Raw genomic sequence first — 72,089 nt, forward strand, 5'->3', positions numbered from 1 at the left:
AGTGGTTCCAAGGTAAGAAAGCCAATATTTAGGTTTTGTTGCTGTGATAAACACCAAGACCAAAATCAACCCAGGGAAGAAAGGATTTATTTGACTTCCAGATCATGATCAAGGGAAGCCAGGGCAGGAACTTGGGGACCAGAACTCAAGAAAAGGCCTTAAAAAAGTGATTGTTTGTTACCTTGTTCTCCTTGGCTTTTTTTTCCCCTACAATCCAGGACCACCTAATGGTGCCATCACCCACAATGTGCTGTGCCCTCCAACATCAATCATCAGTCAAAAAAAATGTTCCATAGAACTTGCCCATAAGCCAATCTGATGGAGGCATTTCTCAATTGATTTCTCAGATAACCTTAGCTAGTGTCCAGCTGACAAAAGTCGACTGGCATACTGTTCTTTTAGAGGACCTGAATTTGGTCCACATCAGGTAGCTCACAACTGTATGTAAACCCAACTCTAGGAATATCCAACTCCTTTGGCCTCCACATGCACCATGGGTTCTATGAGACAATGAAGCAAGCCTTATTGGAGGAGGAGCACTCACTTGCTCTTAAAAAGACACCCAGCTTGGGCATCCTGTATTCCCAAACCCTGGACAGGTACAAGCAGATTCTTCCTGAAAGTAGAGTGATGGACAGATAAATTTTGAGAAACTTGCTGATTAGTTCTTTTGTCAACCTGGCACAAAGTAGAGTCATCTGGGGAGAGGAAACCTCATTTAATGGATTTCTTGCATCAGATTGTTCTATAGGCAAGTCTGTGGTGTAGGAAGACTTTTCTTTCCCACCAGTCAGTTCCCAAATAACTACACAGAGACTTATTATTGATTATAAATGCTCAGCCAATAGCTGAGACTTGTTGCTCACTAACTCTTACAACTTAAATTAACCAATTTCTATTAATCTATGCAGAATATTGTTTTAAGATGTATTACACGGGCTGGAGAGATGGCTCAGAGGTTAAGAGCACTGACTGCTCTTCCAGAGGTCCTGAGTTCAATTCCCAGCACCTACATGGTGGCTCACAACCATCTGTAATGAGATCTGGCTCCCTCTTCTGTATACATAATAAATAAATAAAATCTAAAAAAAAAAGATGTATTACACTTGTTTATGCTGTGGAACGTTTGTTTAATGGTGCATAGATATGTTGCATTCTTTTATGTTGCATTTGTTTTACTCTGTAAAGCTGTGCTACTTTGCCTGTCTAAAATACCTGATGGTCTAATAAGGAGCTGAACAGTCAATAGCAAAGCAGAAGAAAGGATAGGTGGAGGTGGCAGGCAGAGAGAATAAATAGAAAGAAAAATCTGAGGGAAAAAGAAGAAGAAAGCAAGAGAACAAGGACAGGAGGATACTAGGGACAGCCAACCAGCCACACAGCCAGCCAGAGTAAGAGTGAATGTAAGACATATAAAAGTAAGAGAAGGAAAAATCCCAGAGGCAAAAGGTAGGCAGGGTAGTTTAAGTTAAGGAAAGCTGGCAAGAAACTAGCCAAGCTAAGGCCAGGCATTGATAATTAAGAATAAGCCTCCGTGTGTGATTTATCTGGGAGATGGATGGTGGGCCCCCCCAAAAGAGTAAAGCGTCAAAGAGCAAAAACAACCAACTACATCTATATACTGCCCTGAAGCTTGTTTACCTCATGTAATGCTTCCCATCCTGCTCACTCTGCATCTCATGGCATCTCCTTGGACTCCACCTTCTTCTTCCAGTGTCCTAGTCTGGCTCTCCTGACCAATCTCTTCCTGTCCAGCTATAGGTCTGTCAGCTTCTTATTAACTAATGAGAGCAACACATATTTACAGTGTACAAAGATTGTTCCACAGCATTTCCTCCTTTTTGTCTAATTAAAAAGGAAAGTATTAACTTTAACAGAGTAAAATTACATACAACCAAACAGTTATCAAGTAAGAATTACAGTTACAATATCTAGTCCACTTGTATTTGGCAAAATTAGAGAAAATATTCTATTATTCTCTTATCTTTATGAGTCTATGTTTTATATCTAATTTACCTTTTACCATAACTAAGGAAAACTTTAAGTCTAATTATTTAGTCTTTAACTCCATCAAAGACCCCAGAAGGATGTAATGTTACCTAGTGACAGGGACATTTGACTGCCTGGACAGTCATCCAAAGTTTTTCTGTAATGTTGGGGTATCTATCTTTGGCCCATGGGCCTAGTATATCTGACAGACTTTTCTAAGAAGCAGGGAATTTTGGAGGATTGTCCTACCTTAACTTGGAAAAGTTAAGCAATCACTTTCTTTTGCATCTTGTTGGTCCAGTTTGGACAATATACTGTCAGCAAATGAGGCAAGGGCATGTTTTTGTTGTTGTTGTTTGTTTTGTTTTGCCCAAATGACTAGCTTTGGCAATAAAGAAAGCAAACTCCCTATGGAGTTTCTTTGATGCCCATTATCTTCTCTGAAGTAAATTGTGCTGTTAGGAGCAGATGTGTCTCACTATTATGAAAAGCCTTAGGTTATTAAACACCTTAAATAGCATATTTGTAGGTCTTTGAAGTGTTTGAAGACCATATATATATATATATATATATATATATAGAGAGAGAGAGAGAGAGAGAGAGAGAGAGAGAGAGAAAGAGAGAGAGAGAGATCTTATTTTTTAATCTTGAAAACATACTTAGTATGACTGCAAGTTTGATTATTATGGATGACTAACTACTAACCTGTATTTTTAATTATACAATGTATTTTTAAATGAGTTGTATAAGCACAATACCCAAAACAAGAGTAGAAATATACATACATTATAACAAAATTAACTTTAAATTTGTATCAGTAAACCAAAATCCATACCAGTGTAAAATATTTTGTGATTAATAGTTGTTTTGGATTAAAGTAGATTCAACAATCTACCTTTTTATCTCATCATTTCAATATAATTTTTTCCTTTAGAAAGAGATCTTTGAATTTAACTCTTTTTAATTTTTTTTTACCATGACAAATAACAACTTGTAACCAACCCCCTAAACAATGACAAACATCCATAATCCATTGAATAACTAAAACCCACTCATACCCTATCTCTTGGAATGTGAGTATCGTTCTCTAGACTACTTTGTTGTCTGTGGGCACTGGTATTTGGGGGAACCTTGAGAAAATCAGGATAAGTATTAAGACTTGCCTGGAGTATTTTGTGCATCTGGATCATCTCAGCCAGCAGCCTTGAAGTTTTTTTGGATGTAGAATTTTGAGAAGACTATAACAAAGGCATTTTGAGATGCTGGATCACCTGGGCCATCCATTTTTATTGGTTTCTGGTCCCCTTGCTCTGAAAACACATAAACTTTTAAAGGTAACATGCATATTAATACAAGTATACACTGAGCATTGTACATAAGTTAGCCAAAGATAATCTTTTGTTTTATGTTTAAACAGGTAAAATATGTGCTATGTGTCTTGTAGTTTTCTAGGTTTATCTCTTTATGTCTGTCTCCAAGATTTTTAGGGGGTCTTCCTCAATCTTGTGGAAACCAAAGCATAAACTCTTCCCAAAGTAATGTATCTTTTGACTTTCATTTTGAAGTCCAGACATTTTAAAAAAATATGTAGGTTGGTTTAGTCCAGCATTTTTCATAACCCAATATGTCTTAGCAGCTATCATTTGTTCATTAGTAATATGAACATCTAAAGACAACACATAACATACAGGATCCAGACTCTCTGTGTATTTCCCATCTTAAGTGGCTTATTATTCTTTTTATTATTTTTATTTTATTTTACTCCTTTTTAAGGACTTTATTATTCTCTCTCCCAAGCCTATGTATATTTTAAACACACTGTGACCCATTTACAGGTTTTCCATCTGAATCTGTCTTTAATGAGCATCTGTATTGTTTTTTGATCACATGAGATGAATCTTACACTGCTATGTTAGTCACTAGCATGGCTCAGCTTAGTGCATGCATTGATTCATGGCATTGGAGGCTGACTCCTCCCCCTTGGTTCTCTGAGACCTTAGCCTCATGGTGGAGGTATCAGTGGGAGCCATGCTTACTGCCCAGCTCTGGGAAGTTGTTGGGTCCATGCTGTCACCATATAGCATACCACCTGCTGCTCTCAAACCCCATATAAGTTTTGGTAGCAGGGCTTTTCTAAAAGAGCCATAATCATGTCTGCCAGGTGCTGCCAGGAAGCTGCCTATTAAAGGAATCATGCCTTTGTTTGTCACTAGCAAACACAGCCTACCTGAGAAAAGGAGATTATCAAGAAGCTCCATTTGGTTCTGTTTTTCTGTGTGTTAGAACCATTTTTATGCTTCCTCAGGTCTTATGTGGATAGGTGCCTCATGTTGGAATGCCATTTGCAGGTGGACTTTTCCACCAACCAGTTCCCAAATAACCACACAGAAACTTGTCATTAATTATAAATGCTTGGCTGATGCCTCAGTTGCTGACAGTATACTGTCCAAACTGTACAGCAGGACTCCTTTCCCCCAAAAAAGTGACTGCCATACTTTGCCAAGACAAGGTAGGATGGTCCTTCAAAATTCCCTACTTCTCAAAAGATACACTAAGCCTATAGGCCAAAGTTTGATCCCCAGTGTTACAGAAGAACTTTGGATGACTGTCCAGATAGCCAGCTGTTTCTGTCTTCTCTTAGTTTTGGAAGTCTCTTGTTCCATACTTCCTGTTTGCTCAGGTAATATTATATCCTTCTGAGGTCTTTGATGGGGTTGAAGACTAGATAGTTACAGTTACAGTTCTCCCTGATCATGGTAGAAAGTAAATTAGTACAAAACTCTAGACGGCTGATGGAGTATTTTTCTCTATTTTGCCAAAATAAATGGACTAGATATTGTAACTGTAATTATTACTTGGTAACTGTTTGTTGTATATAATTTTACTATGTTAGAGTTAAAATCTTCCTTTTTAATTAGACAAAAAGGAAAGAAATGTGGAATATTCCTTTAATTGTTATGAATACACACACACACACACACACACATATACATGTATATATGTCAATGTGATTGTGTTACTAAAGAAGCTGACTGGGCAATAGCTGGACAGGGAGAAGTTAGACAGGACTTACAGATGAGGAGATGCTGGGAAGAAGGACAGAGTGTGGGATCCTGAGGGAGATGCAGATGAAGCAAGAGATAAAAATACCATGCTGAAAGAAGATACTGCCATGTGACAGAGGGTAGATAAGAAATATGAGTTAACTTAATGTAAGAATTAGCTAGTAACAAGCCTGAGTTATTGGCAGAGCATTTATAATTAATAATAAGTCTCTGAATGGTTATTTAGGAGTGGCTGCTGAGACACAGAGAAACTCCTCCTACAAAAACTAACTCTTACAACTTAAATTAATCCATTTATATTAACCTATGTACTGTCCTGAGGCTTGACTACCTAATATATATACTTCCCAGCCTGCTCACTCTGCATCTCATGGCATCTCCTCTGACTCCACCTTTCTTCTCCCCAGTGTCCTAGTCTGGCTCTCCTGCCCAATCTCTTCCTGCCCAGCTATAGGCCAGTCAGCTCTTTATTAACCAATGAGAGTAATACATATTTACAGCATACAAAGATTGTTCCAGAGCACTACCAGGGAGTCATTTTCTTGATAATCAATGATTAGTATGGGAGGGTCCATCTTCCTGTGGGTGGTACTACCCCTGAGCAAGTAGTACTGAGTATATGAGAAAACAAATTCACAAGCCATGGTGAGTAAGTCAGTAAGCAGCACTCCTCCATGTCTCTGCTTTACTTCCTGCCTTCAGGTTCCTGCCTTCGGATTCCTGCCTTGAATTCATTCCCTGACTTTCCTTCATGATGAACAATAAGCTATAAGCTGAAATAAGCCCTTTCCTCCTGGGGTTGGTGTTTATTATGTAACAGAAAGCATAATAGGACACCATCCCTGAAACTATAGTGTACAAACTATAATCAGTGTGTTTCTTTGTAGAATGCATAGGGAGGTGCCAGGTCAACCAAGCATGCCACTGTATCCACTTGGGGAGGCATCTGACAGATTTAGGGTAATTCTACTCCTAAATAAGGATCCCTAAGACCAGAGTATTTAAAGATGGTTTTTAAGTATATTTTCAATGCCCTCTCAGGAGTTGTTTTAATATTTTATAATTCAAGGTAACTTTTAGGGTGAAGACAATCACTGGCAAGTTCAGAAGTCAAACCAGTTGTCTGTAAAGCCCACAGTCTTAACTTGCTCCTTGTGTGTCCATTAGTTTCCTGGAAACTTGATTTGATATGGTTTCACTTTTTTTATGCTAAGATTTCATGGAGTTCCCTGAGCTTCACACCACCCAGGATAGAAAGTGCATGAAGCGTGGATATCCCACAGTTGGCAATAGTAAGTCAGTAGACTCAGAAATTAACAGTGAGTTTGCTCCACCCTGGCCACCATGTTCTGAGCTGCCCATCCACCTCTGACCTAGTTCTTAATCTACTGGTAATCATTAACTGTAGGAATGGTGGTTTTACAATTGCACTCTTTATCATCTAGGGCCTTCTGATAACCTGAAATATGGTACATTGGGACAGATTGAATCAGTGTTTAATCCTTAATTCCTTCATTCTGCTTTTCAGTTTTGTGGTATTCTTGCTTTCATTTTTTTCCAATAGTATTCAATGAGTTGTTCTATTTTTTAGGGAGTACTTTCTATTTCTTGTTTTTGTGTAATCAACAGATTTCAACAATTGCATCCATTATTGTCAGTACTAGTTAAATGTCCTCCTTTTTGGTCACTGGGAACCCATTCTTTTAGATCCTGTGTTGTTTTAAATATGTACTGTGTCTTTCACAGCTTACTTCATAACAAAATGGAACATTCCAGGGTCTAAAGAAATATTTCCTTCTCCCCAGATGGGTACAACTGATCTTCCAGAGCCTTGCTCTTCTCAATAACAGTAACTTAGACACCATCATCTCAATGGCAGATGATCATTGACTGAGGGTCATCAATAGTTTATTTTTATTTATTTATTAAAAAGTGTTTTTTTTATGTGTCTATGGGCCCATTGAGACCAGAAGAGAGTGACAGAGTCCCTGGATCTGGAGTTACAGATGGTTGTGAATCACCTGATATGGTTGCTAGGAACCAAACTCTGGTCCTCTACAAGAATAGCAAGCCTTGTAACTCATAACTGCTGAGCCACCTCCCCAGGCACCTGTTATTTCTCTTTGCTCAGCCTTATTCATAGGATGAGTCTAAAAAAATCAGTGACTTTGAATTTAAAGTCATTCATACTAATATTTCCTATTTAGATGTGATAATTTTCCTACACTCTTTACTTCTCATACTGGACCACTTCCTATACTAAAAATGTTGCTTTCAAACACCGTAAGCATAATTGTTTCTTTACATTTCTCTCCTATGAACAGTATTTAATATTATTCCTTTCTCTGTGTCTCTTTATTATATACCTCACTACAAATGGACTCTCTAATATCTAGTTTGAAAGTCACTTAAATAATCCTTTTCCATGTGTGATTTAGTTCCTGTTAGCATTCATGTTTAAGTTGTTTTTTGGGTTCTTTTTTTTCTCAGATAGTTTTTAAGTTTGCAATATATTTATAGTCTTTTGAACCCAAAATTTACATTTGAAAAGACAGATTCAATGCTATTTTGTCCTGGATTCCCTCCTACAGGTGTTCTCAGTTCACCTACAGGTTTTCTTAGTACTCACTTTCTCATTTTAGTGTTTCTTTCTCATTTACAGTGAGGTGGTTTACCTGGGAAGTACCCCCCAGGCCTCTGTGTTGATGGGTGACCCCAGTTGTGCTCCTGGGGTGTGATTGAGGGTATCTTGAGGACTCAAACTGATGACTTCATACTTGAACGGGCTGTTGGGAAATGGGGATCAGTAAGAGGAAGCCAATGCTAGAAATACTCCTCGGAACTAAACTTAGCTCCTGGCCTTCTTTGTCTTCTTCTGAGAAAACTTCTCTGCCTCCTATTCCCACCACCATTGTGGTCTGCCTTCCCACAGACCCACGGCGATGGAGCTGCGGACTCACGGCTCTGAAACCGAGGACTGAAAGAAGACTTGGTCCTTCCTGAAGTCACCTTCTAGGATACTTTGTCACGGGGACAAAAAGTAGCTTATCCAACAATGAGTATATGTTGTGTCTTTCTTCTTTTCTCACTCAAAAGGTAGACTAGATGTGGAATTCTTTGCCTTATTTCTTTCCTCCGTGAATCTTAGACAATGCTTTGTATTTGTTTATAGAAAGCGTCTTCATTCTTTTCTATAAATTGCATAGTTTCTCCCTTCTGGCTGTGTCGTGTTTGGTAGGCTGAACCCTTTGTGTTTCCATCTTCTGATGCTTCTAATATCAATGTAGTGTGCAACCTTGTACACTGATTATTCACAGCTCCGCACATATCCTTGAGATGTATTCTTGGAAGTGGATTTGTGAGTCATCCGAACAGCAGGCATGATGCTTCCCTAGATCCTGCCAAAGTCCCCTCCCCTAGACCTCACTACTACAACATCAGACTGCTTGTACCTAAAGCTTACAGAGGCCTTGTTGAAAACATTTGGTTTTTCATGTCTTCTAGATGGAAGTGCCTCTGATGATTTCTTTTCTTTTCTTTTTTTGTTGTTAATTTTGAGTCTTACCTATCACTAGCTGGCCTGGACTGGAGGTCCTGTAGCTAATGATCACTTGAACTTCTACTGTCCTGCCTCCACCTCTCCAGAGCCAGCATTATGGGAGTCTACCCATACCGTGGCTGAGCCAGCCTAGGCCTTCCTGCATGCTAGACAAGCACTCTGGCAACTAAGCTACACCCCAACACTGCCTGTCCTTTCCTGCAAATACGATCGGATAGTCTTTATGTCCTTATGCTAAATGCCTTTTCTGTGACTTCTATTTATAGCTTCTGAAGTTTTCTGGAAGTTCTCTTTGAAAAAGTCTAATGGACGTGGCACTTGCTCCCAGATTGTGTTGCACCTCAGACCGAGAAACACGTGACAACTCATTTCCTTCCTGTCTTTTCTGCTGCGCTACCCAAAAAGACCAAAGATAGGCATGTTCAAACTGCACAGCTGTCGCCCGAACCCAAATATCTTGCATAAAAATGTCTGTTCATGAAGCTCCAGTCTCTGAAGCTCTAAGAAGGGAATATTGCAATTACCTCCATAGGAGTTAAGAAATTACCTTGTAGAAATATTAACTAATGCATCCAAGATTGCACAGCTAGTCGAAGATGGAGCCAAGACTCCGCCCACTTCCACCTGTGTGAAATCCACACTGCTCATTGCTAGTCATTGCCTGTGTTTTCTGCTTCATTACTATTTTAAACTTCATTTGATAGCCTCAATGCTTTTTATACTTTTCAAATCATGTGGCACTTCATTTCTCCAGCTACATTTTAGGCTCTACCAGGAACTATTTTATACAAACATTTCCCAAGTTCTATCTTTAGACTCTTTACAGAGTGCAGACATATACTATACTTAAGCACACCTTACTATTTCTCTCTCTCAGTCTATATATAAATGACCATTTGTGTGTATGCATAATTAGGGTATGGCATGTGTATAAAGTGATGAACAGAACAGATAGCTTTTGAATTGTAGGGCTGAACTCAGTCAGAGAAGTGCTTGTTACGTAACATAAGGACCTGAATTCAATCCCCAGAGTCCATGTAAAAAAGCTGAATGTAAGCCGGGCAGTGGTATCGCATGCCTTTAATCCCAGCACTCTGGAGGCAGAGCCAGGTGATCTCTGTGAGTTCGAGCCAGTCTGGGCTACCAAGTGAGCTCCAGGAAAGGTGCAAAGCTACACAGAGAAACCCTGTCTCGAAAAACAAAAAACAAAAAAACAAAAACAAAACAAAAAAAAAGAATAGTTTCAAAAGGTTAGATTTGGCAACCCTCTTGCCTTAGTTAGGAGTACCATTGCTGTAATGAAACATTATGACCAAAAGAAACTTAAAAAGGAAAGATTTATATCACCCGCAGTTTCATGTAACAGTTCATCATCAAAGGCAGTGAGGGCAGGAATTCATACAGGGCAGGAACCTGGAGACAGGAGCTGATGCAGAGGCCATGGGACAGTGCTGCTTACTGGTTTGTTCCTCATGGCTTGCTCAGCCTGCTTTCTTTAGAACCTAGGATCACAGCCCAGGCATGGTACTCCCATAGTGGTCTGGACCTCCTCCATCAATCACTAATTAGAAAGTGTTCTACAGGCTTGCCTACATCCTGATCTTATGGAGGCATCTTCTCAGTTGAGGTTCCCTCCTCTATGATGACTATGCCTTTTGTGAAGTTGATATGAAACTAGCCAGCACATCGCTAGATCCACTAGATTGAGTGACACTTTAAGAAACTCCACTAATTTTGAGCAGGCGTAATAAAGTCCACGGCAAAGTGAACCAGTAAATGCTGTGATCTCAGTCTGGTGCATTTGAGCAATGGAGAGGGTATCACGGTGCGCAATGGCATCAAAGAGGAGAGAGAGAGAACACTGTTTCCAACACTGAGTTGAGTCAAGAAGAAAGTGGTTAAGGACATGTCTGAGATGAAAGAGTGGGAGAGCGGTAAAGGGGAAGTCACTATAATCCAGAACCATAGGTGGTACATACACACAACCGTGTCCGAAGACAAACTGGTTTATAAACGTATTTAGATTATCAGGAGGGAAGAAAGACTATCACTGTCAGACTGTAAATGAGAGGCTGTCACAGGGAGACTGTGACTAGGAGGGTTGTAACTGGAATACTGTACCTGGGAGACTGTGACTGACTGGGATACTGTAACTGGGACACTAACTGGGAGGTTGTGCCTGGAACGTGAAAGGCTGTAGCAGGGAGACTATGACGGGAGGGTTGTCACGAGGAGGTTGTAACTGGGAGGCTCTAACTGGGAGATTGTAAATGAGAGTTATAACTGAGAAACTGACTGGAAGACTTTAACTGAGTGACTGGATCTGGGAAACTGTGACTGGGAGGTTATAGTGGGAGACTGTAAATGAGAGGTTCCAGCTGTGAGGCTGACTGGGAGACTGACTGGCAGGTTATAGTGGGAGTCAGGACTGGGAGACTATAACTTGGAGACTATGGTTGAGAGGCTGTAGTGTGGAGACAGTAACTGGGAGGCTGTAACTGAGTTTGAATCTTTCATTTAGAGGGATGTGACACCCATAAGATAGCATTTGGTTCCATTTCAACTGCTAATGAATGATTTTGGGGAAATTGAAACCAAATAGGTAAATTCTATCAGAAATAATTTGAACTATAATTTTGTTTAAAACATTCTTGACATGTGATGACATTCAATGTCAGAAGTCAATGACCATGTAGCAGTCACACTTCCAAGATAAACTAAAGGAGCAAAAAAAATAGCATTTTAACCACTCAGTGTTCAATTTGGTGCATATAGCCCTGGTCAGATCAAGAAGCCTGCTTCCAACTGGGGAAAGTCTCCTTCACCCTGAGCAGATACCATGGGCGGTGGCATCTTATTTCCTGGTGTTCTCCCCTTGTCCCCTCTATTGCAAGAATATTGAACTGAAGCTTCTGGAAACACCTGAGGATGCATGACTAAGTCTATGGTAAATTGAAGCAAGGAATGCTGTGGTCCAAATTTGCTGCATGGAGGACAGGAAAGGGCATAGCATTCAGGGGACAGCATCCGAAAGGATATCCAATCAGGACCCTATCTCGGGACTTCGCACTTAGTTGTCCTTTCCTGGCATGCTGTTCCCCGAGATGGTCATAATCCTGTCTCCTTTGCCTCCTTCAGATCTGTCACAACCAGGTAGGCTTCCTCCTGCTTCTCCACTTACTGTAGCTTCTCCTTGGCAACCAGCCTCTATTTCTTGCCTGATGGTTTTTTAAAAATCTAGTCTTTGAAAATGTCATAAGTATATACAATGTATCTTGAACATGTCTACCCTGTTCCCTCCCTCTAGTACCTCCTAGGTTGCCCCTAATACCATTCTTCCAACTTCACAACCTCATTTTTATTTTATTTTTATTTATGTTTGTGTTGGGGAGGGGTATGTGAATGCAAGCCATGTGCATGTGAGTATCTCCAAAGGGAAGAAGACATCAAATCCTCTGGGGCTGGAGTTACAAGTGGTTGTGAATTGCCTGGTACAGGTCCTGGGAACTGAACTCAGGAACTCTGGAAGAGCAGCAAGTGCTCTTAACCACTAAGCCATCTCTCCAACCCACTCATGTACTCTTTTTCAAGTACTGATGATTTTTTAAAGCCTTGATCCCATTTAACACACTACGTGTTTTTTTTTTTGTGTGTGTGTGTGTGTCTTATATATTGTCTACCTACTTCATTGGAATGCAATTCCAAGTCTAGAGGCAGCAAGATTATTTCAGTCTGTGTTGCTAAGAGACTAATTGTATCAAGTTCCTGATGCCTCCTAGTACCTCAGTGGAGTCTCTGAAGTGGACATGTGAGTGGATGAGTCAACTCAATTATGTTGGAAACACAAAGAAAAGTTTACAGAAAATAATACAATGAGGGCTGAAGAGATGGCTCATTGTTTAAGAGCATGTACTACTCCTACAGAGGACCTGAGTTCCCAGTATCCATGTAACATCCTGTGACTTAAACTCTGGGGCATCTAACACCCTTTTCTTGCCTCCATGGAAATATACTCACAGAGACACACAAGCACACACAAACACACATAAATAAACATAAAAATAAATCTTAAAAATAGTAGAATGATAATTTAATATAACTAGAAATAGAAACTGAAAAAATTTCAGTGTAGTATTATTGGTAAAAGCTGACTCAAAAGCTATAGCACATATCAAACCATTCAATTTGTTGTTGTGGTTAGTCAACCAGGGAAGAATTATAGCATCCAGTCATATGTTAGACCACAGAAATATTCAATTGTATTGTATTGTATTGAATATATAAAGTGTTCAATTTAATACAATTGTATTGAGTATATAAAATTATTGTATTGTAGTGAATGTATAAAATATTCAGTGCATTCAAAGAGTTTTACACTCTTATATTAATGATATTAAAACTATGGCAGTTAATGTTATAATCCAAAATGAAACCAATAACCAAGAGCTAAGTAAAAATATCTTCCATAAATAATGAGATCAAAACTGCAGCTCTAAGTTATTAACAAAATTTGGTGTGGTGGTCAAACGCTTGTAATCCCAGACTGCCACAGGAAGACCTCAGGTCAGAAAAAAAGAGAAACAAATAAATAAATAATAAACACTGAGGACATGATGGGTCAAAACTGATCAGTCGAGAACAAATAAACACAAAGGGGAAAGTGAATGCTTTTTTTTTTTGCCATTAGTAATCAAAGAAGAAAGGATGGTAGGAAAGGACCTGAGCCCTTGCGCAGAACATAGAGTCAGCAACAAGAGTCAGCAAGGGAGCTGACATGGACAGCTTCAAGGAGACTGTTAAGTGTCGAAGGAGGTGGCGGTACATCCGAGCTCTTTGAAAACCAAACACAGAAGGAAGTTTCTAACATGTCCACTGAAAAGAGAAAGTAAAAACCAAAATGACACCACAGTTCTGGAACCAAAGACGAGAAGGTGACTCTGTTCCCAGTAACAAGTTATGGCGAAATGCTCACTGCGAGGTGACATTTGCTGAGGATTTCCCCGGCACAGGCTGGCTTCCATTGCAGGTAAGATGAAGTGTGCAGGAGAAAGTCAGTTAGGGCAGGTGTTGGAGGACAGAAAAGCCACCAGAGCAAAGGGGGAAGGGAGACAGGGAGCCAAAGGTGATGGAAGTTGGGTGGCATTAGCTTTAGACCACATGCGGGAATGAAAAGAACAGGCTAGATGGGTGGGAATGAGCAGGGCAGCTGTCACCAGCCCTGTGCATCTCAGGGCCTGGGCTATCTCAGCACCTCCGCCAGGGTCCCTACTGGAGTCAGAGCACAGGAGCTGGACCAGTTCTCTGTCCTCCCAGGACATCTGTGGGACACACTGTTTCCTGTAGACATGCTGCAAAAGTGAGCATCTTTCATTGCATCTATTCATTTCAGGGACCTGAAATATGGTGGTTTCATTGCCTATGACAAATATGTCTACATATTTCTTAATCACATGACCAACCTCACACTTAGTGCTGCAACATTGGAGTGCTCCAGTGAAGCATGAGTCGAGAGCAGATGCCACTCTCCTGGCTCTTGTCTGGGTGGGATTTATGTAAAGTATTAGCTAGTGCACTATGAGAAATGAGCCGGGCATAGTGGTACACGCTGAATCCCAGCTCTTGGGAGGCTGAAGCAGGGGGATTGCCATGAGTTCAAGATCTTCTTGGGCTACATTATGAGTATGATTCTACTGTGAAATAGAAACAGGTACAGGGTGAAATAGAAAAAGAGGGAACTAGAAGGAGGAGGGGAGGGAGGGAGGGAGGAGAGAGAAGAGATGTGTAAATACAAGAACGGGGAAAAATACCGTTATTTATTAATTGTGTTTATTGTCTAACTGGAAATATCCAGAAATTAACTAAACATATTTATGGATAAGTTAGAGTTTGTGACAATTACAAAATATAAATTTTCCAAAGTACTAGAAACAAGCTACAAATTAATATTACAAAAAAATACAAATATCCAAGTACACTAGAAAAATATTAATGAAACTACTTGAAGAACCAGAAAGCTTTATTGGGCTATAGAACGCAGACTTGAATAACCAGAGAAAACCAAGCTGTGTCTAGATAAAATTATTCCAAGTGCCAAGACTTCAGTTTCTCCCAACTTGATTTATTTTATCCAATTTCAACAAACTATGGAAATAATTTCCAAAGTTTTTTTTAATCCTCTGGAAGAAAAACTTTATGAGTTAGCTATAATAAATTGAGCCAGAGGGAAAAAAACATTTGAGACTATTCTATTTTCGTTTAAAACATAAAAGTGGTACCTACTAAAATAGCAGTAGAAGAAGATTAGAAATATAGATTAATGGAACAGAAAGGCAATCCAAGAACAGGACTGTAGAACAAAGACACATCATGTGTTAAAGACACGTCAGACAGCTCAGTGTGGAAAGAATTGAGTGTTCCACTTCAGTGTGAGGGCTGGCAAGACAGCTCAGTGTGTGAGAGTGCTTGCAGTAAAAGCCAGGAAGCCTGGCTCAAGCATGAGTGCCCACAGAAGCCAGGCATGGCAGCATGTACTGCGTCCCAGCACTGTGGGTCAGGGGTGAAGACAGGCAGATCCCAGAGGCTGCCTGTTTGTTCAGCCTAACTGCAGCAGTGCATTCAGTGAGAGACCCTGTCTCAAAATAAAAAGGAGAGTACAACCAACCAACATCCTTCCACCGATGACCTTCACATGCAGATGTACAGCACATCTGTATACACACACACACACACACACACACACACACAACACACACACACAAAGAAAGAGCATAAAAACTACTAGTCACTGCACACTTTAATCCAGCACTCGGAAGCAGAGCAGGCAGATCTCTGTGAGTTCAAGGCCAGCTGGTCTACAAAGTGAGTTCCAGGAAAGGCGCAAAACTACACAGAGAAACCCTGTCTCGAAAAACCAAAAAAAATAAAATATTAATTAATTAAATAAATAAAAAATAAATAAATGCTTTAAAAGATATTTAAAAAAACAAACAAACAAAACATAACTAGTCAGAAATAACTCAAAATCAATAGCCTACTTCAAACCATGCATCCAATTAATATCCCGCAGATTATCTCCACATACAATAATTATGTAAGGCAGGAACAGCATGCAAAAGAATTAAAAGAAAGGCTCAGTAAGTATTGAGGTAATTTTGTGGAAGCAGAAAACTTTCCCAATAGTATATCAAAGATGAAGACCTTAAAGGAGGTGCATCAACCCCACTCTGTAGAATGTTAAATATCTGTGCCCCAAAACCACTAAGAAATAGGAAAAATTGGGGACGAGCCTTCAAATCTACTCCAAAGGCTACAACTTCACAGCATTAAGAGAAAGAGCAAAAATAATGACAGAGAACCAAGCCAGAGCCTAATAAACGAGAGAGATTAACAGAAAGTCCTCATGGGAAGAGATGTGATGCAAAAATTGCATGTAGCATCCTTAACATTGTAGTAACGACAAACGTGAATAAAACCAATGGAATTTAGTTCCTGGGATTTTTGTTTTAAAAAGTGATAGCTCCTGAGGTGGTAAGGAAAGCAAGGAGTTTTTGTTCCGCACTGGTGTGAACACCAAGAAGATTACGGAAAGAGGAACAAAAAAGATGAAGCAAAGACAGGGATAAACCGATGTGCTCCCAGGCAAGCCAGGGGCTTTGTACTCACTACATATTGGATGGATGCTCCTTCTGGTCGGTAAGGAAGGGCCTGTGAGCACCACTTTACTGGAGTGGCAGCCGCAGACAAAAAAAAAAAAGCAATAGTTATTGGCTGCTGTTGCCTAAAGCCCAGCGATGACCAGAAGGGAGTGGACAATAAACTCTTGAGAAAGCCAGTTGTCGTTTGGGAAATGGCGACTGAATGCTTAACCTGGGCTGGGAAACATGGAAGATTTTAGAAGTGTGCTGACTCTTGGAACTTGAAAGAAGAGGAATGGCGAGAAGCCACCCGTGACAATGACCCAGTAGGCCCTGAATACCCAGAGACCACGTCTGAACTCTCAAAGTCCCTGAGCTGGAACAGGGTCTCTGCCAGCAACATGTTTGGGTAGAAGGGAGAGCAATCTAAGTATACAAAGAGACCAAAGGAGCTAGCCATCCCAAACTGAGACCAGAAAGTGGAAGCAAACAGACGGTAACAGATGCAGTGGTTTATTTCATCAGTTTTTAACTGCTGCTGACAACAGGACCTGAATCCCTTCCTACAGATGGAGCCATGTGATCAGTACGCATGATTAGGGCTGAGATTAAGGACTTCAGAGAACTGCTAAGGAAAGAGATGCCAGAATACACCACACAACCAACTTACCATCTGGATCCTCAAATTCTGTCAGATTTCAGTGAACTTGCAACACTAACCAAAATATATACGATCCCAGATGTCTTCCTGATTCATATTGGGAGTTGCTTGTATAAAAACTGAAATCTATGTCTAAAGCAATGGTTCTCAACTTGTGAGTTGCGACCTCTTTGCCGGGGTTGCCTAGGATCATCTACGTATCAGATATTTACATTATGATTGATAGCAGTAGCAAAAGTACAGTTATGATATAGCAACAAAATAATTTTATGGTTGGGGATCACCACAACATGAGGAACTGTATTCAGCAGTCACAACATTAGGAAGGATGAGAACCACTAATCTAAAGGAATGTGTGTTATAAACAAAAAGAAAGTGTTATCCTATGACTAACAAGTCAGATAAACTGTTGAAATAGCTGAATATGTAGGTCATTGATTCTCAAGTGGGTTGGTAATTAACTTAAAGCCATTAAGTTGATCCACTAAGTATTAAAAAGAGTAGTGCATTGATTATCAATGAAGTCATGGGTAATGAAAAGATCCTAAATAGAAGGCAATTGCCAGCTTTTAAAATAACTGGGCTTGATCGAAAGAAACCTGTGAGTGTAAAATTGACTGAAGGGATTTTAAGAAAATGTGGATAAATGCCAATACAAGTTCAGCCCACACAATAGAAGCCAGACACATTGGTAACTGATAAGTGCTTGGAAAAGAGCAGGTGTGGCAGCATTTATTGTGAACTTGACAATCTAAAGTCACCTGCAAGATAGAACTCTGGGCAATGCTGTGGGAGATCATCTTAACTATATAATGAAGTAGAAGACATACCCACTGTGTGTGTGTTGGGGGTGGGGTCCAAGTCCCTGACTGGAATCTAGGACTGTGTAGGAACAGAGAAAGGATGCTGAGCGTGCATGTCTGCATGTGTACATGCGTGCATTCATTCATTACTCTCTGCTTTGGACTGTGACTACTAACATGACTAGTGACTTCAAGCCCCTCCTCCTGACTTCGCTGCTGGAATGGACTGTGATCTGGAGGTGCGAGCTAAAACAGACCCCTACTCCCTTAAGTCGCTTTGATGGGATGTCTTATCACAGCGACAGAAAAGTAACTAACACAGATGGTAACTAGGACAATGGTTGTTGTGGAAACCTGTGACCAGGCTGGACAGAAGGCCAGGGAACCCTCCCCTTTGACTAGCTTTATGTACCTTCTACAGAAGAAACAAACTACCTCCTGATCCTGCTCTCCTCCTCTTCCTCCTCTTCCTCCTCCTCTTTCTCTAGTTCTTCCTCCTCCGCCTTCTTTTGGGAGAATTTGATTCTTCTACAGATATTGCTATCTCTGTCTGTCTTTGGATTTGGACAAACCTAGATTCAAAAAGTTTTCCTTAGCCAGGCAGTGGTGGTGCACGCCTTTAATCCCAGCACTCCGGAGGCAGAGGCAGGTAAATCTTTGTGAGTTCAAGGCCAGCCAAGTCTACAGAGTGAGTTCCAGGACAGGCTCCAAAGCTACCCCCCAAAAAAAAGTTTCCCTTATACCTTCCAAGTTGTCAATATGAGGCAAGGCTCGTCTAGCCTTCATCTCCTTCATGAAACAGGGTTGGTAAAACCCACTTTAAGGCTTTAGGTTCAAGCTTGATCAAGGATTCAACTAACAGGAAAATAGCTTGGGCACTTGGTGAGTGTTACGTATCCTTTATATGTCTGGCTTCTCTCGGTGTTCCTAGCAATCCAATAATGGCCTTCTAGAGTGTGGGGTGAGGCAGGTCACAGAGAAAGACTTCAACACCTGGAGGGGGTCTAACATAACTCAGACTCAATACACTCTCTGAACATAGCCGGGGCCTTGTTGGCAGTGGCTGCCCTAGTGGACCAGGTTATTGTTTTTCCGTAGTTGGAGAGGGCCAGACCTCTTTCCTTGTGACAGTTATGAGACCTCTCTTTCAACAGTGAAATGCTGGTGAGTATGACTCCCCTGGGAGAGAGAGTATGAATGAGCAAATACTCAGTGCTTATTTTTGTTTAAAAAAATCTGCTTTTAGTAAGTTCTATTTTATGATCAATCACAAAATGATTTTTCATAGGAGAAGGGGGGAGGTATGTCTGCAAAACCAACCAAACCAAACAAAATGAAAACGAAAACAAAAAAACAACAACCCATTAGCAGCAGATTGAATTTAGAGCATCAGAGACAACATTTAAAGAAACAGTGACTGGAGGCAGAGGGACTTCAATCTTTTCTCTGTTTCCTAAGTGTGATGATATTTCTGTGCTAAGCTACCAATGACTTACTAATGCTGTGGTCATATCTCGGGTGTGGCCTCAATAAAAGTTATGAATGAAGATATTAGCAAAGAATAATTTCAGTTGGTGAATCTGTGGATAGGTAGTTCAATTTGGAACCATTTCTTTGGAGTTCATAAATAGCCATTAAGACCCATTGAGTCTCAGCCCACACACTCAGCCTCTACATACCAGCTTAACAGAGCTCAGCGCCTTGCTGCAGACACCTATATAACATGAGGTTACAGCTAAGCCTACACTTAATGAGTATCTATTAACGTCTTGGGGACAAGGTGAGGAATAATTACCTAGGAGTTAGTGAATAGTCCATTTAAATGGGTTCCCAAGGCAAATGAGCACGTGGAGGTGAAACAGGACTTCCATAGGCTTGCAGATTGCATGCACTGTGAATCTCTGAGAGCATGAGCGTGCAATATTTCCCAGGTTTGGTACATGAATGGAGCCTTTCTTCTCAGAGAATTTTAATGAAAACCACATTGAGAAATGTGGGGAATGGAGATAAAACATACAGAAAATGGAAACAAATCAATGTGAAATAAGATAAATATGGTTTATTTATGTGCATACAGATATATGTATGTGTTGTTCTCTCAACAGCATGCTTTTACCCCCATAAATTGCAGCAGCAGTAGAATAATCCTCGTTTGCAGGTTGCACCACCTCGTTTGCAGGACCTCACTATGCCAGCCATTACCATCAAAAGAAGCAACCCGATAGTTCGTTGGCATCGGTGCTTGCAAAGCTATAAACATCTCAAGACCCCTCGTCACCATGGCAACCTTATCCTAATTACCACTGTAACAGCGATGTGGTGCAGAAGCCTCTTTTGTGCAAAGCTGTCCTTCTGCAGAGTTTATGCTGTGGTTCCCAGAATAAAAACAGCACTAGCACCACCTGCTGGTCATATCCCTGTACTGTGCAAGCTCCCGGCGGACTCTCCGGCCCAAAGCCAAAGTCAAGAAACCACAGGGCCAGCGAGGAACAATCCTAAATTCCAGAAAAGGAGAGCGAGGGGAGAGAGAGTTGGGCTGACTATGTGGGATTGCATGAAAATTAACTTCCATTCTTAATAAAATAAGAGCCCTAAAAACAGTGAGAAATCTTCAAGAAAACACCAGTGTATTTGGTCTTAAGAAATGGAATTGAGTCTGTGTGGAGTCCAGACAAAGACTTGCTTTAAATGCATTAAATACTGTCAACTTGCTTTGAGGTGAACATTTAGGAGCTGTGTGTGAACCCATACCTGCAATCCTTGCACTTGGGAGGCTGAGATTGGTAACTTACATTAGAGACCAGCCTGGGCTATGTGACTTCCAGATAAGCCTGTGATAGGTTTTTAAATGATTCAATGAGTGTTTAGAAAACTGGTAAGTATGACTATAAGATATGAAGATACACCACACTGTCGTGGACCAGTTTCGGGAGATTAGAAGTCACAGCCCAGAGCCCAGAACCCTCCTGGTGGGTGTGCCCATAAACTCCCTTGGATGAAGTTCTGTCATCTATAGCAAAAGGATACTATTAACACATCATACATTCTGCCTATTTCTCTCTTTAATTCTTTCTCCTGTTTCCTCTGTAGTAAAAGCATTTCTAAGTTTGTATTGCTTATTAGCTAAAATGACTTTTTTTCTATATTAGATTCTTACGCATGTCAGAATTCTGGTATACGTTTTGTTTTCCTTCAGTGCTCCTAACACCAGCATCTCTCGTGTCTGCTTTCTTGTCGTCCTTTGTCTGTGATTCATCCTCGGCTTCTCGAATTCACACAGTGGACGCCATTTTCAGTGGTGTCCCTTTTTATGCTAATGGCCATTTCTCACAGCAGCAGCGTGCATTTCTGAGCAACTGGGTGTCACCCGAACCTTTCTTTCGTGCTCTGATTTTTCTTCACAATTCTCATTGGTTTGGGGGTTGTTAGTTTGGGAGTTTAGGGGGACAAGGTCTCACTCTGTGGGACTTGTGATCGATCCTCGGGCCCCAGCCTTTTGGGGCTGGGATTACAGAGGCCAAGGCTGCATCAGGCTTCTGAGATCACAGACAGACTGACAGGCAGGCAGGCAGACAGACAGACAGAGGGATGGAGAGAGAGGGAGAGAACAGTAGCCTCAGGCCTCCGTGCAGGTCTCCCCCTTTTCACACATCCCTGAACAAGGACAGTTTTTGGGCCCTGAGGTGAAAACTCTCTCTCAACCCTTTCGGTGAGTGCCCTTGATTGTCTGGATGAGCTTCAGAGGCCATCACTGCAGAGCCGATGACGTCAGTGAGCACCACCACCCATGGATCCCATCGATGCCCACAGCCTGGGTGACAGAAAATGGGGAGGGGATGCACAAGAAAAAAGAACCCTGGAGGAACCCTAGGGCCAAACCCTCCTGACGCACGTCATCTGTGTGACGCAGCAGCACATCCACCTGCAGATCCCGAGCTGATGTAAAGGTTAGCATCCCAGAAGGCTGCCTGGGGCCCTGTCCCTGCTTCTGATAGGTTGTTCATCTTATTTCATTTGTTACTAAAACCCCAGGAGCTTTCTGGCTCAATCTTTCTTAAGCTGAGAGAATTCATACCAACCTTTAGGCCTCAGTGAAGTGAAGGACACTTGGAGATCCCAGTGGGGAGCCATCTGGGAACCTTGAAAGGGGCACAAAAAAAGGCACAGCCCGTGAAGTTTCTCATGAGAAGGAAATATGGCCTTTCTTTGCCTTTTTTTATTAGTTTAGTTTTATTTGAATAGATTTTTTTTTTTTTTTTGGTTAGTACACCAAGTCTCACTATGGATCCTCAGACTTAAAGATGTGTTAATCCTTGTCCTGTTCCCTCCCCAACCCCATTTTTCATCCCCCTCCCCCACTCTTTCCCCCATTTCTTCCCCTCTGCTTTCGCCTCCTTGCCCAGTCCCAACCCCCCTTCTTCTCAGTAGTCCCCTTCCTTTCCATGATAGATAGATAGATAGATAGATAGATAGATAGATAGATAGATTTCTGTTTTCCTCTTTTTTTTCATTCTCCCTAAATATCTTTCCCCCTCTCATGGTCCCCATTCTAGTTTCATGACCATACACACCCCCTTAAGCTGAGACACGCACATAAAGATTATGAGAGAAAGCATGCAGTGTTTGTCTCTGGGTCCAAGATACTCCTCCACTTCTAATAATGATGTGCAGCTCCATCCGTTTCCTGCAAGTGTCATGATTCATTGTGCATTATCTGACCCTCCCTTGGTGGACATTGGCTAGTTCTATTCCTTGGCTATTGTGAACAGGGCAGTGGTAAACATAGGTGAGCCAGTATCTCTGGTAGAACTTGGTGATACTGCTTTAGACCACAGAACCTACAAAAAGAGTCTACTGGAGCCACGTGACCTGCGCTGGCCCTGGGGAGATAGGAAGGACAGTGGAGCAACTGTCCCCAAGCTCTTGGGTCACTATGATGATTCACCTGTGAGAATGGACAAATACAACTCTCACCTTAAATGGGATAAAAGTTCATTCTGGGGCCAAATATGAGTGACCACAGCTCCAGGTGCAGAGACTTGGGTGACCTCGAACTCCATATTCCAATATGGTGAGAATTTTATGAAGTTTTCAGAATAGCAGGACTAAGAAAGTCCTAAATTGAGGTACTTTTTAAACACATTGGTGAAAACATTAGGTGGGTGAGTTCAAGCAAAGAAAGGGAGTCTTTGGTGGTCTAAAATTAATACATTTCAAAGGTTTTATGTGTTAGTCACAAAGATGTTGAGTGAGACACAGAGGTGGGCAAGGAATGGCTATCTATAGGGCTAAAGATCTCTTAAGAAAATTATAATTAGTCCCTGGACCTGCAACATTTCATGGTTATTGAAATTCTACTCAGTTAATCTGCCTTGTAGAATGTTTGCTGAAAGAAGGTGTGTGTGCGTGTGTGTGTGTGTGTGTGTGTGTGTGTGTGTGTGTGTGTGTGTAGGAGTGGGGGTGAGGGGTGTGGTGTGTGTGGTGTGTGTAGGTGGGGGTGAGGGGTGTGGGTGTGTGTGTGTGTGTAGGAGGTGGGGGGTGAGGTGTGTGTGTGTGTGTGTAGGAGGTGGGGGTGAGGGGTGTGGGTGTGTGTGTGTGTGTGTGTGTGTGTGTAGGAGTGGGGTGAGGTGTGTGTGTGTGTGTGTAGGAGGTGGTGGGTGAGGTGTGTGTGTGTGTGTGTGTGTGTGTGTGTGTGTGTAGGAGGTGGGGGGAGGGTGTTCTTCTGCAATTTTCTTTCAAATATGAGGGAGAGGAAAACAGAGGCTGTGTGCAGTCACCTCACAGGCCATAATAAGCACTTACGTGTCCTCTTCTCCTGAACTTGGCATGAAATGCAATTTTTAAATGATATAATTTCCCTTTGGTTTTTTTCATAAAGCATAAATCTCAAATTAAATAAGCACCACGTGTAACACTTTTAGAAATTCAATCAAATAAGCCATTTAATATCCATCTCGGATGACCTATAGAGAAGACACAAAATAGATCAAGAAAAAAAGTGCAAAGATCTCATTACCAATAAATTTTAGAAGCAATTTTCTCCTTCCCTAAAGCAGGTGAATCCCAGAGTCTTAATTAACCTCTCAAAATTCATCTTCTTTCCATTCCTCTGGAACCTTCTTTTTATTAAATTTATTCTTAAATTTCATATATGTGTACTGTATCTATGCCCTTTCTTCCCTCCTTCCTCCTCCAACCCTCCTCCTTCTCAAATCTATGGTCTCCTTTTCTTTATTACACACACACACACACATACACACACATACGCGCGCACACGCACCTGCACCCACGTCTCTCATCTTCTCTGCCTCATGCTCATAAAATTCTCTGAGTCCTTTAGCAAAAACCTGAAATGATGTATTCCTACAGAGAAAGCCTGTTGATACTGTACTGTTTAAGAGGCTGTGCCTATGGACTGTGGTGATGGCCTCAATGATGGACTTTACCATTGATGAAGTCCAAATCCCCTAATCTGATATTCAGGGTCTTCCACCCAGCCACCATCCCACTTTTACCTGCCAGCCATACAGTTCTCAGTATTCTACCTGCCCTGCCTACTATCCTCTTCCTGCCAGCCATCCAGGAACACTGCCCAGGATCCACACATACCATTGACTTGGCTCCCATTACACATCTCTTGCAAAGCCCCGTTGGCACACCTGTCTCTACTTACTGCTGGGCTAGCCTGATGTTCTACCTCAGCTCAAATGTCACCTCAGCCCTGAGGGCTGATGATACCCTCCTCCATGCCCTCTCCAGATAACAGTGAAATAAGGTGGCACATAGCGGAGGAAGACACAGATGTTGATCTCTGACTTTTATTCCCTCATACACATGAATACATACCTGTGCACACCCAGGAACATATCAGAGGCATACACCACACAAAAGAAAGAGGAAGGAGGGAGGAAGAGAGAGAGAGATCACATCTTTCATTAGCCATGCCCATGCTGACCCCTTCCTGCTGAGCTCTCCCTCTGGACACATCTCCTCCCTATTGTAGTGACACATCATCACTACCAGAAGCCTGTGGTCTCTCCACACCCTCTCCTGATCTTACGATGCTACTTTTCTCGTCCTTCCATCACTCCATCCCCACTGGACGCTTCATGCCTCATCGTCCCTGCTCACCCGTGCCTTCTCTGCCCAGCTGCCCAGCTTCTGGTCACAGCCTCTTCCTCCCCGCTGTAGTACTTGACTGCTCTGACCCTCTCTCAGCAGTCACAACATTATCCACTCTGGCTCCCCTCTCGGCAAGAAGAAAACCAGGGACCAGCTGTACCTCCTGAGAGGGAGCCACTGGAGTGAGTGCCCTATGGAGGCTGGTCTTCATTGTCAACTGGAATCAATATGGGGGGACACACCTCTGGGTATGTCTGAATTTCCAGGACCTGAAGGGAGAAGACGCTCCCCTAGAGTGCGCCACATCTTCTGACAGCGACTCAGGTATAAAGAGGTTGGAGGAACTTGCCTGCCTTTACTCTTGATGGTGAGGGAGTATGCTGTGGTGGTGGCTGCTCCTGCCACTCCTAATGTCTTTCACCGACATCAGAGCAGCCCCGATCAAAGGCAACCTAAGAAATCCTCGAATAATATAAACCCATTCTCTGAACTTTGTTCCTCTAGAGGACTGTGACTACTTCATACCCCATCTATCTTTTAGGGGCCACTGTCACATTCCTTATGCCAGGGGGCCTTCTCACCTGTGTACTATGCTGCTGCTTGCCTAGAGAACTGTGCTTCCTTCCCCCTCCTCTGTGGTGATATAGGGTGCACCCCAATATATTGTATACCCTAATAGTGCACCCTAATAAACTTATCTGGGGATCCGGGGACAGAGTCGGCCACTAGATTAGACACAGAAGCCAGACAGTAGTGGTACACACACACACCTTTAATCCTATCACTTAGGAGGCTGTGAGTTCAAGGCCACACTGGGAACAGAGCCAGGCGTGGTGGCACACGCCTTTAATCCCAGCACTTGAGATCTCATGTCTTTGCTTGGAAAGGACACATGTCTTTAGTTCCAGGAAGTGATGGCAGGGAGCAGAAAGGTATATAAGGCCTGAGGACCAGGAACTAGAGACTTTTAAGCAGTTCAACTGAGACTCTCAGGGGTGAGGACTCAGAGGCTTTTGGTCTGAGGATTCGTGGAAACAGGATCGGCTGAGGAGTTGGCGAGGTGAGGTTGGCTGTGTCTTGTCCTATTCCTCTGATCTCTCAGTTTTCACCCCAGTATCTGGCTCTAGGTTTTGTTGTTGTTGTCTTTATTGATAAGACCTTTTAAGATTCATGTTCCACCCCTTCCCTCTTCTTTCCCACCCCACTTCCCTCTCAGTTCCACTCCTTCCCAACACAAATATTTTCATTATGCCACTTATTGCAATATGTTAAGACTATTTAATGACCTCATCTCTATTACAAGAAATTTCTACTTCATTTATGTTTATATCCCTTGGTCCTTGCTCATACCTAACCCATCATCTCCCTTTAAAATTGAATACTAAACTTTTGAAAGTTCCCACAGGCTCTACAAGCACCGTCCATTCTTATATTTTTGTAAACATCTTTGAAAAGTCTCCTCTGTTGATATACATTTGTGTGTGTTGTATATTTGTAACAGACTTAGTATTCTTTGTGTGTCCTAGCACTTTGTTTGTTTGTTTGTTTGTTTTTCAAGCCAGGTTTTTCTGTGTAGCCCTGACTGTCCTGGAACTCACTCTGTAGACCAGGCTGGTCTTGAACTCACAGAGATCCGCCTGCCTCTGCCTCCCGAGTGCTGGGATTAGAGGCATATGCCACCACCGAGTTTGCTTTCTAAGAGTGGCTACATTAACATTCCTTGCACATGTATTCATAACTGTAATATTTTCTTGGTATATCATCCCCTTTGCCTGTGTGTAGAGATCTTCTTTGTTGCTCCTGACTAGTTTTGAGAATTTGACTAAGAAGAGATAAATATACCTGGTCCTGCATGTTTGGGAGTTCCATTTGCTTGTAGTATCACTCGTCCACTCTTTCCTTTTCCATCTGCAAGGGCCCCTGCTGGTGAGATGTGCTTCTTGCAGGGAGCAGATCATCCAGTCTTATTCTTCACATAGTAAGCAAGACTGTGGCTTCTGACTGGAGAATTAAGACCATTTACATTAATTCCTCTCATTCTGTTATTTCTCTAATGTTCAACTCTTTCCTAACTTATTTGCATATTTAATGACTCACATTGAAATATATCTTTCCCTATGTTTTTGTGGTTGTGTTTCTCTTCCTCTTCTGCTTGGGATTCCTTTATTATCTTCCCAGAGGTGGAGTTAACAAATTACTATGACATTTGGTCATCTTGGAAGATACCTATTCTTCAGTTCAACTCAAGAACGACTTGGCTGGATCCAGAAATCCAGATGGGCAGTTCTTTTCTTTCAGGGCTTATAATAAGTCCACCCCAACCTCTCCTGACCTTTAGAGTTTCTGTACAGAAATCTGCTGTTGTTCTGCTGAGACCACCTTTAGAAGTGAATTGGCATTTTTTTTTTTGCAGCTTTTCAATAATCTTTCTTCATCATTTACTGTTGCCTTTTTTAACTACAAAATGGCCACACCTGCCTAAGAAAATAAATGTCTCCTGTATCTACACCTGTCCTTAGATTTTGAAAATGTTCTGCTTTTATTTCACTGAATACATTTTCTACACCCTTAGCACCGCCCATTACACCAAAATTATGTCTTTTAATCATGCCCCAGAGGTCTTGCCTGTTCACTTCATTTTTTTTCCTTACCTAGTGTGAATGCTCTTATTTATCAACCTTGCCTTTGTACTCTGACTTCTCTGTCTGTCTAGTCTGATGGGTGTGGCTTCCTCCTGAGTTTTTTTTTTATTTGACTTCTTGAGCTTTCCATTTTGAAGACTTCTGTTGGATTCTTCTTCCAACTATCTCTTTTTCTCACACTTCTCATTCATAACCTATACTGTCTTCTTTAACTCACTTTGGCTAATTTTTGGGTGTTTTACTGAAGTTCACTAATTTTAAATAATATCTTCTTCTGAGGTGGGCATGGTGATACATGACAGTAATCCTTGTACTCAGGGAGGGGCCACTGCTTCTTACCAGATTATGAATTTGAGGCTAGCCTGGGCTACACAAGGAGAACCTATTAGCTCAGTGATAAAACCCTTGCATAGTAAGCACAGGACTGTGTGTTCCACCCAGAGCTCTACAAATAAAAACATCTTTCTTAAATTCTTTCTACAACTGTCAATCCACTTCAATGCCTTTGGAATCGGTTACTGAAGAATTTTGAACTTCAGGAGGAGTCATGTCCCCATGTTTCATGTATCTTGTATGTTCATGTTGGGAAACACATACACTAGATTTCTGGTAGGCTGGTATTTCTTCCACTTCTAAAACAAGAGGCATTTTAAAGGCCAGTGTTCTCTTGATGTTGTGTCCTGAGGTCTCATGCTGAGATGTTGAATATGTCAAATGCACCCGGACTCCATAGTGTTCTGTCCTTTGATGTCTTCACTGGTAGTCACTACATTTCAACAACGTGCATTGTATTAGTGCTTGAGTTTCCTGCTCTCCCTGGAGATCTCACAAGAACATAGGCATTTCTCCCAGACTGGGAAGATGTGCTGTAGTGTGGACTATGCTCTGTCCTTAGTCCTCTGGTCTTGTCCATTATACACAGTGGGAAAGGCTGTGGTCCCTTGAACGTAGGCTATCTACTCCTTTCCATGTTTCTCTCTGTTGTTGCTCTAGGGATGGATGTCCTGGAGTGTGTCTCTACCTCCACTCCCACTCATGCCTTGAAGCCTGACTACTACTGCCTTAGTGCTTTTATCTCCCATATCTCCAGGTTCCAGTATTCAGTGAACTTTGATCAGGGAAGGCTTGTGTATTGAGCAAGATATACTGATTCTTAGCTAATCTGTGGGAAAGCTGTTTCTATGTACAACAATTTAGGGTTGGCCCTAGATGACCATCAATGGGTTTCTAATTTGTATTTGGTAGTTGAATGGGATGCCCCTTGGTGTTTGTCTACCATTCTTAGCCTCCATTCATTGGAAGAAAGCTCTGTGTTCTCTCTTTGCTTTCCCCCAAATTTCTGCTTCAGAATTCTGGAGTACTTCCCACAGAAAGCCACTGACTGAGGACCTCAGAACCACATGTCTCTCATAGACTCATCCACCTGCTCCAGCTCCTCCTGCCACACTTGGCTTATGGCCACTTTATGACAAGAATTGTTTACTGGTGTCTTGGACTCAGAAGATGTCCCATGCTGCACACATCAGCAGTGTGTCCAGTTTTTCCTGTCAGGGTTTGAGGATTGGTGAGGACACAGGCTGTCCTGGAGATGGACTCCAACCTCCTGTAATAATCCAGATCATTTTGTGCGTGCGTTCATGTTTGTACAAGTGTGTGCACGTGCATGTTGGAGGCCAGTGGTCAATATCAGGCATCTTCCACCATTGCTCCCCACTTTTTTTTGTTCTTTTTGAGACAGGGTTTCTCTATGTAGCCTGGCTATCCTGGAACTCACTCTGTAGACCAGGCTGGCCTTGAACTCACAGAGATCCACCTGCCTCTGCCTCCCGAGTGCTGGGATTAAAGGCATGCGCCACCAGTGCCTGGCTCCCACCTGACTTTTTGAGACAGTCTCAAACTGAACCTGTAACTTCACCAATTTGACTAGACTGGCCAGCCAGCAAGCCTTGGGGATCTTCCTGTCCCCAACTCCCATCACTTCACCATGCCCGGCTTTTACGTGGCTGCTGGGAATCTAAACTTGGTCTCATGTTTACATACCCAGCAACTGAGCCATCTCCCAGACTGCCAGCCACCTCCAATCTTGGTCTTCTACACGGGGCTTAAGAAAAGGGAAGCTGTCCCAGGAATCTTTCCTTATACCTGCCTCCCCACCTATCTTTAGATCACCTTGATATTCCTAATCCCACTCAAGCCAAACACCCACTGCTGAAGACCCAAAGATTCATCAGCCTGGTCATGTTGAATAGGTGACATTAGCTAACTAATTGTGTGCATATCAAAGTATGCAAGGCCGAGTCAGGGAACATAATATCTGAGCTGAGTTTAAATGGGGCATTTAGGAATCAAGCAAGAAGAGCAACCCAATAAGGGGCAGGCATATGGAAGGACAAGACTATAGCATAAAGGACAACTGTCTGAGCTTGGTGACGGGAGAGAGTAGAGGGAGCGAGCTCCTGGCCTTGGGTCCACAGAGGAGGATGAAGATGCCGATGGGGTCAGTTTGTGAGATGAGACCCCCAAGGCTATTGCCTTGTCTCTATTTGCTCAGAGGAAGCTTGATCTGATTCATGTCTTGGCCACCGCTTCCACTCTGGCATTCACAGCAGCTTCCTGAAGCCCCTAGATCTGCAGCCTGGATAGCCTGGCCCTGTCTCCAAGCTCACTCCAAAGCAGCAGCTTTCTAAGGTTTGAATGTCAGCCTCAGGAAGAAATGTGTTCTGTGCTATGCCCTGGAAATAGATCCACGAAATAAAAGAGGACAATTTCCAGGAAAACATACCTCTGTTACTGAAATTAATTTTGGTGTTGGAAATAAAAGAGGACAATTTTCAGGAAAACATACCTCCGTTACTAAAATTAATTTTGGTGTGGTTTTTTTGTTGTTGTTGTTGTTGTTGTTGTTCTGCTAGGAAGGAGGGGGAAGGGAAGAAGAAAAGAAGGAGGGAGGGAACAGACACCAAAAAGCAAAAAAAAAAAAAGTTAAAGTAAAATACCAAAATACTCTAACTGTGAGACATTAACTGCTTAGAGGCAGACACAGTGATTTGTGATGCCCTCTGCCCTAAATAAAGCCTAACTCCAAGACCCCTGGCACCTCATCCAAAAGACCAGCCTTAGGAAAGACAAATGAAGTTATAAAACTTACTGCTAATGAGCTTCCCTCCTCTTAGCTATTCAAATAGACCGTGAACAGATGGCCCAGGAGAGGCAGCCAAGAAACTTCACTTAACTACAAGAAAGGATTCCTTCCTACAAGGATCCCTGACTCACAAGGATCCTTCCTATAAGGATACCTTGCTATAAGGAGTGATTCTTTCCTGGAGAAAGAATTTTGCTCTCTGTGCATCTGTCCACAGTGTTTGTTCTTTATTGAAACTTTTATGTCAATTCTGAAGAGAAAATACTTTGCCCCCCACGCCTGTGGCTCTTCATTCCCAGCATGACAGAAGGGGAAAGAGAGAAAAAGAAGACTGAGTGGCACCACAGAGTTGGTCTCACCACCCAGTGAGTCACAACTCAGTCTGAGAAAAACCCTGACTGGGGACTCACAGTCTAGTTGGATGTACCAGAAAGCAGTACTGTGGGTTGGCTAAAAATACAGACTTTGGGGACAAGCTGCAAATTCAAACCCTCTTCTCCCACTTATTATGTGTGGGGATTTGGGCAAACGACTTATCCTTTCCATGCCTCACTTTCTTTGTCTGCATAATGGGATGACAGCAACAACTCTCTCCTATAGCTGGTACAAAGATGGAACGAGGTCATCAACGGGTGAAAGTCTAGAAAACAGGCATTTAATTGGAGCTGCCTAAAAGTATGAGCTGCAAGCAACATTATCACCACCACCACCATCATCACCACCACCACCACCATCACCACCACACCATCATCATCACCACCACCACCATCATCACCACTACCATCATCATCACCACCACCATCACCATCATCACCACCACCATCATCACTACCACCACCATCACCACCACCACCACCATCATCATCACCACCACCATCACTACCACCATCATCATCACCACCACCATCATCACCATTATTATCATCACCACCATCATCATCACCATCACCACCACCATCACTACCATCATCATCATCATCACCACCATCACCACTATAACATTACCACTACCATCGTCATCATCACTAGTACCACAACCACCACCTCCATCATCACCACCATCTTTGATCCTCCAGCTATCCTACCCTATACTGAAGCTAACCTACAGCGGCATTACCAAGAGAATATTAAGGCAACACTAAAGAGTTTATTTGCAAAGCTTAACAAAACTACTCAGGGTGTAAGGCAAGGTGTGGAGATGCCCTGGGATCTGCCCCATTTCTGTTTGCAGAAGAGAGTCAGAAGGGTTCCCTGCAGCCCCGGTCCAGTGTCCTAGAGAATATGGCCCTTCTGCTTTCTTCTAATAAATAGTACCTTCCTCACTGGTGTTCTGTGATCTAGAATCCCAAGCCGTTGGTGAGGGTTTCTGCTATGTCCCCCTAAAACTCATATATTAAAACTTCATCCCCAATAAATAATATCAAGTGGTGGATGGAGCCTTTAGGAGAGGATTGGGCCAGAGGTCTCTCCCATCACAAATGGAATGAATGTCCTTAAAAAAGAAGCTACATGGAGCTCTTTCACTCTTTTGCCACAAGAGAACACAGCAAGAAGGCACCACGTATTTTTCTGAGCAGAAAAATAGTTTTCCACCAGCCACATTAATCTTAGACTTCCCATCTCAAGAACCATAAGCAGTAAAGTTTGGGTTGTTTATAGATTACCTGTCTAAGGTATTTTGTTATAGCAGCTTACATGGACTAAAACTTTCCCTCTTACAGTGAATCCTTGGGAGTAGAATAGGATGTCGGTCTGTAGATAGAAAAGGCACCATTTCCTTCTCATCATTTTGATGCACTCAAATGATCACTAAGGGACAGCTCACAAAAAGGGGTTTAAAAGGAGAGAGAAAAGAAAACCGCTAATAATTCCAGTACCTAGCATGAACTAACCCACCTCACTCAGCACACTGGATACTTAGATGGAAAACTTAAAAGACCCCTGCCATCAGATAGGTGGGAAGCCAAATTTCTAGAACATTCTACCCATTTGCAAAGAGCAAATCCAGGAAATAAAGAAACTGGAGACTTGAAGTAAATGTTTCATTGGTCATGATGATCAAAAGATGACAATTAACACACACACACAGGACTTGTACCACCCACTGAAGGGCGGGTCTCATTCCATCCAGATGGGCTTGTCCTGCTGGCCCTGCAGCCATTATCCCACCTGGACTCTGCCTTCACTCTGAACTTCTGCCTCGGTTCTCGTCTTCTCTCCACTCAGAACCTGGAGGCCGGATGTCCAGGCAGAGCCGTGAAAAGCGGGGGCCTTGGCCCAAGTCTTCAGTCAGTGGACAGTGTCACAATGTCCATGGGCTCATCTCTACCTCTCTTTCCACACTCTCTCCTTCTGTCCCCTCCCACCCCGTCATTGTTCCCCAGAAACAAATAGGATGGCTTCACTGGTCAATCTTTACATATACAAACACCAAAAGCAGAGGAAACGCCCCTTGGCCACCCCCTCCCCCCAAACCCCAGTGCTGGAGAGCAGCCAGCAGCCAAAGGCTGCTGGAACCAGGTTGCTGTGGGAGCCGTCCGGCTGTCCTGGAAGCTTTCGTGGCCTCTGGGCTTTACCTGGAGGCCTCTTCCTTCAGCTCCTTGTTCTTCCGCACCTCCTCTGCGTGCTTGTCCTGGAAAGGAAGGGAGGGACAAGGGCGGGTCACACAAGGCTGCCAGGGGAGAACCAGAGGGCAAGAGAACGGAAAGCAAAGGATGGTGGACCACAGGCAGAGCAGAGCTGTCGACGAAGGCATCCTGAGGGGTGGAAGGAGGCAGGTAAGATGCAGGACACAGGTGTGTTTAGCCTACAGAGCCCAGGGACCGGGGAAGTCCCCACATCCTGTAGGGGATCCACATCACAGAGGCTCCATGACACTGGTAGGCTCTCTCTACCTCCACTGGTCATTCTGGCACTGGAATGGTCACTTGACTAATTATAAGGAGCCACTCGGTACAGCCAGTTTAAGGGGAATGGGAAAAGAATCAGCCCATTGCCAGCATCCCTGACACATCACAGATGCGTTATTTCTCTCCCATCTCTTTAGCGTTGTCTTCAACTGCTAACTGCAAGAGGATTCTCGAGTTACATACTGATGGAGAACTGTTAGGAAATAGTGTTTGGCACCAGACAATGGCCTCCCTTATATGCGTTGGGAGACAGTTCTTCCTTTGCTTTGCTTCATAACATAATCTAGCCAAAAGACTAAATCTACCTTCCCACCCCCGGCAGCTCTGTGACCTGCATAATTCACCCAAAACACAAGATCTGCCTTCCTGACCCCAGCCAGCTGTGTGACCCCAGCCAGCTGTGTGACCTTAACTGACTGTCTGATCTAACCTGGCCTCAAGTTCTTGGATCTTTCCAGTGGGGCTAGAATGGGCAGCTGGCTCAATTCCAAAACTCTGTGACAAGTGTCCACTCATGGGCCATACCACACCTGCTCTCCACATCATTTCAGCTCACTAGACAAATATCTGGCTCCTTGTAGGTCAGAAACATGTGTTTTTCTTATTTCTATTTCCCGGTCCCTACTGTGGTACTCTGCTCTGGTAAATGGTCCTTAACAGGTGCTCAATGATCCCCCTACCAGATCCTGGTGTTCCCACATCTGGATGACAAATTAACTTAGAATAGACCCACTGAGGCCACCAAGGTTCCTGAGATACATCTTCACCTACAAGTTTATCCCTCTAGAGGCCTTAGAAATTTCCACAGGCTGAAAGCAAGAAGCAGCATGTCTGGTTCTCACCCCTGGTGTGTATCCCACGACCTGGAGCCCACAGTTCCTCAGACCTTGCCTCTAGAGAGCCAGACAGTAAGTCTGGGCTGGGTTTTCAATGCCTATGAATTCTGGTTATTACCCACACAAGAGCTAGCATAGATAGCATTGTTAATGTTGAAGATGCTCCCGTCTTTGAACAGAGATGTGGTGAAAAACCACATACCTGGCTCTCACCCTTGCCTCTTGCCTCCTCCAGCGAGTTACTATGAGTGGGAAATCAAGGTCTCAGACAAAAGATGTCCTCTCAAATGTCTTATCTGGCATCTTGATTCTCAGCATCTACTGGAGTGCACAGCTGTTGTTCCAAATACGACCTTGCCTCCACCTCCACCTCTGTTTCAAGGGAGTTGGTATGCAGAGCCCTAGATTTCTGGCTTCTGCTTGCTTGGTCTCTGACGAACCTCTTGCTGATGAAAAGTTGTGAGACAATGCTAAGCTGTTCTCTCTGAGGCAGGCAAGAAAACGGCCACTTGTAGCTGAAAAGTGGCCAAGGCCAGCTCTACTGTACTGTGTGAATCTCAGCAAATCATTTGACCTCTGGAATGGTTTCCTCATCTGAACTAAGAATGACACCTGTTCTGTTTACCTCATAGACTTGTGGTGACTGTGCTAGGATAAAATGAAAGTGTTTTATAAACAAACTTTCAAGTGCTCTAATATAATCTAGTTTTGTAATTTGTTTTAGGTTGGTCTGTAAGCCTATATAACTCTCCCACTAACACTGTTGTTTCTTCAAGAATTTGTCTTGGGACTGGGGCTCAGTTGGTAGAGTACCTTACTTTGCAAGCACAAAGCCCTGGGTTCAATCCCCAGAACTCCATAAAGCAGACTTGGTGGCACACACCTGTAATCCCTGCACTTGGGAGGTGGGTGCAAAGAGACCAGAATTTCAAGGCTATCCTCAGCTACCCAGTCAGTTTGAAACCAGCCTTGGTTACATGAGACCCAGTATCAAAAAGAAACGGCAATGTTAGGTTTTCCTACAGTATCTGTCATTAACTGGAGAAGCCCAAAGTCAGACCCAGATCGTGTCCCTCCCCTGAGTCAGAAAAAAGAGTGAGAAGCCTTGCAGTCCTTGTGGAATCGAACAGTAGGGCATGGGGCTGCCACTGACGGGCCAGCTCCAGAACCCGGGCAGCTCTCATCCCTGGAGGAAGCCAGATCTTTCTAGTAACTGTTGCCAAGGGCCTGAGGTTCTAGGTGGGTAGGCGGGAAGGAATAAGGACCACGCTGCTCACCATGGGACGAGGCCACCGATCGGTCCCGGGAGTCACCGCGCAGCAGGCGGCTCCTGGAAATAAAACACAGAGCTAAAGCTTCCCAGGAGCTGCAGGAGAAACTGAGGCAGCCTGGGACTCAGAGAATGAGGCCAGCATGTCTTCCCAAGAAAGACATGGAGGACCAACCCCAGTCTCTCACACCTCTCGTGTGCAGGTGACATTTTGGTTATTGACAAAGGCGGACTATTGGAAAAGCCTGCTACTCTCTGGCCCTTATCAAGAGCTCTGGGGAGAACCCTCTTTCCTGCTTTACTGGCAACCAAGCTTGTTGTGCCCCTGGCTCAGAGCCATGCTCAAGTTGGCATCTTTCATTAAAGCCAAATCTGCCCATTCAAGGATGAAGCCAGAATGTGCAGACATATGTCTCTCCGTAGATACTTTCATTAGACAGGCTTTCTCTAAAGAAGAAGGGCGCGAGCAAGCTCCTGAGACAGTGAGAAATATCAGTTGCAAAACTCTAGAAAAATCCCCCAAGGCCACCCAAAGTATGGTGTGTGCTTCTTGCCTGTGACTCCCCAAATCATACCCTTAGAACGACGAGGACCCTGCCTGACAGAAACATTCCCATTCCTGCAGAGACTGATTCCTCCAGAGTGATGCGTAGGTCACATGTACTTGGCACGGAAGGAGCCTCCTGCCCAGTCCAGGACCACTCACCTTCTCTTGCAGCCGCTCCAACATGGCGGCCAGGTGAGCCTCCCGGTTCTCCTTATTGGACTCCATCTTCTGGGCCAGCTTCTCTTTTGCCATCTTGATGAAGTTGTTGTTTCCTCAATGGCTTTCTGGATCACCTCTCGCTCGTGCTCTCGTTTCTCTGCGAGGTGCTTCAGGAGCTCCGCTCCTGGTACTAGGGGAGCGCAAGAAAGAGAAAGAGCTTTAGGGTGGATTTCTACGGGCGCCACTTAACAGTGCCACACCCAGATGGGGTCCATCCCTGAACCTGGTCTCTGGCCCAGAAGCAGGAAGCAATGGCGTGGGACCCTGCAAAGCTTTCCACCGTCTTTGACTTTATTAGCCCCTTTCTAAATAGCGTCTAAATCTTTTTTCTCATTTTCATCATTCATTCTTTCACTCATTCTCTCACAAATACTAAGTAATCGTCTATTAGCTTCAAGGCACTCACAACTCCAGGCGCCTGGAAGGCAGCAAACAGCCTAGTAGAAATAAACGTGCATATTAATCACTGAAACCCGCCCTGCATGTGATAAATGCCTTGGAGGTAAAGGAGGGACCACAAGAATTCAACGGAGAAAGGGTTTTTTTTTGGGGGGGGGGTTGTTTTTTGTTTTTTGTTTTTTAAGATGAAGAAATGCTCATGATAAAATGGCATCTGAGTTGAGCCATGAGAATGGATAGAAACAGGGAAGTTGAATAGAAGGCCGGCTCGGAGAGGAATGTGACACCCTAAGCAAACTGTAAGCTCACCCAGTGCACACTCGTGGTCTTGTCTCCTGTAAGTACTGTCTTAGTCTATGCCCAGCACTCAGGAGGTGCCGTCTGAACTTTCTCAGGTTTGCTACGCCCCCTTACCGGCTCAGGAACACCACCCCTCTCCTCTTTCCTGCTCACACAGGGATGAAAGGAAGAGAGATAAGAAAGACGGGACTGGGCTAACCTTCCTTCGCTCCTCAGCTGCTTCTAGCTTCTTCTGAATCTCTTCTAAGGATGGGTCTCGCCGTCGAGGGAGGGAGGCGTTAAACTCGGGCACCCCGTCGAAGGAGGGTGCTTCAGGATGACTTCAAAGGACTGGCCGAGGTGCACTTGTTCAGCTCGATGACTTCCATGTCAGAGATGACGCACCAGTTCAAGGTCCACCGTATCTGCTATAGAGGGGCAGAGTTGGGGCTGCTCACCTGCCGAGGAGCGGCTGCGGCCCCAACGAGCATGCGCACATGCACACAGACACAGGGAAGCTGGGGTCCCAAGGCACACCAATGACTAGGGTCTGGTGGATCCTGAACACTGGACCCTAAGGCCAGTGGCTTTGACAGAGTAAGGTTTGAGGATCCCATGAGCTGTGGTTTGCGATCGCAGCTGCAGGCAACGCCAGCCGCTGTTGTTCCTCGCTGGTGACAGACATCGGTTCATTTCACCCCGCGCCCGCCCGCAGCCCTCCTTGCCCTGTCCCTCTGATGGCCTGTGAACCTCTCCCTGGCTCCCGCCTACCCTCTTCTCTTCTTTCTCTCCAGTGAGCACTGCCTTTCCGCTGGCTTTGACCTTTCCTCCTACACTGTCTCCCACACCAGCCTAAACGGAAAAAACAGTCTCAGGTCATCATCCACAGGCCCGCCGCTCTCACCGACAGACCGAACCCATCCTTCCTGGCAACCAGAAATGAAGAGATGACCTGTCTGTGTGAGAGCGTGGCCATCCAGTACTCGGTGACAGCACACCCAGTACTCTGGGGACTCGGACAGCACCACTGTCACCAGGTAGGAAGTGCGCTTTCCACTTCCGGGCTGCTGGGAACATCACTGTCTGTCCTAGAAGCCCTGCTCAACACACTAAGTGTTCGTTTTTTTGCTCTGTGTCATTATGGACAGAATCTCAGAACCTGTGTCTGGCTTGTCCTTGCATCCTCTGGGGTGTCATTTATTCGAAGAATGTGCAAAAGGGACCCTAGGAGCAAGTGCCTCAGGAAGGCCTCTAGACCCCTGGCCGATACCTGGCAACTCCAGGCCACATCCCTGGACTCAGACCCTCAGGCTCTGGGAAGAAGACACACTATGACCAGGACAGTTTTACGAGATGGGGGTCAACGGGGGGGGGCACCCACAAACACAGGACACAGAAGCCTCCACCCTTTCCTTTCCCAGCCGAGCTCCCACTTACCTTCATACTTGTAGGATGATTTATTCAGGGGATCGGACAGGAAGCAGGAGCAGAACAGAGACACCAGCGGAGCTCCTTCATCTTCTCCTTGTAGGCTACGAGAGAGCAAGCCAGTGAAGATGGGCCCACCAGCCCCAGAAGCCGGTGTTTCCGTGAGTCATCCCAGCTTTCTGGCTCCAAAGTACCGGAGCCTAGGCCACCTCGGGCTTGAATTTGACCTTCCAACTCACACAGCTGATCCCATTCTTCTGTCCATACCAAACGCAAAGTATTCTCTAGTAAAGACCCCAGGCGCCAGTCCCATCCTGGTCCCCCATTTCCATCTCCTACTTCCACCAAGGACAGACTATGGCTGCCTAAAGAATGAAGCAGTTAATACAGGAGGCTTCTTGCTACTCTCCTTGTGGTCCAGGCCCACTCTAGAGGAGTCAGACTGGGAGTCTCCTCAAACCTTCCCAACACAGAAATCAAACCAGGGGAGTGACTATCCACAGAGCGGAAATGTACCCTGACACCAGGAGTCTCCCTGGAGGTCACCACAGGTCATCCTGGGGGCCCCTGCCGGCCCTTCCCCCACCGCACCCTGTTTTCTGCGCAACATAAAAGACTCCTCAGTACCAGTCCCACAACATGCCAGTGCTCATTTTCTCTTAAAAACCTGAAGCATGATTTCAACACTATATAAAGATATTATTAAAAATTTTTAAATAATGCACAAATGGGCAAATGAGGAATAAGAATTTAGCTGTGATCCCACCCAACACCAGACATGACTTCGCCTCTGCTTGCCACCAGGTCTTTCTAGGCATCGGTAAGAGCACACATGCACAGAGAAAGAGGGCTGAGGAGCTGGTAACATGCCTGCCTTGCAAGTCCGAGTTTTGATTCTAGCACTCACATGTAAAAGCCACTGGCAGGCAGGAAGAAGAAGATCCTGGACACTCACTGGTCCGTCAGTTTAGCCATATCCACAAGCCTCAGGCCAATGAAAAACCCTTTCTAAAAACGAGATGAATGGGTCTAGAGAAACAGCACCTGAAGTTCTTCACTGACCTCTACACGCATGTGGACAGGCATTTATGCCAGGCACAAACGTGTGTCGTACATACACATGCCTCTCAGCACACATGAACACACACAGAGAGAAATGGCTGGTGCTATAGTGTTCATCACTGAGTGCTGCAGGTACCTACTGCGAGGGTCATGTTGGCTGGGATCTGGTGCTTGGGTTGACTGCACGTCACAGCGAGTGTTTTATTGCCAGCTCAGAACAGGATCACAACCCTAAGGAAGAGAGAAGAGCGCACATTGACAGGCCTTTCTAAGCACCGAGGGAATGTCGGGGATACTGTATCTGCTATGACCTCGAGGCCCTCCTGTCTCTGGCTTTCACTCCCCGCTCACCCTCCTCACAATCTGCCCAGGAAGATTCAGTTCACACCAAGGATCCTTCACAATGGATTGGAGGCCTCGGAGCATGTAAATATGGGGTCCCCCAACTTCATCCCTGGGGGTGTTTGTCTGTCTCCCTGTGCAGTGTAATAACCTGGCCCAAGGTCAGGGAGAAGGGGAGAGGCAAGTCCTCTGTAGGAATTGCTTGGAAATGTCTATAAATCCGACATCTGTCTGACCTTCTCTAGCCAACTCTGACAGGAATTGAGTAGGAAGAGGACAGAAGATATGAAACCTGCTTTGAGATACCTTCCTACTTCCCTGTCCTCCAAGAGCTACCTACCAGCTTGATCCTTGACTCCACTGAAAATGACCCTGGACCTTGAGGGGAGACACACACTTAGGCATACCATCGTGATAAGTACATTAGCCCAGAGACATGCATGGGTATGTGAGACCATCTTGGGACTGAAGACAATATAGGAAGAAAGGAAAGGTCAAGAAAGGAGATAGAAAGGTCAAGGAAGGAGTACCTTCCTTGAATACCTGGGAGATGAGAGGGAACGGCACTCCACTGAGGACCAGTGGTGAGTGCTTGGCACTTGGTATTTGGCCACCTTTATGGTCTCTGTGCCAGTGGAGAGTGATGTGAGCCAAGAGGCTATTACTACATTCCTTCATCCTTGGGAGACACAGAGGCTTGACATCCCTTTATTTAGAGAGGGAGTGTGTCTCCCTCTGGGGCCAAAGCCATGGAGATGGGAGGTCCTGGGGGAGCAGTGGGTTCAGTTCCAGCCCCAGAACTAGACTAGGGCAGAGTTGATGGCATGTGACATCTCACCCTGTGACGCTGCACACCTAAACCTGCACTTACTGTCTTCATTCTGCAAGGACTTGTACTTGTGAAATGGGACAAGCTTTACCCACACCCAGAACCCAGGAAACGCCCTTCCTCTGCCCCTGCATCAAGGTGGCTCTCACCAGCCATGCAAATAAGAATTCTACTCCCCCCCCCCCCCCGTTTGTCAAGACTAAGAGAGAATAATCGAGCACAGATTTGAAGCAGCAAAACCCAGCTGCCCTTAGAGGGCTCTGTTCTCCATTTTCAAGCCAAACACCCTGCCAGAGCTTTCTTCTGCCAGTACAATAGGCCTTTTCTCCATGGTGTCAGGCTGGTCCTGATGGTACAGTGAATCCCTGAATATGGAGATAGGCCTGGTGCCTGAGGACAAAGTCCTTCATCATGAGACCAGTATTCATTTCAGGTCCATAGCAATTGAAAAGTAGAGTGACTAGATGAGAAACGTTGGTTAGGGGAGGCAGGGACCTAAGACCCTGGTTAATGAATCAGAAGGGGAGATGGGAACAGGGAGAAGAGGAAGAAAACGCGATGCAGCCGTGTGGGGGGCGTGTCCTTACCCTGGACTGGAATGGACAAGATCCTACACACATAAAACGCTTTCAACTTTCTCCCAGTTGATCTTTCTACGAACCTAAGTTGTGCCAACAAGGCAGACGCCATCATCTTTGCATTCAGGTGAAGAACCTGCAGCTCAGAGACGTTAAGATACCTGCCTAGGGTCACAAAGCTCTAAGGGGTCAGCATGGGTCCAGACCCAGAGCTTCTCCTCTCAATGGAAGAGCAAGATGCCTGCACTTGTCCCTCGTGGTCCCAAGGACACAGAAAAAGCCAGTCTAGCCTGGGAGGTGGGAGGGAATTTTTTTTTTACATATATACATAAGTGCTTTCCATATGGGAAAATCTGGGCTATGAGTCATGGGAACCAGAGTCTGTTAGAAAGCCAGAAAGAAAGACCAGGGCAGGATTGGGGAGGTGACAGAGTGGCAAGGAACGTGTCACAGATCTCAGTTCTCTGAGGTTCGAGCTAGCACAGTTAAAAACTCACAGTCACAGAACATTCACTTTATTACACACTCACCCCAAGTTTCACAATTGCCTTTGGGTGGTGGGTAGAAAATCTCTCTCGTAAATGAAAGTGTCAAGGCTCAGAAAAATAAGGTGACATTTCTAAGCCATTTAGTGCCCTGGGTTGGATAAGGAGTGAGCACATACCTCACATTACAAATGTGCTTTTATGTGGAGAAAGGACCATTGCAGATGTGATTGACAACTTCAAGATGAGAGCATCCCTGACTACCCAAGTGGGGCTTTATGAGTGACACATGAGAGGACAGAAGCAGAGATCAGAATGAGGCAGCCACAAGCAAGGAATGCCTAGAGACACCGAGCTGGAAGATGCAAGTAAGGATTACCCCTAGAGTCTTTTGATAAGTTGATTTTGAACTTGTACCCTCCTGCTGTGTGGGTTGGGTATGCGCCAGCCACAGTAGTCTCAGTACATGACAAACCCATGATTCCTTCACTACATCTCAACAGCTAGTGTGTGCACATACATGGCCTGATTCGTTACTCAATATAATCTGTGTACGTGGACCCAGAGCTACAGGGGACCTCAAAACTCCATGCTGACACATCATTACCATGAGGCACTCTGAGACAGGCTACAGTGGATACCACAGGCAACCACGCTTTCTGGAGAGCACAGCAATGCAAAGCAACATTAAGCCCCTGGGGGTGGCAATCACAGTAGGGAGCCTGGCTTTCCCCATTATTAGCTTGTGACATCAGTGCTTGGGTGGCAGCTAGTCCCATCCACCTCTCCAGCACTCCACCTGTGGTGTGGCTCCTGCCCATAGCTATGGTCAAGTCACCGTGTCATAACAACACACGGCCTAGAGGTAGGGACTGCTGGGTGTGTCACAGCTGCCAGGGAGAGAAGTAGGGAGCATGCACAGGTCAGAGCACAGAATGTTAGAACTCATGGAGGCAGCAGGAAGGGGCAACAGTGGCCAGCAGAGGGGCAAGGCAGAGCTTACCTATCAGGAAGAGAGGTTACCCGTGACATCAGGCATCTGAGCATTAGAGGGCAGCCCCATGCTAGGTACACCCAGATCCATCCCAAGCCTCTTCCCATGCTTACTGTTAAGGCAGAGGCCAATCTAGCCTTCAGCAGCCCCCAAGGAAGGCAACGGGAAGCTGTCTGTACACCGAGCTCTAACGGCCAATGTGACACAATCACGCAACAGTTGCCACAGAAACAATAATAGGGCTCAGAATGGTGGTTTCTGGGCTCCTGCACAGAGCATGGCACAAATGTTGGTCAAAAGTAAGAGTCTCCTGACCACCCAGGACACAAGCTGCAGGACTGAGCCAGGGTAGCAAGCAGTGAGAGGACTCAAGTGTCTGCTGTCCAAATTCAAGAAGACAGCTTATCTCAGGTTAGGGGCGGGGGGGGGGGGGAGGCATTTATATAACATGGCTCCTTGTGCCTAGAACCATGCAGGAGCTTTGGAACTTGGCTGTGCTGAAGTGTGAATTATGCAAATTCAAGAACAGAGGGGACTCATTGGGCTGCCTGCAGACTGCCTTGAGTGTCAGAATAGGAAGAGGAAGATGGCAAACAGAAACCTCCACACATTGAAGGGTTTCTATCTATCTTTTCTATCTATCTACTCCATTTTCAAGCCATTGACATCTTTTCACTGAAACCAAGATGGATGGTGATGCCGAAGGTGACTACCTGCTTTGTTCCAGAGGAGTCACAGATATATCTCAACGTAATCTAAGATAATGAGGACACTGAAGCTCAGTGATGTTGAGTAGATTGCACCAAGTCATATAGGTCATAAGATGTTTGAGCTGGGAGTGAGTCGGTGTGTGTTTCACGGGAAATCTTCTGTCTTCAGGATCTACCATTATGGCCAAGAGGTGTGTCTGGTGGTACCAACTTAGGGACAAGATTAGGAGGGGTGATTGGAAGCCATGGCCAGGTTCAAGTATTGGGAACCCGCCTTGATCGAGTCACACTCCGGAGTCACACCCAGCACTGTTGTCCATTTATAAAATGGTCCTCACACAGTGCCAGCGTCTGAGTGGCTGTGTATGGAAACACAGCTTCACTAGCATATTTAATAGGATAATCTGTGAGTGATATCACGCACCAGCAACCCAGGCCGCCAAGAAGACAATCAGACATAGCAAATAAACAAATTAAGTGGGTGTGGTTGATGGTGAAGAGGCAGAGTCAAGGCTGTGGACTGAGGGGAACCTTCTAGCTGGAAGAGAGAAGAAAAAAAAAAATAGCTGAATTGGAAAGATGGAGCCCTTCACATGATATCAGAAAACAGGTAGACAGGCAATCATAGGGCTGATAGCTGCACATAAGGTGCCTATGAGACCTCCCAGTGACACCTAGATGAGGACTATCATGTTTGGTGAGAAGCCAGGTCATCCCAAGATACTGTATTGCACTTGACTACCCACCCTTGCTCTGCCCAAGATGTCAATCCTATGCTCACTGGGACAAGGGATCCTGAGGTTACACTGTGAGTTATTGGTAGAGGAAGAACCAGAATATGGTCCCGGGTTCCAGTGTGTGAGCCTTTTTCCTTTGTCCTGGCCCCTTTCACCTTCTTGGATGGGATGACAGCCCACATCGGGGTCTGCAGAGCTGCCCTCAGTATAGAAATGGGTTCCTAGAAACGATGCTGTTGTAGGATATGTGGAAAGGACCAAGGCTCTAGGCTTTCTGAGATCAGTTAGTGACCTGGAGCCACAGGAGTGTGCTGAGTGCTCCAGAGAGACGTGGCCACTTATCCTGTATATGTCCAACCCTGGAATGTCTCAAACTGCCCACACAGTGTGCAGAGCAGACACATATTTGTCTCTGTGAGAAATGCCCAGCTTGCTATTGCTACTGGACTGTTTTAGAAACCCACGTGGACTATTTCTGAGGGATCAGCAGTAATGCGTGTCCAAGTGGTTTAAATAGAGCTGTCTCTGGCAAGGGTTCTAGAAGACAAATATAGGGATTCTGGCGCAGATTCAAGATGGGAACTTCGTGGGCGTGATGTAATGAATTCTAGCCTGGCTCTTCTAACCACAAGAGTGCAGAAAGAGGCCATTCCAGGCTGACTCTATTCTATGTCCTCGATGCCATGTGCTGCCCTGGTGACTTCACTGTCACACATCTTCACTTTGGCTGAAATCATGGTCCCACAGAGGAATAGCCTTGCTTATTTCCTGCCACCTCAAGGCTCTGAGTGGCAGTGTGTGCTTTATCTGTATCTAAAATCAAAAGGAGATCATTTATTTTTTCATGAATGCGGTTTTCATTCTTTTCCACACTATTGAATATGAATGCTACGCCAAGCCTTTTCTTAGGTATTGGAACAGCCACAGATAGTTTGGTGCTGGAGGGAAACTGAGTGGTTAGGGCCTCTGGGAATTCTGCTGGGGCTCTTCCAGCCTCTGGCAGATCCATGCAGAACCTGTATCCTTAAGGGAGAAAGGTGAGAGAGTACCACCAAGCAGGGGCAAGTAGGACATGCGGAGGGGACCTGGTAGCAAAACATGGTTGAGTGGCCGGCTTTGGAGACTTAGTGTTGAATCACCCGATGAGTGCTTCTAAGGGCTCCAGCAGAAGTGACACCAGGCTCGTGGTCAAGATCTCCTCGAGAAGGCATAGCAGATATAGCAGGCTTCAGAAGGAAGCTTCAGGTGCACTTCGAGGACATTGCCCTGCTAACAGCAGAACCCTGGCAATCTGAGTCTGCCAAGACCTCAGAGCTCTAATAGCCATGCTGAGAGGCAAGATTGGGATGGGGAACCACAGCCGGAAACTACAGCCCCAAATAATGCACTGTGAAGGGACATCTTGGGCTATTTTTATTTCCAGTTCAATACATGCAGAGGAATCCCTGCCAGAAGTCAAGTTCAGGGCAGGAGTTTCCATTCAGGTATGCTAGCTGGAATGCTGGAGTATGGGCCAGACACAGATAAGGAGTCAAAGACACTTGTGGGCATCTGTGTGTGGAGAAACACTCCTCATTCCTAACAGCAGCAATGCAGATGTTTAATAGCATGCATAGTATACCACACACTTCCCAGTGTGTATGTATGTATGTATGTATGTATGTGTACACACACACCACACACACACACACACACACACACACACACACACACACACACATTTATACACAGTGCCACATGGCCTTATGATTACATGTCAGGAACAAAGAATCAATCACTCCTGATGTCTACCACTTAATCCTATCAGCATTTCCTTCTAGGGTTTCTCTCGCTACCCCTAAGTTTATTATTAGTTGTAATCATTTCACCCTTCCTGAATCCTTCAGTACAGATACCAGACACTCATTTACAAGATGATCATCTGGGGGAGGGGTGAGGAACAAAGGAACAAGAAAATACCCCTCCCTGTCCTTTTTTAAAAAGCATTTGGGTTTTTGTTTTGTTTTGTTTTGTTTGTTTGTTTCTTTCTTTCTTCCTTTTATCATTTACACTCTATTCCTGACAGGAGGAAGGAAGCCCTGGAGATATACATATCCACCCACACACATATGTCCTTTCCACTCTACCCCTAAATCCCTCCCACCCTACCCCTACACACGCACATTGCCTCCTTCGCCTCCTCATCCAACAGAGTCAAAGCCAGTAACCTCTTCCATCCATTGCAGCTGTATGTCCCTCCCACAGGGGCCTAGTGTCTGACCTGTGGACTGTAGAGGATCAGGGGGAAGTGGCAGAGAAAATGGACAGACCTGAAGGGGCAGAAGCCTGAACGTAGCTGGCCTGATTTATGACGACTTCCACAGGGAGGACCTGGCACAGAAGGGTATGGGACAGAGCACTGGGTTTCCGTGGCTTATCTGGGGACTGGATCTTGAAGTCCTGGCCAAGTGGGACACAAAGACAGGATCTTTGTGTTCCGGAGGGTGGGGGGGGGAATAAAACAAGGTTTTCTTTTGGTAATGATCTTGATCATTCAATATCCAGATGTTTAAAATCAAACACACAGGTAGATTTGAGTTTTCTCTCTATGTGGTTGGCGTGGTACAGAGACCATCCCTCCTCTTTACCATCTCCCAGCTGCTCTGCTTTCTTTTGTCCCACATGTCTGCCTTTGCTGTTCAACCATCTTATTCTCTGTATCGTTTCTCCAGTCTTTGATGCCGGGTTTTGTGTTGTCTTAACACCAGCAACTAACCTAGTGCATGGTTGACAGTGCTCCGCCACTGAGCCACATCCCTACATCTCCATCCTTCTCGCTTAAGCATCAACCAGCCCAGTTCCCTCCTACAAAGCAAATGTGGTTGATGGGGATAGTTAAGAGAGGACAGGTAGTGAGCCTCACTGAGACCTTAGATACCTCTTCTCTCTCTCTCTCTCTCTCTCTCTCTCTCTCTCTCTTCTCTCTCTCTCTCTCTCCAAAATGAAATCTAAATATTCATTATATATCCAAACCAAAGTAGAAGACACTCCCACTCCCAGTTCCTTCTTTCTTATCTTCGGAGATACATCCCAAGAGCTTCCTTGGGTGTCTAGAACCAGAGGACAATGCTGAACTCTCTATACACTATGCCCCATTTCTACACATGTATACTTAGAATAAAGCAGAATGTATATGGAGGCATGATTAAAGACCAAACAACAGCAGTTATAAAAGAAAACAAAAATAATATGATATTGGTAAAAGTTACTTCAACTCTTGAATTGCTTTTTTTTTTCCTGTAAATTCCATTTAATATTTTGGGATGTAATGCATCTTGGGTAGCTGAGACAAAGGAAGGCAAAATCATGAGTAAAGAGGCAATTGTGGTATATCTATTCAACACTGTGCTGGGTGTGCATGCTATATGGTCAAACCTCTAGTTTTAGGAATCCTTCAGAGCATGCCATGCCCCTGAATAAACATCCTTTCTGGTTAAACAACACTGAGATTTCACTGTAACTTTGGGTCACTTAGCTGGTACCTGGGAGCAGGGGCACACAGTCCACAACATGGATGAAAATGGAGAACAGCATGCCAAGTAAAATAAGCCAGAAAATGTGTGGTTCCATTGCTAGGGGGCACCTGGCAGAGCCACATTCAGAGGTGGAAATGAAGGCGTGAGTGTTTAATTGGTACACTGTCTCACATCTGCAGGATGAAAATATTCCGGAACATTGCATGGACAACATTGCCGACTTAAAACAATGAAAATAGTCACTTTGTGTTGATTACATTTTACTACAATTAAATTTTTTTAACTGAAAAAAAAAATGTTCAGCCTAGTGAATTTTTTCATCAATGTGTAGGCTTGGGCTAGAAGAGACAATCAGAAGTTACTTAGTTCAATGATCCTCAACTATTTATTGCCTGGAATCCATAATAAAAGCTAGATTTTATGCCATGAGCCAGCATATGAATGCCAAGACAGAAACATATATGTGTATTTGGATAGAAACACACACACCACACACACACACACACACACACACATATATATATATATACATACACACACACACACATATATATATATACATACACACACACACACACACACACATATATATATATATATTATATATATATATATATAATACCTAGCTAAAAATATAGAACTAAAAAGGCACAAGAAGCAGTAACCATTATATGAGGTGTGTTCTGTCTTTTTTCCTACTCTATTCTGTCTAATTTTATTTTTCAAATATCAGTTACATTCACAAAATTGATTTCATTATCCAATAGTTTGGGTTTCAGCCCTGCAGTTCAACAGCCCTGGTCTGGATTACCCCCCACAGTAGAGATGTCCAGTATCTCTCTGCTGGGTGGTCATCCAGCTCCCCCTGAATGCCATCAGTGATGGGGATCTCACTTTCCACAAGGCTGCAGGCTCTGTGATGAACCTTCCTAGCAGATAAAGCTCCCAAATCACTTCCCAGTTGTTCCAGATGTGACTGGGTGGAGCTGGGGAAAAGTAGATGTCTAGGACCAGGTGGAGGGATCTGGTCAGCTTAGGAAAGGACCGAGAACACACCTCTATCCACAGGCAGGGAGCAAGGGGGGCTGGAGCAAGACCAGGGTACTGGGAGGTCATGGCTGCCTTCTGGCTCTGCATTGACCTGCCCCCTCTGCCTCTGCTTCCCTCTACCGCTATCATTATTTCCACATCTGGTGCATGATCTCATCACCAATGCCACCCACCCGAGGGAGAACTCTCCTCCCCGAGGGGCCCCAGCCTTAGGGAGATGGATTCCAACACATTCCGTCTCCACCCTTCACCCCTCAGAACTCCCAGCAGGTCATTACCAGGTCATCCCATCAGCTGTCCACTTGGTGTGGGGACATGGGTATCCCTGCCTGGGGTCTTCAGACAGGGTGACCTAAGGCTGTCTGACCTAGCCTTTGAGGTATCCCCCAAAACTGTCCAGGTTGAGGACAATGAAGCACTTAGACACCTAACTGTGTTCCTGGGAGAAATAAAAACAAAGACAGGGCTGCCACGTGGGGACACAGCTATCGGCTGGACATCAGAGCTCTGGATCCCTGCATGAGGGAAAAGAGGGGGAAAGGACGCTAGAACTCCTGGCCGGGGTGGTGGGCTGAGCGCAAAGGGGGCTGCCTGTGACTGGTTGAGGACCAGCGAACCTGGGTGTGGCTGTCCTGCCAGCTGGCATCCTCTGCCTTAGAGCCAGTTGCGGAGCAGTTAGAATTAGGTTGACCTCAGGGTGGGGCGGGGCAAGCGGAGAGGGGATGATCTCACTGCATCCTTCAGGCCGAGAGAGAAAAGTAAGACTGCACAGAGCTGGGAGAGAAAGAAAAGACCGTGCTCCCCCCCCCAAAAAAAAAAAAACAAGACCAAGAACGAAAGAACAGATGAGAACGTCAAAAAGCAGAGCTTCTTCAGCTCGAATACGGGGGTCCTCAGTCAGAGCAGCCTCCGAGGAAGCTGAGCTCCAACAAACCTTCTTTTCTCAAAAGCACATTTTTTAAAAAAAAAAAAAAAATGCAGAAATAACATGAACCTCCACGGACACGTCCCACTCCTCTGGAACAAAAATGATGCCCAGAGCCCACCCTCACTCCTCTTCAAGCACCATCGTTTTGCCTCACCCTGCTTCTCCCCAGGATTTGACAAAGTTTAATCGACCGAGTGAACCAAAGGCAACACAATAGACACCAAACCCTTGTTTCTCCCCCTCTCTAGCTGCTGTTGTTTCTTCCTTTCGTTTTGAAAAACCCTCGATTATCCGCCTCTCAGTTCTACTTACCTGCAGTCCGGTTTCCAAAGAGAGCTGTTCTCTTCTCACTCCCTCAATTAGTGGTACCCTAGGCTTCTCTCAACATCAGCACCACTGCTGGGCTCTCGCCATGACATCACCTCCGAGCTCCCTGATTGGCTAACAGTGGGTTGCTTGGCAATTGGACAGTCTCCTCCGGCGGCGGAGCAGGGATTGCCTGAGTGAGTAACTCTTAGCAGGCTGGGGAGTGGAAGATGATGTCAGACAAAGAGCCTGCTTCCCCCCCCCTCCCCGCTGCCTGTGGGGCTGGGGAAGCAGAGGGGGCGAGTATGGCCAGGAGGCAAAGAGAGAGGGTGTGGTACCACGAGGTGGGGGTGCAGGCACAGTTTGCAAGCTAGGGGAAGGATGAATGACTTGAAGAATCTTTAGCTCTCCAGATCTGGAGGAGGGAGAATATGGAATCTAGAGGAGCAATAGGAAGAACAGATGAACCCTAAAAATAGCCCCCCCCTGGGAACTTGGTGCCTGTTCCCAGCTCCATCAGAAGAGCTGACACACGTGAAGGGTGGTTTAGATGGCAGGAAAAGGCTGCAGAAATCCCAGGTCCAGGAACTGCTGAGGGCTCTGGTCTCACAGGTGTCCCAGGAGAACGGGTTTCCCTCTGGCCTCCCTCAAAATCATGTTGCTCCGTCTCTTCTGCAGAATCTACAGCCCACTCAGGCAGCCTGAGCCAACCAGAGGGAGCCACAGGTAGGAAATTAAACTGGAGATCATTACACCAGGCTATTCCTAAATGTGACGGATTCCTGGGGGCATCAATGGGTCACTAGTGATGGCTTCTCTTCAGGACTGAGGTGACCCTCTGTACAGATGCATCAGCTGTTCACACACCGCTGTCAGCTGCAGATAGCAGGCACAACGGGAAGAACAAGGGCCCTGTGGAGCAAGACACTCCCTCCAAGTGCCTCTCCCTCTGCTGGCCCTGCTATGCATTCTCTGTCCTCGAGTGCTACCACCTCGCCTTGCTGCGCGCCTTCTCTTTGAAGGGTGTAATATTTTGTTATAAAATAAGGAAAATGTAAAATTTACTCTTACCTCCTTACAAGGAGACAGTTCGGTGGTATTATACGGCCACCACGTTGCATACAGACTGCCACCACCCATATTCAGGGACCCTTTCATCCCTTCAGCCATAAATCCACCTTCCCTAACCTGTCTCCTGCACAGCTCAATAAAAGCTGCATGTCCTGTGCACCTAGTGTGAGCGAATCATATTACATCTGCCCCCCCCCCCCCCCCCCCGGGCAGACTTCCTTCGTTCACATGTTTAAACGTCTTTGAGGCTCATTCGTTTTAAGGAAGGTTTTGTTGAGTATTGAATGGTATTGGGGGTCCTCATCCTCTACCACCCATAGACTGAGAACACACAAATTACCTTGAATCCAGCTCAGACTTGGAGGAGAATTTCTTTTTCTCTTTCCTTGTTGTTGTTTGAGACACAGTCTTGTTAGGTAGCCTTGACTGGCCTGAAAAATCACTATGTAGACCAGGCTGGCCTTGAACTCACAGAGCCCCTCCCTCCTTTTCATGAGTGTTGGGATTAAAGGAATGCACTGCCATACCCAGTTTTGAGATGAGGTTTTAACAGCAATAGCGTTGGTGAATAAAGCGTTGGCTGCAGCATACAACACATATGTGCTCACTGTATAGACTGTCCTGGAGACTGAGCAGAGACTCTGGCTCTGGCATTCACCCCTCACCTGCTCCCCCAACACAGCCAAGACACACAGGTTGGCTTCTCTGTACTCAGCACCCTGTGTTGCTCTGCAAGTGTCCCTTGTGGACACACATCTCCAAACCCCTGACTTTACATCAGGAGGAAAGGTCGACCTTATGCTGCTTGGGAGTGCCTGAGACAGGAGCGTGCCTGCCTTTGGGCTTCAGAACACATTTGGTTGTTCTTTCAGGCATTATCCTCAGCAGTGCAGCCAGGGAAGAATGCCATCCTTACTGAAATTCAATAAGAGCTGCCACCTGCCACATGGACCCTCAAGTTTCCGGCTCAGACTCAGAGGCGTCCCTTAGCATACCAGACTGGGGTCCAAATTTAAGCAGATAAAATGTGCCTACAGTCTTCCCTCCCCAGTCTGCCCTTCCCAGCCTGAGGAGTCTGGACCTCCACAGGCAGATTGGCTAGCTCTGGCAAGAGAGGGAGGGGGAGCAGAGAGAGTGGGTTGCCATGACGATGGCAGCCAATCAGATATCTGCTGCTACTGAAAGAGGGAAAGGTGGTCTGAGTGGCCCTGCCTGTGAGGGAGGGTGGAATGGAGGAAAGGGGAAGAGGAGGGGATAGGTCATCACTACCCAAGGCAAAGAACAGGGGTGAAGGAGGGAGGTGGGCAGAGGGTTGCTCCTTTTACTAGAATTATCTAACTATTGCTTGAGTGACAGGCTATGATGACCACACACACACACACACACACACACAGAGAGAGAGAGAGAGAGAGGAGAGAGAAGAGAGAGAGAGAGAGAGAGAGAGAGAGTCACTCTGTAGCGGATTACCCATACCATTATAACAAAAGACACTTCAAACAGGGCACCTGTTAGGGCGTAAGGCCTCAATCTGAATTTTGAGGCACAAAGAGTAGGAAGATCATGTTAGAAAGAAAGAGAAAGGTGTGCCAGGTAGAGCCACTGTCGGGAGTCTCAGTGGATGTCTCCCCACCCCCCGAGCTGAGCTGATATAGAATGATAAACAAGGAGAAAGGCTCCATTATTGTAGAAAAATATACCACGCATCAAAGAAAGGCAAGGCCACAAAAGGAATCAGTGGAGTCCGGGCTAGGAGGTTAGCAGGGTAGGAGTGAGGCTGGAGGAGGCAGGTGGGAAGGCTGCTGCTCCTCACACTGCTCAGCTGAGAAAGCCAGGCGGCAAGAGGCTGTCGCTGTACCTGCCGAGCCAGCTTCTGTGTGAGCCAGAGAGCCAGCAACCGGGGCTCCAGCTGCAGCAGCTGGACCTCCAGCAAAGGCTGTGGGGCCCAAGATATGCAGATCTGCACCCTGGTCCCTGCACTGCACCTGTCGTAGCTCAGACTGTACGTGACGGGACACTCAGCGCTCAGATCTCCACCTGCTGCCTGATGGCACCGTGGAGACCCAGGTCATGCATTTCTAACCCAGGAATCCCATGACAGGTGCCTCTCAGTGAACTGACTCACCGCCCTTGTAGAAGAAGAGTGCCCAGTCACCTCTGCATGCATCTGGGGTAGTTCTGCTGAAGACCCATAGGACAGTCAACCTCTGGAGCCTCCGTGTGAGCCAGAGAGCTAGCAACCAGTGCTCCAGCTGCAGCAGCTGGACCTCGGGCAAAAGGATCAACCCTCAGGAAATAGGATCCTAGCCTGACATGAGAGTTTAATAAATCTGAAAACCTTGTGTCCACTTGGCTCACACCAGTGCAGTAGCTAAAACTCTACATTGTAAGTGGGTGGTGTTTGTCCTCCTTTGCTTTACAGCGAGGCTAAGGTCTGAGGGTTTCATTATGCAGACTTGGTTGAACTGAATGTTGTCGGTGACTTTCTCGGTGTGAATAACAGCATGTACATATGATGTCATTGTTAAATGTGAACGCTTGTCTTCACTGGAAGAGTATCTGCTCTGACTCATGAGCCCTGTGACACTTTAATTCTCTTTCAGCCAGCAGAGACACAAATAAACTCAGCTCCTTCGCCTTTAAGCCTTGCTGGATGGCGGGAGCCACTGATTCATGCGGGACTGTCGGATTCGTAAACTAAGTCAGAACAGTTCACGTTTATAACAAAAGCAGACTATGTTTATAAAAGCTGCTCTTTTCAAGGAAGCTAAGACCTGTGTGTCTTGGAGAACAGCACCTGCACAAAGAAAGGCCTCAGAGAATGTCAGATCTTGGGACTGTCCTTACACACAGGGCAGATGACCCATGAATGTTAGGCTTACCAAGAAATAGAAACTCACTTCAAACCTGTGAAAAACACACATACACATTTTTTTGTTAAAACTTAACAGTAAAATATTTTATTGTTAAACACACAATCCAACTAGAAAATGGACAGAAACTATGAAGATGTGTGTGTGTGTGTGTGTGTGTGTGTGTGTGTGGTGTGGGTGTGTGTGGTATGTGTGTGGTGTGTGTGTGTGTGTGTGTGTGTGTGGTGTGTGTATGTGGTGTGTGTGTGTGTGTGTGTGTGAAAATATACAGACCACCTGTTACTTTTCTGTTGCTAACTAAGACACCATGACCAAGGCAACGTACAGAAGAGAGGGTTGGTTAGGGCTTATGGCTCCAGAGGGATAAGAGTCCATCATGGCAGAGAATTGCGGCAGCCGAGAGCTCACATCTTGAGTCACAAACAGGAAGCAGAAGGTGAACTGAGAATGATTTGAGGTTCTGAAACCTCCCTCCGTGACACACTTCCTCCACCAAGGCCACAGCTCCTAGATTTTCCCAAACAGATTTTTTTCTTCGTGTGTGTGTGTTGTGTGTGTGTGTGTGTGTGTGGTGAATGTGGTGTCCACAGGTGTACACGCACACAAGTGAGTGCAGGTGCCCATGGAGGCTGGAAGAAGTTGTTGGATCACCTGGAGCTGGAGTTACAGATAGTTGTGAGAACTAGGATCCTCTGTAAGAATAACAAGTGTTCTTCACTACTGTGCCGTCTCCCCAACTTCATTATAAACTTATTAAAACAGCTAAGGTTGATGGACACTGTGGTACGTGCCTGCAATTCCAGCATGCAGAGGCTGAGACAGGAAGATCTTGAGTTTGAGGCTGACCTGGCCTAAATAAGAGACTCTGTCTCAAAAAAACAACAATAAAAAAAATCAAACCAAAACAACTACAAAATAATAAAAAATAAGTAAATATATAAATAAATAGAAGCTTTAAAAATACCAAATTCAAGTAAGAATGCAGAGAGACTAGATCTCTCATACTCTGCTGGTGGAGAAGTAAATGGTACAACTGCTTCAGAATGTTTCTTAACTAAACATGTATCAGCCAGAGGTCTGAGCAACTGCACTCTTAGACATTATATCTAGAGGATGGAAAGTCTTGTACAAGCATGACTTGGAATATTTTTGTATCTTGCAAAAATATGAAAATATGCTTGATTTTTTTTTTGGAAATAGATGGGTGAATGGCTGTTGTCTATGTGTCGTAGTCATCCATGGAACACTGCTCAGCAATAAAAAATGAATAGACTATCGGACAACTTGAATGGATCTTTAGGGAATGATTCTGAGTGAGAGGAAAAAAGCCATCTCAAAGGTCACGAACTCTATGATCCCACTTATAAGACAGTCACGAGACGACAAGGTTGCAGAAGTTGGGGAGAGATTGGCAGTTATAGGATTGGGAATGGCATCTCGGAAAAATAAATCTTTATGGAATCCAGCAGCTTTACATCTTTATTGTGGTAATCATTATGAAAGCCATCACAGACGGCCAAATGGGAAGAAACTTTAGACCAATGTCAGTTTCCTGGTGTTGACACTGCTGGGGAAACCTGCAGTTGGGATCATTGGAAATGAGTGCAGTGGATGTGGGTCTTCTATACTTTCTCTGCAAATTCTTTCTGAATCTGTATTTCAGAGTTAAAAGTTACTAAAAAAGAGAAATGAAGAGAAGAGGAAAGGAAAGGAGTCAGGACCGTTTCATAGAACCAGCAGAGGGATCTATTCCAGAAATCAGGTGGGAGCTGGGATGTGGCTCAGGGAGTTGAACAGGTATAAGGTCCTGGGAGACGCTCTGAGCGCTGCATACATCGGGCATGTTGATGGTATGCCTGTAATCCCAGCCAGCACTTGGGAGGAGGATGCAGGAGAATCAGAAGTTCAAGATCATCCTTAGCTACATAGGCTGTTTGGAGCCAGCCTGGGCTATATGAGAGCCTATCTCAAGGAAGAGGCGAGTGAGGGAGAGAGGGAGGAGGGAGGGAGGGAGGGAGGGAGGGAGAGAGAGGGGAGAATCAGCCCCCCTCTCCTCTCTCTTCTTCGCCCCCTAAGCTGCTGCCACTTTTTCTTCCAGCGGCACCTCATCCTCTCTGCTGCCTAAGAGAGAGCGTCCATTCTTGGCTGCTGTGGCACTGATGTCCTCCGTGTTGGACCACAGAGCGAAATCCACTCGCTAGCACTCGGATCCCATTTAAACTCAGGAAAAAGAAATCAACCAGCCCTGCCCTTGCCCAGGAGTCCACATCTCCCTGACAGTATGGCCACCTGTACAGACACACCTGCCCAGGTCCTTCAGCAGCTCCCACTGAAGAGGAGTACTGGCTGCTTTTCTGTGGCTGTGATAAAATACCACAACCAAAGCAACTGACGGAAGAATGAGTTCATCCAGATGTATAATTCCAGAAGGGTGAGAGGTCCATCTTGATGGGGAGTCAGAGCAGCAAGCAGCAGGCGTGGCAGCGGGAGCAAGGAGCTGAGGGCACACGTCTTGAACCCCGAGCATTAGAGCCGAGAAGGCAAACTGGAGACTCTCAAAAAGTCTGCCCCCAGGGGCATGCTTCTTGCAACAAGACAACTTCTAAACCTCCCGAGACAGGGCCACCAACTGGGGCCCAAGGGTTCAAACACCCAAGGCTGTGGGAGTTGGGCATTTCTCATTCACGCCACCAGGAGAGGTGGTCACAAGTAAAGGCCCCTTCTCCTCCAGCCTGGCCCACCGCCGGGGGTCTATCTGCCGCAGAACAGCGGGGAGGGGTCTGGGCATAGCTACAGGGATGACTCGGGAACCTCAAGGCAGCAATGCATAGCTTGTTCCCGATGGAAGTGCCCACCACGTCAGGCTCAACGCTGGACAGAGCCAAGTACATGGTGATGAAATCCTGCTGTACCTGGAACTGTTTCCCTGGTTAGCCAGTTACACGATTCGGGGTTAATGCAAGGATATCTCCTTGTCCACAGTCCTCCCAGCCATCCTGGGAGGACATTGGGGAGTAACTGGGCTGTGTTCACAAGAGCCTTCTGAGGGGAGCTGGCAACCTCTGGACTTGGGCCTGCATTTTGCGGGGGACTCAGCCTACCTTCTAGGCATTGATGTGAGTCAAAAAAACAAAACAAAACAAAACAAACAAACAAACAAAAACAACCCTGTTCTCTGGGCTAACCTTTTTCTCATAGCACAATGGCTAGAAAAATTTAATTGACACTCCATCAATTTAACTTAGGAGGCCACTTTAGCGGAATGGTAGCCCTCCACAGTTGTTTAAGCTGTGTTGCGGTCTCAAGTGTTTTGGCAGAAGCCGGAGGGCTGGGTCCATGTCTGTTTAATGTGTTTTGCCCCGGGGCAGCAGTGGAGAAATTCCACGCCGATCTTTGTTAGTGATATGGAGCATCCCCAAGCTGAGCCTTGAACTGTGCTTCTTGGCTGGGTGGCAGGAGGTATCCCACCCTCATGCAGCACCAAAGGTGATCTGGGGAGCAACTGGGAAGGCACAGGGTTCCCCAGCTCCCCTGGCCCCTGCCCTATGTCCTTGTTCCAGTTGCCAGAACCTCGCTGTTTCATAAGTGGTGTGCCAAATTTAGTTCTCGATGTAGGTTGCTGCAGGGCGTCACTGCTGCAGCTCAGCCGGTCCTGTGATTAACTTCCAGAGGAGACTCTGAGTGGTCCCTCATCCTATAGCTCCAGCAGGAGAGGCATCAGGAGCAGGCTTGCATAACCGACCTGATTTCCTCATCCACGTTAGCCTGTCAGCCTCAGACTGGGTATCTCTCTTGTGCACCTTGCTGGAGCCCCAGGGAGGTTCCAGCAAAACCTGACTTCTCTGCCTCACAAGCAGAATAGCTAAGTTCGAAAACTCAGCTGACGCCCATTGCACCAGCTACCCCAGCTGCATGTCACTGGTAGCCATCTCCCATTTGTTCCCAGCTTGGTGGAAGCCTGTTGTCCCCACACCCTGACTGGCCAGCTGTGAGGCCATGTGCCACTTGATTTCCTGAGGGCGGGCTGCTGCTGCTTATTCAGAATTCATTTTGCTATAGGGGAACTAGAAGCTTCTCCAAACCCCGGAAACCAAAACAAGAAATTCACTAAGTTTAGAGGAGTGTCACGGAACAGAAACTGGAAATCTACCTTCCCTTCTCTCAGTCTCTTGCTGTGTAAGCCCTCCCCATTCTGCATTTACTCCTATTCTGTAACTCTGTAACTGTATTTAAAAGGCCATTTCCCTCCATCTCTATGGCTCTCCTTCTCTCTCTCTCTGCTCTCTCTCTCTTCTCTCTCTCTCTCTCTCTCTCTCTGCTTTCAGAACACCCATCCCATGTTTCTTGATGACAGAGTCACAGACTAGCCCTTCTCTATTCCCATTCCAAAATTTCCAGGTAAGAGAATCTGCCCAGCCAGTTTAGGACAAGTATATGCATGGTGCTCAGAATCTTGGTCACAGGATGTGTGACTCTGAGAGGTGTGTGTGTGTGTGTGTGTGTGTGTGATGGGTAATAAAGAACTGCTGAATTCCCATGTGTGTTATTCCATCAGGGTTAGCAACTCAGGATAAGACAATACAGTGCTCATTACCAAAATGTCATTGAACAAAAGGCCACTGCAGTGGCACATCACTTGAGGTTAGCTGGACCAAACAGAAGAAAAGAGGGGCACAGGAGAGCAGTGGCTTTAGTGTGTCTGCTGCCTAAGGGAAGAGTTGCCTCTGGCCCACTGCAGAGTCACCAGAGGATGGCATCCTGAGAAATGCCAGAGCTGGCAACTTACATGTGGTTGGAGGAGAGAAATGAGCCCCCCACCCCACTCAGCCATCCATTTCTATGTGCTCTGTGCTTCTCTTTGAGGGGAAGGTTCTGAAACTCATGAGCTGGAGTCATTTCTGGGTAATCTTGATACATTTCTTCCTTGGCTTGCTCAGGGAGAGCAGCTGGTGAGAGGCTGACTTGAACCCCTCCCTGCCGGGTGTGCACAACCCAGGGCCCAGGAACTGCGTGCATCCCAAGATAGCTATGAGTGTGGCCCAAGACATTCACAGATGACAACATCACAATGCAATGTCAAAAGGTTGAACACTCCTGCTAGACTAAAGGTTTATAGATAATAAGGACCCGAAGACCATGAAAGTAGACTGTAAGTAAGTGTGCAGGAAAAAATATATACAACCCCTCATAGTGATTGCTGAAGATATTTATCCTCAGTCTTTATCCATCTTCCTGAGCAGTTTAGGGTCTGTCCCTAAGGGATCTTTGAACTCTGTAGGAGGGGTACAGAGAACCATTTTAGAGCAATGATGATCATCTTAAAGATGCATTTGCTTATGAAAAAAACTATTTGTATCCAAAAGCCAAAGGAAACCAGAAATGTCAACATGCAGAAAGCTGATGGCATTTTCATATGCTAGCAAAATAAAGCAAGCATTAACAGAAAATCAAAGACAGATGTGTTAGAGATGTGACGAGAGAAGAGACACATGATTATGATCCAATGGGACTATGGTCAGAAAGACCATGCATCAGTGTGTCCAGGTTGTTTTCCTTTAAAAATGGAACTGTAAGTATAATTCCATTTCTGTGAGTGTCTAGGACTGTGGTTCTCAACCTGTGGTCACATCCTCTTTGACACCATTGGAGAACAGATTCATAACAGTAGCAAGATTACAGTTATGAAGTAGCAACAAAAATCATTTTATGGTTGTGCATCACCACAACATGAGGAACTGTATTAAAGGATCATAGTGTTAGGAAGGTTGAGAACCACTGGTCTCGGAGATGAAGTTCCATCTGGAGTGATGAGAAGGTCATCAGGGGCCACCAGACTTGGGCAAGGGCTGAATAGTGGCCTGAGAGGGGCAAGGGGCAGAAAGGGAAGGAGGGACATTAGGAAGATGGAAAGTGGGACAAATCTTGATTGTGGGAGGGAGTATGTGTGTTGACATAATTGTCAAAACTTCCCAAACTCATGAGTAGTCTTCAGTATTGATTGATAAGCTCTATGGTTTTTTTAAAGAATTTTTTTAAGATTTATTTATTTAGTATGTATACAGTGTTTTGCCTGCATGTATGCCTGCACACCAGAAGAGAGCACCAGATCTCACTACAGATGGTTGTGAGCCACCATCTTTGCTGGGAATTGAACTCAGGACCTCTGGAGGAACAGCCAGTGCTCTTAACCTCTGGGCCATCTCTCCAGCCTGCTCTATGATTTTGAAATAACCAAGCACTAGGCTATAATGTAGTATGTCTATATTTACACGTCTATATCACTACATACATCTATGTCTAATATTAAAAGGAGAGTATTGCCCCAAAGCAACAAAAGTGTTGTCAGGGACTATTGTATCATCCTGAAATAAGATGTGTACTCTTCTTTCCCATACCAAAGGTAAGCAGTAGCACCTGGGTCAAAAGGAATAAATACACTGTGTGGCTCAGGGGGTTGCGAGGCAAGGGTGAGGCATTGTGGGCCCATGGAAAGAAAGTTCTGAGAATGGAAAGATCAGTGAGGTGGTTACAGACAGTGATACCTGCAGTGTTTAAGGTGAGAGTTGATCTTAAGAGTTCACATCAACAAAATGAATATGGTACCTGAAGGGAGGGATTTGCTAATCAATGGTTGTAATTGTCCCTTGATGATATATAGGTATCTATTCACCACACTGAGTGCTTTAAGCTGACACAAATTTATTTGCCAAGTATACCTCAACAAAGGGGAGGATGTAGCTGAAGTTTTTCTGTGTCCCACCTGGCCCATGGTCAGGACAAATCTCTCTCATCTGCCAGTCCTGCAGTCACTTGAACCCAAGTAAACACACAGAGACTTATATTAATTAAAACTGCTCGGCCATTAGCTCAGGATAAACTATTGACTAGTTCTTACACTTAAATTAACCCATAATTCTTATTTATGTTTAGCCACATGGCTTGGTACCTTTCCTCAGTTTTGCCTTCACATCTGCTTCCTCTGTGTCTGGCTGACAACTTCTAGCTCACCCTTCCTGTTCCCAGAATTCTCCTCTTTGCTTATCCCACCTATACCATACTTCCTGCCTGGGCTGGCTACTGGCCAATCAGCACTTTATTTATCAACCAAGTCAGAGCAACACACATTCACAGCACACGGAAAGTCATCCCCAGCAGAGGATGATGAAAGAGACCATTGACTGTCTTCTGAGTGGAGGAAGGAGCATGGATTCACCGGGTGGTTAGAGACAGGAAACTCCAGCCTAGAGCAGCTATGTAAGAACTTAGTATTGACAAGATGATGTGTTGGCAAGATCACCTTGTCCCTGAACAAAGCTCTGGCACACCTCACAGTCTTGCTGGCATTCAAATAGTAGGTGATCTCAGTATCTACAGTTCAATAATCAGTTGTGTGTCCCCAAGTATCCATCTGGGCTGGAAGTCACCAATTTCACCCTTTTCAGTCCAGATGCATTTGGGTATCTAAAGCTGACCTGGAGGTCTTTAGCTTTTTCCACCCTCTCCCCCATTTCCTGGCCCTTTTTCCCTGCAGTTTCTTTGTGGGAAGCTGAGGGGGTGAAAGCATTTAGTCTTGTTGATCAGAGTCCTCTGGCAGGACCTGTGCATGATGGGTGTTCCTTACCAGCTCCTTCATGATGCAAGTCCTCTCCTGTTAGGAACTCCCACCCTTTGGGCAGTGTATAAGACAACTCCAGGATGTATCTCACAGGCCCTTTTTGATTCTTAGAAGATTCTCTTTCTTCTGAAACAGAATTGTCAATCAACCACTACATTGGTCTGGCCATCTTCAGTGACCTCCTAGCTCCAGAAATCACACAGAAGCTACCCCAGGTGGTTCGTTAGTCATGGTGTCAGAGAGAGACCTATCCTTTGTTACCATGCTTATGCATGCTCAGGGAGGCAAGTAGCAGGGGTGTGAGGTATTGGGAGGGATGGTAGGATTCATAGAATGTCTAAATCATACCTCAGAGAAATTCTTCCTTCTGACCCCATTGCCTTTGATTTCCAAGCTCTCATAGAAGAGAGGGGAGTCAGCTGAGAAATGCAAGACAAGGATCTCAGCCCTGCTGTTCATGTCTGGATGTCCCCCCACAGAATCACCAGCTGGTGGTGAGATCATAGGAGGTCATGGAACCTTCAAAGATTGGAGCCTAGCTGTGATGGCTGTTCTTGGTTGTCAACTTGACTACCTCTGGAATCAACTACAATCCAGAAATGGAGGGCACAGCTGTAAGAAATTATTTTTGCATGGTATGAAACAGGTGAATCCACTCCTAGCCTGGACTTTTTTTTTAATTGTTTTTTCAAAACAGGGTTTCTCCATGTTAGCTTTGCGTCTTTCCTGGAACTCACTCTGTAGCCCAGGGACTGGCCTCGAACTCACAGAAATCCACCTGGCTCTGCCTCCAAGTGCTGGTATTAAAGGTGTGCACCACCACCGCCTGGCCTATCCTAGACTTTTGAGGTAGGAAAACACACCTTTTAATCTTGGCCACACCTTCTGCTGGCAGCCTATATAGGAACACGGAAGAGGAAGCCTTTCCTCTTTGCCTGTTTTCCCTCACCTTGCTAGCACATCCATTTCTCACTGGCATTAGAGCTACTTCTTCAGGATTCCATCATAAACTGAAGACCAGCCGAGACATCGAGCCTCATGGATGGAGCAACTGCTGGATTCTTTATGAATTTAAGGCTAGCCTGGTCTACATAGCGTGTTCTAAGACAGCCAGTACTGTCTCAAAAAAAAAAAAAAAGTATTTGAAAAAAAAATATGCAAAACAAATTAACAGAATATACCAGCCTTGAATAGCCACCCTGGACCCAAGAATGCAGTTATAGAACTCAGTGTGTGGTGTTCTAAGAGTGCTCTGGGGTGGCAAGAGAGAAGAGCTAGGAATGTGTGGCTCCAGCTGGAAGACGTCAGAGCTGAGCTGGAACATCTCAAGGACCATCACAGAAGCTCGTAAGGGGCCAGGAAGAAAGAAGGGAGCTTCTAGCCCTGTCACCAACCCTGTTTTCCTTGGACAGGATACCACACTAGAGTATAAACTAGGCTGGGGCGTTTGGGTGCCCAGCAGGCTGGTACAGCATGCAGGAATTATCCCAAAAAGAAAGAAACACGAGTCACCATGAGAACTCTCAGGAATTGGGCGGGATCTATTCCACACAACAGCAAATTACCTTATGGTGCCATGCTTCGAGTCCTAAGCACCAACGGTTTCCCCCACAGGGACTGTTGATCCCAGTCTGTTGTGGTTTAAGGTCCATTCCCACCACAGTCCAGAGGAGACAGGAGGGAGTCTGGGGAGGGAGGGAGGGAGGGAGGGAGGGAGGGGGAGGGAGGGAGGGCTAGCAACAGTGCCAAAAGGAACAGGACCTTCAAGGTCTCTCTAGGGGGAATTATAAAAACTGCATGATAAGCAAGAATCAGGAGAAGAGAGCAGCTGCCTTCCCTATCTGGTTCCATCGACAGCCACCCCTCAGTTTCCACAGCGGATTGGTTTTCAGAACCCCCAGAGACACCCAAATCCACAATGCCCAAGTCCCTGCTATACAACAGTACAGTGTGTGCACAGAGCTTGAATCCATCTGCTGTGCAATTTTTAATTATTTTTTAGATTACCTCTGATACCTACCCTATGCTTCCATATTTGATTCGTTGCAATTGTTTTATTCATTATAGTAGTTGGTTCTTGGGAAGTTGAAGTTTCATTCTTTGGAATGTTCTGGAAGTCTGAAAAATATATTTTGGATCCACGGATGTTTGAATCTGTGGATGTGGGACCCATGGATGCAGAAGACAACTGTACTCCACTGTTTTGGGGTTTGTAACTTCGCTATCATGTTGGATAGTGTCTAGGTAGAGAAGCTTGAACCAGAAAGGACCTGATGCCAGAATGATGTCTCACCATTTCCTCCCAGAGCTGACCTGGGAAGTAGAGCACACACTCTTTGCTCACTGCCTGCTTCCCCAGCCTGTGGACATGCCCTTTGTCTGAGGAGAGACAGAGGACATTGTCCCTGGGGCAAGAGAATGCAGGTGAATTGGGTATGATTTCATTCCTGGGTCTCCAAAAGGTGCTCTCAGCCCCAAAGGGACACCGTAAGCAGGTACTCCAGGGGCGCAGCAGCTTCAGGTCTGTGGAGTATGCCGTTACCACAGCCTGACCTCTCACAGAGGATGACTTCACTTAGGGTAGGGCCTAGGGGAAGAGAAAGAGGGAAATATGTTCCAACACGCTTGACTGTCCTTTAAAGCCTTCAATGGACCCCAGCAACTACAGGGAAAAATTCAAACCCCAGGGCCATCCATAGGCCCTCCTCTCCCCTCTGTCCCTGACTACTGCCACATACAATCAGACACACTGTGTGAGCTGGGCTCTTCAGAGAAACAGGATAGTATGTTACAGACAAGGATGTGGTTATAGATATGGATAGAACTAAAACTCACTATAAAAATTAGATCACAGGCAGGCTTATGCCAGCCAAAAGAACAGATCAGTGCCTAGACCAATTGTTATTAGAGCTTTATCCAGCAACTGATGAGAGCAGATGCAGAGACTCACAGCCAAACATTAGGTGGAGCTTGGGGAATCCCTCAAAAGAGTGAGGAGAAAGGATTGTAGGAGCCAGAAGAGTTGAGGACACTAGGAGAACATGGCCAGCAGAATCAACTGACCAGGGTTCAGCTCATAGGGGCTCACAGAGACTGAAGTGGCAATCAAGGAGCCTGTATGGGTCTGAGCTAGGTCCTCCATATGTTATGGTTGTGTAGCTTGGTATTCTTGTGGGACCCCTAACAGTGGGAGTGTGTGTAGGGGGGTATCTCTGACTCTTTTGCCTGCTCTTAGGACCCTTTTCCTCCTAGTGGGTTGCCTCACCCAGGCTTGATATGAGGGGATGTGCCTAGTCTTATCTCATCTTGTTATGCCATGTTCAGCTGATATCCCTGGGAGGCCTGCTCTTTTCAGAAGGGAAACTGAGAAGGAGTGGATCTGGGGGAGAGGGGACAGAGTTGGGAGGAGTGGAGGGAGGGGAAACTGCGGTTGGGATGTATTGTATGAAAAAAGAATAAAAAATATTAGATCACGAGGTTCTGACAGCTGAGGGGCCCCAGAGTCCACAGTCTGCAAGCCAGAGGATCAGTCTGTAGGAAGTCCTGAGAACCAGGAAAGGGGAGGGGCTGTTGCACTGAGTCAGTATGTAGAATCTAGGGAGTTGTTGCTGTAACTCCTAGGCCTGGGGAAGAAAGGCTCCACTGTCCACGGACAGGAGAAGATGGACGTCCCAGCTCAAGGAAAGAGAGAGAAGGAGTCCACCCTTGCTCCCCTTTCTGTCCACCTTGGGCTCTCAACACACACTGACAAGGACAGGCCTCCTCCGCTGGGTCTCTACCAGATGTTCTGCCCACACTATATACGGAACCTACATCCGGTCTGCAGAGTAACCCTGCAGGCTCTCCCAAGATGCCGCAGTATCTCCTGCTGCCCGCGTTCAAGCACACCACCATCCCTCATGCCCAGGTTGACTTCCTCAGTCTCTCTAGCCAGCTCCGCCTCCTCTTTGAATTCCCAGCGCACGATGCCATCTCCCCTGAGACACCCTCTCTCACGCAGTAAACAGCCACCTCATCCGTCTCCCAAAGCACGTGAGGGCGACTCTGACAAACAACATGGAAAGGTGGCAGCTTTTAAAATGGGACCCACGGGGAAGTCAGGAGGGTTAAAGCAGCGGCGGCGGTGCTTGAGTGTTAGAACGGAGTCTGAAGGAGGGGGGTGTCACGGTCGTACCCACTTTACACAACCGTCACAGCGGTGTGGCCGGAACTGGCTTTATAACATCAGAAGATCAAAGCCGTTCAGATTCCAGTGTTCAGTGACTGTCCCACAAGCAGCAAGCAGGAGGCCAACGAGGGAGAAAGTGGTTGAGGTGTCAGCAGCCCCAGCTTGTTCCTGATAGAACAGAGGCACACAGAGAAATGACATCCCGGTGTAGAAACAAAACTACCAGCTGTGACTAAGGCTCTGGCTCCCTCCAAACCTCCGCCCACTTTCTGGCTTTTGCACCAATCTGGGGGGGGGGGGGGCGGGGAAGCAGGTGCACATGTGTGTGGGTGCTCATGTGTTTGGAGGCCGGAGGACAAGCTTGAGTATCATTTGTTAAAACTTCATCCACCTTGTTTCTTTGAGACAGGGTCTCTCTTTTCATCCAGAACTTGCTAAGCAGTCTACACAGGTTGGTCAGGGAGCCCCCGGGGGTCCATCTTTATCCACCTCCCCAGCACAGGGATATAAGAATGTACCACAACTTTTTACATGAATTCTGGAGATTAAACTGGGGTCCTTGTGCATCCAAGGTAAGTACTTTACTTAGCTGTTACTCCAGACTTAGTAACTACTTTTTGGATTTTAAAAGTAATTTTTTTCTGAAGTAAATCCTGAAAATAAACTCAACCTAGATGCTGATTTTGTTCTGTGTTGTTGTTGTTGTTTGTGGTTTTGGTTTTTTGGCTTTTTGTTGTTGTTGTTTTCCAAGGCAAGGTTTCTCTGTGTAAGGTTTTCCTGGCTGTCCTGGAACTTGCTCTGCAGACCAGGCTGGCCTCTAACCCAGAGATCCACCTGGCTCTGCTCCCCGAGTGCTGGGAGTAAAGGTGTGGGCCACCACCATCCAGCCCTGGTTGCTGTTTTTAAATAGTGCAGAATTTGCTTCACTATTTACTGTTTCCATTTGGAACTTGGAGCTACAAATGGAATTAGCTCATCATTATATTTTCTAATGATGACCCTCACAGGAATTGCGCTACAATGCCAGTTGCATGGATCTGGAGAGTGTTGTTTATGTTTCCCAAAGAGAGTAAAGACAATCCTAAAGCCACAAAGAACATACACACTGCTCAAATTTCTAGAGGGGGGGGAAAAGTACAAAGAAAACACTGTACCCAGTAAAGATGGCAGGCAGGAGGGGGCGGGGCTTGAGACAAAGACACATGAGAGTGACAGAAAGAACTGTCCTCACTTTCCTCCTTAAGACATCTATGTGGGGCTGGACAGACAGACAGCTCAGAGGCTCAGAGCACTCATTGCTCTTTCTGAGGACCTGGGTTCAGTTTCCACCACTCACATCACAGCTCACCACTGTCTGTCACAACAGTTCCAGGGGATCTGATACATCTGACCTCTACAGGCACCAGACATACATGTGGTGCACATACATGCGTGCAGGTAAAACACTCATACACATAAACATGAATCTTTAAAACTTTTCTGCTAGCCAAAGTGACACATGTCTATAAATCACAAGTTCAAGGTCAGCCTGGGCAACTTAGATATCATCTCAAAATTACATGAAAAAAGAGCTGGCAGTGTAGGTCAGTGGTAGAGCATTTGTGCTACTATTTGGAAGGTCTTATACTCCCCTCCTTTCCCTGGACTCCGCCTACTTCCAAACAAGGAAAACAATAAACTAGGTTATAGGCAATGCCACAAAGAAACATGAATAATTACAACAAGCAGAAATTATATAAGAGCGAATTCTTTGACTTCAATGAAAACAAAAACTGCTTAACTAAAGATTATAGTCATAAAGAAAAAAAAAAAAACATGGACCAAAAATAGCCCCTTTCTTAGAAGAAACACCAGCCAGGAATAAAACAGACACAGACACACAGCAAATGTGAAAGATCAAAGAGCAATACAAACAGAAACTGTAACGTAAAGTCTGGTACAGCATGATGTCACCAAGCCTATCTGCTATGACAGTTATTACAGATAGGCTAAACCTACTCAATAAAAAAGAAACAACTCACAGATTTGATTGATTCACACAGGACAGATATTGTGGCTTTATTTGTAATAATAGTAACTATTAGAAATAATTTCCCTCAAAAACAAAGTGACTATATAACCAAGGAAAGGATAAATCCATACACTGGATAGCAAATGGCTTCTAAAAAGAATGAATTAGTCATATATGTATTACGTAACATCTCTAAGAGACGCTGTTTTTTTTAAGCAAACTAAAAATATTTATAGTCTTTGATATTTTGTGGATGGCAAAAAAAAATGATGTGCTTATTTTCAGGATATCTGTTTTACTTAGGGCTCATATTGTTGTGATAAATCACCATGACCATAAACTTGAAGAGGGAAGGCTTATGTTCTTCCACATCACAGTTTGCTTTAAAGGAAGTCAGGGCAGGAACTCAAGACAGAAACCTGGAGGTGGGAGCTGATGCAGAGGAAAGCAATATTTGAGCAGGACAGCTCATGGAGGAGTGCTGCTTACTGGCCTGCTGTCATGGCTTGCTCAGCCTGATTTCTTTTTTTTTTAAATTAATTTATTTTTTATTTTATAATTTGATTTATATCAGCCACGGATTCCCCTGTCCTCCCTCCTCCTGCCCCCCACCCCCCATTCCCATCTCCTCCAGGGCAAGGACTCCCCTGGGGATTCAGCTCAACCTGGTAGATTCAGTCCAGGCAGGTCCAGTTCCCCTCCTCCCAAGCTGAGCAAAGTGTTCCTGCATAGGCCCCAGGTTCCAAACAGCCAGCTCATGCACTAAGGTCAGGTCCCGGTCCCACTGCCTAGGGCCTCCCAAACAGTTCAAGCTAATCAACTGTTTCACTTATCCAGAGGGCCTGATCCAGTTGGGGGCTCCTCAGCTCTTGGTTCATAGTACATGTGTTTCCACTAGTTTGGCTATTTGTCCCTGTGTTTTTTCCAATCTTGGTCTCAACAATTCTCGCCTATACAATCCCTCCTCTTTCTCTCGGATTGGACTCCTGGAGCTCCACCTGGGGCCTGGCCGTGGATCTCTGCATCTGCTTCCATCAGTCATTGGGTGAGAGTTCTACCACGACAGTTAGGGTGTTTGGCCATCCGATCACCAGAGTAGGTCAGTTCGGGCTTTCTCTCGACCATTGCCAGTAGTCTATTGTGGAGGTATCTTTGTGGGTTTCTGGGGACCTCTCTATCACTTTGCTCCTTCCTATTCCCATGGGGTCTTCATTCATCGTGGTCTAAGAAAGACACAGAGATGGCCCAATGACAGAGAAATGGATGAGATCTACATGAGCAAAGTGGATGTGAGGTGGGGTAATGAAGGGCAAGGGTCGAGGGAAAGAGAGCTTAGGGGAGCAGGAGTTCCCAGCTGGATCCAGAACAGAGAGGGAGAACAAGGAAAAACAGCCTGATTTCTTCTAGCACCCAGGACACCAGTCCAGGGGTGGCAGAGCCGGTAGTGAGCTGGGCCCGCCCACATCAATCATCAGTCAAGAAAACCGTCACGGGTTTGCTCACAGACCAATTTTGTGGGGCATTTTCTAAATTGGGATTCCCTCTTCCAAAATGACTCTAGCTTGTGTCAACTTGACATAAATTGTTTTCAGTACAGGATCTCCGGAAAAAAACCCGCAATAAACCAGGAGTAATGGTTGTTTACCGTTAGAATAAGTAGCAAAAGACACAGGAGGCAGGGGAACTTCCCACCATCCTCCCGCGAATTTTCTCTTTGTGCCCGAGTGAGTGTGACTAATTTAAAATTTTTTGATAAGAAAATCTTCATAAAATATTAACTAAAACCTTAATTACTTTAACAAAAAATAATTAAAACTTAAAATTGTAGTAAGAAACTAATTGGATTGACTATTAGTCATGTAAGATGTTTTAAAAGTGGTCACAGGGTTAACAGCAAGGATGGCTGTGATCCTTTCAATGTCCCAGGAACATGCTACATACACTGTGTGACACAAAGAAAAATAGGAGACACTGTCCAGCTGCCCTGTCACAACACGGGACACTGAAAGAAAAGTCCCAAGGATAAAGACAGCCTAACAGAAATCAAGCCAGCCCCTTAGATACTTGTGAAAATATTCAAGAAAACTCGGTCAGACTGAAATTAAACCTTGCAAACAGATTACTAAACAACCTACCCTGACTGATTCATAAGTGGGCAAAAAACAAAGACATTATTATCACAAAAAATTATGAAGAGGCAAAAGGTAATAAAGGAAATAAAGAGCTAAAACTTACTTATGTGCTATCCTCATACATGAGATTATCAAAGATAATCTCGTTTGGTTAGAATGAAGAATCAGGGGTGCTCATAAATTATGCTATTTTGCAAACACTCGTTAATGTGCCATTTCTTTCCTTTCCTGTTTTTTTTTTTTTTATTCCTGGGATCTAACTTAGGACCTATGCTGGGCATGCACCACAACATGTATTTTTATCTTTGACAAGCTTGTCCCTCTAGGGATTTATCCTAAAGGAGTAACTGGACAGGCATCCTACAGTGCCATGTATGTGCAGCTGTGTTCATTTCAGCCTACTTTATAACACTTAGCCTGGCATTTTAAAAAAAAAAATAAATCAGCACGTACACAATTCAATTCTTTGCAGGAAGTAACTTGGACGGCTTACGTCATATGCTGGAAAGTGGGATGTGAACCTATGGATGTACGTTTTGCATCCACTCACTCCTAGGCATCTAAAAAATAGATGCAACGGGAATTTCTCACAGTAAATGAAGTCAAGAGGCTGCCAGAAGTATGTGAGCAAAATTCTATAAAGCATCTGACACTGAGTTTAAATACAGGAAAAGACAGGTTTAGTACGTCTCGTTGTAGGCTAGGTGTAACGGTGTAATCTCGTAATCCCAGCTGTTAGAAAGGTGAGTTGCAAAGATTATGAGTTCTAGACCAGCGTGAATTACATAGCAAGACCTTGTCTCAAAAACAAACAGCAACAAAAATCACAAAGTAGAACAAAACGTTTAATAATATTACCTTGATTATCCTTTCAATAATCTCCTGAATAAACATACATTTACACACACACACACACACACACACACCCTACAAAAACCTTGGCATGCTGTTGGACTCCTTTGCGGGAAGAGTTAATTAACTCCTAATTAATTCTCAGTCTGGGAGGAGCACTGACTTCAGATTGGGTGATAATGACATCATGCCGGTAGCTGTGGCCAATAATGGCGACCCTGCTCACTAAGGCCCGATCCCTGGGTGAGGCCTTGGGCCCCTTCGGTAGCTGTAAACCTAACGTGGCCAGCTGACTCTGCGGGGATTGACACCCGCCCTGCAGATCTGGTTGTTGTCCCCAGTGCCGGGAGAGTTGATCGGGACCAGCGGCGCCACGCCCCTAGCCCCGCCCCTCTCCTGGCCTCGGGTTCTAGGACCTCAGATCAAGGAGGAGCTTTTCTTCAGGTGGCTCGGTCCAGGGCTGCTTCTTTTGTTTTCCCTCGGGTGGCTCTGGGCTTGGCGGAGGATCCGCCCCTCTTGTTGGTGTCCAGCCTGTCCCCTCACTGCCGTAAAGCCCCGTTGTCTCAAGGCCACTCGCCATCTCCTAATCTCACACTCTTATTTTCAGTTCTGGTTACCTTTTTTCTGTCCCAAAGTGTAATGATTTCTCAACTTAGAACACAATGGCCAAGTTCAGTAGGAGAAAAGGAAAGGAAGCAAAAGCCGTGAGTAAACAACTCTTCCAACAGATCCAGGATATGCATGTTGGGTGATGCTACAGTGAACCTCATCGCTGGGTGTGTTAAAACAAAAAACAAAACAAAAAAGTAGATAATTAACTGAATAAAAAAAAAGAACAAAAAAAATCCACTATAACTATTTTGGGCAGGACATTAATTACTACTGTATATTTTCTTCAGCCAAATAATCAGTTTCTCCTGCCTTGAAATATTCTTAGTTTTTATTAAGTGGCCCCAGGACAATTAATAACTTATCTATTGCCCCTACTCTAGGATATTTCGTTATTTTCAAATCTTCCTTGTTTTAAATCTGTAATGCACAAGAATGGATCTTTTCTACATAGCTAAATGTTTCCTTTGATAAAACATAACGAAGTGATCATTTCCCTAAAATATTTTGTGAACCTTTTCATGTAATTTCCAGGTAAATTAAAAATCACCTTTTTTTTTTTTGGTTTCAAAAACCTCTAGGCATTCGGCATTATGTCTACTTGTTCTGATATGTGTTTTAAACATTCCAGGAAGGGTTCCTAGTTGCTTTAGAATTTAATTCATCAAGGCATGGTGGGGCTCACCTGTGAGCCTAGCTCCTTAGGAGATTGGCTGGGGGA

The 72,089-nt window shown here is 45.2% G+C and overlaps 1 pseudogene; it reads right to left on the minus strand.

Annotated features, from left to right (window-relative positions):
• Positions 1 to 33,105: 33,105 nt before the first annotated feature.
• LOC114702685 lies at positions 33,106 to 39,718 on the minus strand (annotated as a pseudogene).
• Positions 39,719 to 72,089: the final 32,371 nt, after the last annotated feature.

The sequence above is a fragment of the Peromyscus leucopus genome, unplaced genomic scaffold, assembly GCF_004664715.2.
Source record: "Peromyscus leucopus breed LL Stock unplaced genomic scaffold, UCI_PerLeu_2.1 scaffold_573, whole genome shotgun sequence".
NCBI lineage: Eukaryota > Metazoa > Chordata > Mammalia > Rodentia > Cricetidae > Peromyscus > Peromyscus leucopus.